This window comes from Gopherus evgoodei, chromosome 4, assembly GCF_007399415.2.
Source record: "Gopherus evgoodei ecotype Sinaloan lineage chromosome 4, rGopEvg1_v1.p, whole genome shotgun sequence".
Lineage (NCBI taxonomy): Eukaryota > Metazoa > Chordata > Testudines > Testudinidae > Gopherus > Gopherus evgoodei.
In genome coordinates this window covers 153,469,055-153,538,053 of record NC_044325.1, presented here as the reverse complement: position 1 = coordinate 153,538,053, position 68,999 = coordinate 153,469,055, and the positions used below count along the sequence as shown (strand labels likewise).

Sequence of the window (68,999 nt, the reverse complement as noted above, 5' to 3'; positions counted from 1 at the left end):
ACCCCACCTAACCAAAAACACCCCCCCGAGCGCCGCCCCACCGAACCAGAAACACTCCCCCAGAGTGCGGCCCCGCCGAACCAAAAACACCCCCCCAGAGCACCTCCTCACCAAACCAGAAACACCCCCCCAGAGCGCCGCCCCGCCGAACCATAAACACCCCCCCAGAGTGCGGCCCTGCCGAACCAAAAACGCCCCCCCAAAGCGCCACCCCACCTAACCAAAAACACCCCCCCAGAGCGCCGCCCCGCCGAACCATAAACACCCCCCCAGAGTGCGGCCCCGCCGAACCAAAAACACCTCCCCAGAGCACCTCCTCACCAAACCAGAAACACCCCCCCAGAGCGCCGCCCCGCTGAACCATAAACACCCCCCCAGAGTGCGGCCCCGCCGAACCAAAAAACGCCCCCCCAAAGCGCCACCCCACCTAACCAAAAACACCCCCCCGAGCGCCGCCCACCGAACCAGAAACACCCCCCCAGAGCGCCGCCCCGCTGAACCATAAACACCCCCCCAGAGTGCGGCCCCGCCGAACCAAAACGCCCCCCCAAAGCGCCACCCCACCTAACCAAAAACACCCCCCCAGAGCGCCGCCCACCGAACCAGAAACACCCCCCCGAGCGCCGCCCCGCCGAACCAAAAACAGCTCCCCAGAGTGCTGTCCTGCTGAACCAAAAACAGCCCCCCAGAGCGCTGGCCCGCCGAACCAAAAAGAAAATCAACACCCCTTGCAGAGTGCTGCCCTGCAGAACCAAAAAGAAAATCAACTCCCCCCCGGAGTACCACCCCACTGAACCGAAAACAACAACAAAAAAGCCAGCGCTGACCTGCCAAACCAAAAACACCCCCCCGAGTGTTGCCCCGCCAAAGCAAAAACAACAACAGCAGCAAAAATCTGAGCACTGCCCCACCAAACTAAAAACAACAACAACAAAAAGCCAGCACCGCCCCGCCCCGCCAAACCAAAAACAACTCCCCACCACCACCACCCCGCCGAACAAAAAAGAAAATCCCCTCCCCCCCCCCCCCGGAGCGTCACCCCGCCGAACCAAAAAAACCCTGAGCGCCATCCCACTGAACCCAAGATTGGCCGCCCCGTATAAGGTGCTACCCCAACCATGTGCTTGTTTGGCTGGTGCCTGGAGCCAGCCTTGATTCCTGTGCGCTGCTGCTGTGCAGATAGCTTGTAACCCTACCCAGATGTGGATTCCCAGACAAAAAACTCTGTTAACGCAGAATTATGGTTGCCCCATGGTATCTCCGGCCCTTCCAGAGCATCGAGTTCAGCTAAGATCAAACTTAACAAAAGCCAAGAAATGAAGAGGTAAGACACGTGCCCCTGTAACCTTAACTCTGCCCCCTGGAGCTGGTAATAGCCAGTAGGAATTATCTGCATTCGCTTCAGTTGCATTCACTGTGCTCGATGCAGCTGTCTTGAACGGTGGAGGGATTACAGGGCACAGTTTGGCAGAGCGATGATTGTGAGAGGAGGCAATCTGGGGGGCCTTGCCCCCTGAGGTTGTGTGCGAGCCCCTCTCCCTGACCTCCAGGTGGCTGACCAAATGAAAGAGGTGCACATGTCCCTGGGGAGATCCAGTCTGCCTCCTCAAATGAGACCAGGTGCCCCTCCCCACTTCACTTGTATAAGGGGACTGTTGGCCCCTCACTGAAACTTAGTGGGGTTTTGGTTTTGTTTTTTTTTTGGTTGGCCATCTCCCAGTACCGAAAGGAAGGGGAAGGATCGATGGGAAATCAGGACCCTGAGACTAACAGTCCCCAGGAGCAATGGGGAGAGACCGGTTGAGCTAAGGGGAGAGCAGGAGCCCGAGCTGAGCTGAGGAGCGGAGCCACTCCAATGGGAGTCAGAGGAGCAGCCCAAGGAGCTGCTCTGCAGGCAGAGTGGAGAAGGGGCTGGAGCTGAGGCTGGAGCAGTCTGGAGCCGGATGTGGGGAGCAACTGGGGAGAGAGAGGGGGACCCTGGGCAGTGGGCCCAGCACAGGGAGACACCCCCAGCCAAGGGGCCCTGCAGGCCAGACTTGGAGGGGGATTGCTACCCCAACATGGCAGGGGCAACTCTGGGCAGAAAGGTCCTGCCACCTAGAGCCTGAGGGCATGTGGCCACTGCCAGAGCACATATCCGACCTGCAATGTCCCTGCAGCACAGCCAGGGCTTGGGCAGGGGCCTGGGACATGTGAGGAGCAGGCTGTGAACTGCCCTGACATTCCAGAGACACTGTTTGTGATGTCCCCGTGCCCCAGAGCGGGGTGATGGGTTTTCCTTTAACCTTCTCTGGTTTTTCCTTTTATATTTTAATTAGTTGCTGTTTGATAAATCGTATTTGCTTTGAACTGTATGTGATGATCAGTGGGTCAGGGAAGTCTGTGGTATGAAGAGAGCACCCCGGAGTGGGGACACTCTAACCCCTCTCCTAAGTGATCACGACAAGACTGGGGGTCGAGCCCCCCAGGAATCCTGGGCCCAGCCTTGTTGGGGTTACAAGGACCCTGCCAGACAGGAGAGTGGATGGGAAGCCCTCTAGGTCAGGCAGGACTCTGGGTAAAGGGAGTGGGAGCAAGGACTCAGATCCTTTCACTAGCCCATTTCACCAGGGTCGTGTGTAAACCAGGAAAATTCCTCACAATAGTGGGACCATTCCCCCGTTTACACTTTATCGTGAGATGGGGATCAGGCCATGATGTGAAATGTTTGGCGTGTGCAATTGCATACAAGGCTGGTGAGAGAAATCTCAGCCATGACGACTCAAAACTGGCAGGCAGATCCCTTGGGCTTTTGGCCTGCACATGCTCTGGGTGTTCGGTGTGTACCTCACTACAGAGCCAAACGTTTTCAAATGCTGTCTACAGTGTTGGTCTCCCCAAAAGGAAGGCAGGTGCCAGGCACTTGCTGGGCTAAACACTGAGTGACTGAGACTGTTTGGGGCATGGTCAGGGCAAAAGTTTGATCCTTAGATCTGTTCCAAAAAATTGTGTGTAGACTCTGCTAAGCAGTTTTATTGGGATGGGAAGCGGTATCTCAGGACCCCCTTGATCACAAGACTAACTTCACCCTGCACATCTGATTTCTAGGTACAGTAACAACTGCCATGCTCCACCCCAGATGCTGCTGCCTCTCAGGGTTGGGTGAGGGAAACCAGCATAAACAGCTCCCCCTCCCCGCATCCTAATGGTGGCTGCATCTCAGCACTCGGTGAGGGATCCCAGTGTAATCAGCTCCTATGCTCCACCTCAGAGACAGCCAAATTTTAGCACTGGCTGAAGGCTACCTGTATGAACAGTCATCTCAGCACTGAGTGAGGGATCCCTGTATGAACAGCCCCCAGTGCTCCACCCCAGATGCAGTTGCGTGTCAGTACGGGACAAGAGGTCCCTGTAGAAAGGCACAGCCTGGAAAGGGCTTTGTTCTTGTGCAGGTTTACAGGCATGAAGAGATGAAAGATGATCTCACTGCATATTTTCAATGAGGAACAGGGTCTCCTGGGTCCATCTGTACTTTTGCTTCTTCCCCTTCCCTGTGCTGGATTAAGTCAGGCTGATTCACTGATTTCTCATCTGTCTGTATTTCCCAATCTATTTCTGTGTGTCTCGCTCTCCGGCCTTATTAATAATAAACATTTTGCCTTAAAATTTCCCCCTATTGCTACCACTGGTGCTGAAATGCAGCTGCCTCTGGTGTGGGACAAGGAGACTGCTTATACAGGGATCTTTTGTCTGGCACTGAGATGCGGCCATGGCTGGGGTCAGGTAAGGGGACTGTTCACATCAGAGTGCATCACCCAGCACTGAGCTGCAGCCACCTCTGGGCTGGGGTGTGGCAGCTGTTTGTACAATGTTCCTTCACTCAGTGCTGAGGTGCAACCACCTCTGCAGTGGGATGTGGGGCTGTTTATACAGGGATCCCTCATCCGGCCCTGAGATGAAACCACTTCCAAGGTGGGGTAGAGGTGCTGTTTGGGGTACTCAGTCTGAGCCTGATTTTTCAGAGGATGAGCATCCAGGGCTTTCTGGGGAATCATTTTCCTTGTAAGGGGGTCTCCTCCATTTGACTCCTATAAAAAATGAGACACCTCTAATCACTTGCTGCTTTTGACAGTGGTGGCCACTGAATCTTCAAAGTAACCAGCTGGAATCCCTGCTCTCTGCTTAGCCAGGTCTTCCACCCACCCCTCACCCTCTCCTTAAGTCAGTTATTTGTTTCTTTGATTCATGTTGGTAAACCTTTTCTAAAACCAAAGGAAACACAGATTGCTTTAGAGAAGTGACTGCTGCTAAAAAGCCACTTTAAAGTAATATTTTTATCCTTTTTATTTTTTTTTTGAGGGGAGGGTGCGTCCATTTTAATTTTAGGGATCTTTATAAAGACAGAGGGGGAAATAAAGAGATTAGCAAGATTTCATCTTAGCAGGAAAGAGAGAGATCTTTTTCCCACAACTTCACGGGACATTATAACCCAGAGATCTTTCTCTCACAGCTTCATGAGTTGTCATAACCCAGAGATCTCTCTCCTGCAGCTTTGTGAGATGTCATAATGCAGAGATATCTCTCCAGCCATTTCAATCAACATTATGAGGAGCTGAGAGAGACTTAACACAGGAAATCTACTTGTGGCAGGATTGGGGCCTTCTCACTATGTAGCTTTTAAGGGAGAGGTGTTTAAAACAGGCCTGTACTTTCTTTTTCTTTTTCTTTTTCTTTTCATTTTTAATCCAATTCTGACAGTTCTCCACTGATCAAAAATCTCGACAGAAAACTGTCTGGGGGTAAATAAACAATCAAAATAAGCATCGAGAACCAGAAGACATTAACAACATTTATATATTAAAAAAACACATTTTTTTTAACGGAATCAAAATCAAGGCCTCATTGTGATGGGAGTCCCCCAGTCCCGCTGCCCAGGGTGCAAGGGCTATCTATACAGGGATCCCTCACCTGGCACTGAGATACAGTTGTCTCAATTTGGTGATTTTTTTTGGTGGCAGTGGTGATGTAACAATCTGTTGTACCTATTTAGGTCACTATTCCATTGAGCTCTCAGCTGGAGATTAGGACTTCCCGCTCCACATGATGGAATCCGGGTTGGCCAAGATGTGGCCACTGACCAAGACTATGCCAATCATGTTGCCTTTCTCGTGCAGAAGCCAGAGAATTTCAGCCCTGGCCTTCAAGGGTTCCAAGATGCTCCCAGTTGAACATCTTGTGGTAGAAGACCAAAATCCAAAACCTCAGAGCTGGGCCACCAGAACACCCCAGAGCAGGTCAGGTCAAGCACTGTGGAGAGTGCGGATGAGTTTATCTACCTAGGCTGCACAGAAAGATCAGCTACCCTCTGATAATTAGGAGACCATGAAGGCCATGTCTGGCCTATCAATGCAAAAACTTCTCTGCACTGAGACCAAATTCATGGTCTATCAAACCTGTGTCCTACTTGCATTAATGTATGGGTCAAAAACCTGAACCCTCTTACAGGCAGACTTGTAGCAGCTAGAGAAATTCCATATGTGCTGTCAGCATCAAATCCTGGTCATAAAGTGGTTTGACTTTGGGTGAAATGTCACAATCTTGCAAAGATCTGGCCTTCCTTCCTATGTGCCAAGCAGCATCACATGCTCTTCAGCAATGTCGCCAGCATGGATGGAAACCTCAGTATATCATGTTCTCCACTCTCCAACTGCACATCCTGACCCCACCTTGTGAATTCTCAGGATTAAGCTAGACGTAGGAACTTCACTCTACAATGCCTGAGACAAGACCATCAACCATGGTCACTCTGGTTGGTGGGAACAGTCCTTAGTAGACTATGCATGTTTGATGATGATGATGATTTATTATCTATACAACTGTTACTAAAGGGTAAAAAGAAAAAGGCAGGCCCAAGAGATGGGTGTGTGTGTGTGTTGGTTTCTGGACAGTTGTGGGTGAAGGAGGATCTCAGTGCAGTCGTGTATAATTGTGTGTGTTTGTGTATGTGGTTCTCTCAGTGCAGGTTTGCCTGTGTAGTGCAGCTTTGTGCAGGACCGTCTCATTGGGGAAACGTGGCGTTTCCACTGTGGATTTGTGTGAGGTTGTATCAGCTTAGAAGTGTGTAAAGTTGACTATGTGCTGGGATATCCATTGTGATTCATATCTCCTTGTAATATGTTATAGGTCAGTCAGGCCTGGTATGAATGATGCATGCTTGACATGAATACATGTGTTCAAGTTGGCAACCGAAGCAAGGACATAAGGTCAAGGACTGGTAGAACTATTTGTATAAAGACAATCTTGTTATGTTCCAAGAAAAATACAGAGAATCAGCAGAAAAGGAAACAACACCAGCTGGACTGATATAAAATTGTATAAGAATTGGAGGCAATGGCACACCTTGGATCATGACAACCCCCCTAGGATTGTCTCTTTGGAGTTGTGTGGGTAGAAGGCCTAGTAAATAAAGGCAAAGAAGCAATGATGCATCAGAATGGGCTATAAATGGTTGCCTATGATTTCTGCAAAACAGAGTCATTGATTGATTCAGACCCCCATGTGGATATAGATGTGGTTTTCGCTGGCTCCCTGCATCTTATGATCTTATGATCAGAAAGAATCTCCACTGGCCTTCAGGACCATTCTAACCTTTGGACTCTGGTATAGTATGTTTGGGGTATGAATGTGGATTGAGTAAGGTTTGTTTTGTAATCAATAATGAGCATTTAGAGTACTATATACCAACACGGTGTCCAGTATCTGTCTGCTCCCCATCCTGTAGGGAGACCTCTATTGCAGGGTCCAGCATGTGGTGAAGAATGTGTGTGTGTGGGGGAGATATTAAGGAGTAGTGGATTTTGAGATGGGGTCTTACAATGTTGGGGAGTCATTATTTAAGACTAATAAGAGTGACTCCTTATTAGTGAAATTTGTGAAAAAAAATTGTAAGAAAAAAACACGTGGGGAGACACCACGTGGTATTAGTGTTAGAATGTTACAACACTATTTAAGAAGAGAAGTAAAGGGTGGAAGAGACACCCCAGTGGACTAAAGTTAAAGCCCCTTCTCTGTTAGAGAAGGAGATTATTGCATTTGGGACGTGCCCTTGGATGGAAAGTGCAGTGGAACCAGATGTAATAGTTGGTATCTTAGAAAACATGTTTGAGAAATATGTGCAGCTGCTCAAGCCTAATGCCAGTAAAAAGGAAACAGCTGTAGTATGGCTGTTGTGGCAAGCTGTAAAAAAGGGAATTGCATGTAAGGGGGAAGTCTGTGCAGAGTTGCAAACTTTATAGGAGAATTTTAAAATTTGCCAGGAAAATTTGGAGCAGGAAGTGAGGCAGGCACAGATAATGCAAACTCAGTTAGAACAAATGAGGAAACAAAATAGGGAACTGGAGAAAAGAATGATGGTTGGGAAAAGATTAAAGCAGACAAAGATAAATTAGACCATCAAGTGATAGGAATGAAACAGTTAATTTGAGGTTTGACTGAGGAAAAAGAAGAGGAGATTGCAAATGTTTCTGACAGTCTGTGCCAGAAAACTATAGCAGCATTGAAAAAGCAAGTGAAAATTCAGGAACTGCAGGTCACGGCTGTGCGTCAAAAAGAGAGAGATTTGGATTTGGATTCCAATGATATTTGGTATGGAGAGGATCTGCGAGGGGGTCAAGAGAGAAGGGAATTTGATCCACCTCAAGAGGGGTTGAGGGAAGAAATAAGAAACTTGCTGGGAGAGCCTAAGCCAGAAAAGTCTGTAGCAGTGATCAAACCAAAATCAACCTTTAAGGATGCAGCAAGGAAGACAGAGTCAAAGGAGACACAAATACTTCCTGTCAGTTCATCAGACTTACAGTTGATGGTAAAGTCGTTAGGCCCAATGGATATAAAAAATTTAGCTACATGGCTAGTACAGCGCGAAGAGTTAGGAGGAACAGAGAATTTAAATATGAGTGAATCTTACAGGTTAATCAGGACAGTTTCCACTGGAGAGATTAGACAGACAGTGGATCGAGTGAAAAATGTTTTGTACAGGCAGCCAGAAATCCACCAACTGATACCACGATTTATTATGCTGTTAGGAAAAGATAGAGGTCAAAGACCCATGAAGGTGTTATCCAGTGCAGATTACATGAAGCCTGGAGATTCACCCAGGGATTACCTGTTAAAGAGAATAACATTGGGATTATTGGCTAGAAAAAATACAGCTGATGACTAATCCCAGGGCAGAGGTCGCCAGACATCTCACAGCTGATTCTTTGATGGCAGTTGATTTGAATCAGAGGGAATTTTGGAATGACATGTTTGAAGGACTGGATAGAAATTTATTAGTGATGTCTACTAATTTGGTGAACCAAGCAGCCCAGGATGAGGGGTTACCTGTTATGAATGCACTGGAGCATTGGATAGTTTGCCAGTGAATGATGCCAGGGAAGCCAGGTGGAAGGATGGAAACCCAGAGTACCTTTTGATGAAGCAATAACATATTCAAATGAGAGTGCTTATAGATCAGGATACCGCGAGAGAGGAAGAGGCCACGTTAGACATAACACCCCACCCCAAAGAGGTATAGGGTGGAATAATCAAAATGAGCCCCAGAAGGGAGCAGATGTGACTTGGAATATCGCTTGGAGATATTTGAAATTAAGGGGAGTAGATAAGGATAAGTGGAATCAGAGATGTACTGATGAATTGATCAAAGCAATGCAAAGAATGGAAGAAGAAATGTTTAAGGAGCAGAAAAAGGCTGCAGCTGTGCAAGCCAAGGGTTCAGAGAAACCTGCTGTACAGGGAAGCCCCAATGATAAGTTGCTTCCACTGGAAATGGGCCCTCAGGAGTGGGAGATGGTAACTGGATTAAGATGGGATTCAAGGGGGAGGCCAAGGACAACAGTCAGTGTGGGAGATAATGGACCCAAAGATGCCCTATTAGATAGTGGGGCTGGTGTAAATAGAAGTTGTGATTTGACTCAATATGTGTCAGAGATTATTACAGGAGCCTCCTTTATTGGGGCAGGAGTGACAGGAAAAATGTATCATTCAGTAGAAATAGCTACACCCAGAGAGAGTGGGGGGATGTTTGTTGTAAAGAACAAATGCTTCAGATAGATCCGGCGGCTGAGCCAGTAATATTGGGGACTCCTTTTTTGAAGAGGAATCAATTAGTTTTGGATTTAACGCACTTCTGTGGCGTGTGCCCGGCTGGACAGAAAGAGTCCTGACAGCAGGGTACAGTCCAAGAATCTGTGCTGCAGAAGCAGTGGAGGAGATTACACTGGATCAGCAGGATGTGGGTAAAGGAGTTCCCCAGGTATGGATTAAGAATAAAACAAAATGTGGTAAAATTGTGTTAAAATCATGGGGGACAGAGTGCCACCGCAGAGACAATGTAAATATCCCATGTAAGCGGAGGCAGGAATTGCGAAAATAATCGAATCGTTAGAACAACAGGGAGTGTTTAAAAAGGGAAATTCCGCATACAATTTGGCCTGTATTAAAAGCCTCAGGAGACTGGAGATTGATAGTGGATTTTAGACAAATTAATAAAGCCACCCACCCTCTGGCTCCAATAGTAGCAAATCTACCTTAAGTGATTGCAAGAATACAGGGAGGCCCTAAATGGTTCACTGTCGTAGATTTGGCAAACTGTTTTTTCACCATCCCATTGCATCCCTATTACTGGGCCCGCTTTGCATTGACTTTTAAGGGACAACAGGACTTGTTTAAAAGAATTCCCCAGGGCCCACACTGAGCTCCAGCTATTGTGCACCAACATGTGGTGCGAATGCTGGATCAATTATCCAAAGAGGATCGAGAGAATGTCACCTCGTATGTAAATGGCATTCTAGTGGGGGTTGGGGACACTGAGGAGGAGGTGGCTGAATGGACTAAAAATGTATTAAAACTCATCCAGGAAATAGGTTTCAAGGCTAATAAAGAGAAAGCCCAACTAGTGCGGAGGAGAGTGAATTATTTGGGGGTGACCCTAGGGGAACAAGGAATTCAGGTAGATCAACAAAAGGCGAAATCATTAATGAATTTACCAAAGCCAGAGGATTCTCATGCCTTGAGGGTGATGTTAGGAGGGTTTGACTGTTTAAGGAAACACATGGACTTTTGCCGCTGTAACTGGACCCTTGTGGCGTTTACTAAAAAAGGCAGTCGAATGGGGGTGGGGACTTGAACAAAAAAAAACACTTTCTGTCGTTTAAAACAAGCCTTGCTGCAAGCTCCAGCATTGAAATCTCCAGATAAACAAGCCATTGGTAATTAAGTTGGCAACAACCCAAGAAATTCTAGCATCAGTACTAAGGCAGGAAAAGGACAGAAAGTTAATACCAGCCAGGCTCCTAGTAGAGAGTCAGGAGCCCGGGCAGCACCCAGGCTTGGAGTGAGGAGTGGGGAGCCCAGGCAACAGCCCAGATGGGATCAGGTAACTGGTAGCCCGGGGGCTAGAGCCCTCCACCCACCCCTGGCCACAGCCCCAGCTTTGAGCAGCTTTCTTGTCAATTTCATGGCTCCAGCACAGAAAGAACGGCCACCAGCCGATGTAAGTAGCCCTCAGTGTCTACACGGACACTGCGTCGCCCTAACTACACTGACATTAACCCTTCGCCTCTCGCAAAGGTGGAGTTATGATGTCGTTGTAGTACAGTTTACATGGGCAGGACAAGGCTGCAGTGTCGACATTGACATAATTACGTCGATATAAGCTGTCTTATGTCGATCTAAGTCTGTACTGCAGACCAGGCCTCAGTATAGCCGGGGGTCTGTCTTTCTCTGCCTGTGTAGGTTTTCATGTCTCTCTGTTTCAGTGTGTGTCTCTCAGCGTAGTTTTGCGTTTCCCTGTCCCAGTGTAGTTGTGTGTTTGCCTCTGTATGTCTCAGTGTAGCTGGGGGCTTGTATCGGTCTCAGCGTGGCTTTGTGTGGCTTTTGGTCTGAATGGAGTTGGGTGTATGTGTGTGGCTGGCTCAGTGTAGCTGTATGTGTTTCTGTCTGAGTGTATCTGTGTGACTGTCTCAGTGTCATGCTTGACTTTCTGCCCGAGTGTAGGCGTGTGTGTGTGTGTGTCAGTGTATCTCTATCTGTTTGTCTCTGGTCTGTGTAGTTTTGTGTTTCTGCCTCTCTCAGCGCAGCTGTGTGTCTGCTCAATGCCGCTTTGGACGGTAGAACCCCAGAGTTCCAAACACCTTGGCAACACGGGTTGGTTGTAACTCTGAACAAAACGTTATGGTTGTTGTTTCAAGCATTTACAACTGAACGCTGACTTAATACAGCTTTGAACCTTTATTATGCAAAGAAAAATGCACCTTTTAACCATCTTAAATTAAATGAAACAAGCACAGAAACAGTTTCCTTCGCTTGTCAAATCTTTTTTGAAACTTTCCCTTTATTTTTGAGTGGTTTACGTTTAACACTGTACTATAGTGTGGTTTTTTTTGGTCTCTGCTGCCTGATTGCACTTCCAGTGCCCAATCAGATGTATTGGTAACTTGTCAGTTTGTATCTCTGGTGTTTATAACACTGATGTTCTACCGTATGTCCATTTATGTCAGTGCAGCTGTTGATGTGTCTGTCTGTCCATCTGTCTGATTCAGTTTAGTTTTCTTCCCTTCTTTCTTTGACTTCTCCCTGCATCTCCTCTGAGTCCAGTCCAGTCCCCTCCCCAGGGCTGGTCTCACCCTCCCTTCACACGACACTGATTGCACTTCTCTTTACTCTGGCACTCCGCTGCTTACTTTGCAGGCAGTGCCCTCAAATCCCACACAGCTCCCTGCACCCTACACTGCCCTCCTTTACTCAGCCCAGGATGGACCTTCTGCCTCTGCTCATCTACCTATTCACAGGTGAGTACTGACCAGCAGGATAGGGAAAAGCTGAAATCCCCCATGCAAGATGTCCACTGTGTACATCTCCAGCAGGGGGATGGAAGCAGCTGGACTATCAGGACAACTGGGTTCTAACCCTGGCTCTGAGAGAGGAGTGGGGTCTAGTGGGTAAGAGCTGGGAGGGGCTGGGAGTCAGGACTCCTGAGTTCTTTCCTTAGGACTGTGCAGAGGGTGCAATGCAGAGCAGCCGTTCCTCTCCCATTGAGCCTCAGCCCTTCTGGCAGCAGGTTTGGGTGGGTAGCTTTGCCCAGGACCCCCAGCAGTGGGGTCAAAGCACTTCCAGACAGACCCCGTCTGCCCAGCTGCTCTGGTGCAGGCTGTGCAGAGATGCTGCTCTCACCCAGCAGTTTCCAGGAGTGGCTGGAGGGGATATCCAGGGGGACCCATCAGGGATCTGTAGGGGGTCTGGCTTGGGGGATTTGGGTGGAGTTAGTTAGGGGATGGATTGGCACTGATTTTAGCTTAACAGACCTGTCCTTCTGCTTCTCTCTCACACTGAACTCCTGTCTCCCAGCCCCACCTGCTCCAACCCACCAGAGCCCACTCCCCTCCCAAGGCTGGGGTGAGAAACCAGGAGTCCTGATTCCCAACCCCACCGGCTCCAACCCGCCGGACCCCACACTCGCTTTAGAAAGGAGTGTCTCTCTCCAAGTTTCCCAATCTGAGTTCTCTAATACAGACAATGGTCCTAGCTCTCCCATCCCCCACCCCTCTAGACTTTTGGTCAGAGACACTTCCACCCCACCCCGTCCTGAAACACCCCTTGCAACTCTCTTGGGACACTCACTTCCTCAGAGCATCACAGCTGTGCTGTCTAGGGTGGAGGAAAGTCATTGTAACTTACCCCCTGCAGTTGCCCTGGGATAGAACCCAGGAGTCCTGATTCCCAGCCCCACCCCTGCTCTAACCAGCAGACCCCTCTCCCCTCCCAGAGCTGGGGGTAGGACCCAAGAGCCCAGCACCACCTCCCCTGGTTCCCCTTCCCCAGCCTCCGCAGCGCCTGACTGGTGCCACTCCCAAGTGGGTTGCACCACAGGATGGGTTGTTTCTCAATTGCGTTGCAGAGCACTGTAGGCATGGGGGCGCCAGTCTGGTACCAGCAGAGTCAGCGCTAGACAGAAGACCGAACAATTGCTTAGAGCCCTGATCAGCTCAAGGGGACCTAGGGTGACCAGATATCCCGATTTTATAGGGTCAGTCCCGATTTTTGGGTCTTGTTTTTATATAGGATCCTATTACCCCCCACCCCGTTCCAATTTTTCACACTTGCGGTCTGGTCATCCTAAGGGGGCTCTCTATTTTGTTTAGCATGTGTTTGTATGTGGGGGGAAATATGCCTGCTGAGGGCCCCGCCTGGAGACATAGCAGCTTGGGACACTCTCTGGAAGCACATACACACCACACACGCTTCCTTCCTCTGGAAAGTCTTGCCAACCCACCCCCCAGACTCCTGGGTTCTACCTCCAGCAATGGGAAAGCAGTAGGGGCTAGTGAAGGAGAGTGGGAGAGGGGATGGGGTGAGCGTCAGGACTCCTGGGTTCTCCCCCTGGCTCTGGGAGGGGAGGGGGTTTCGTGGGTTGTCATGGTTACTTACCAAAAGGCCTCACACTTTGGCTGAGCTCATTGAACATTCTGGGGGCTCTTCACATTCTCCCAGCCCCCTCTCTTTGTGGGACTCCCCCTGAAGCCCCCCACCCCCTGCCAGGGTCACTGTGTGCCCATTACTCACTTTGTCCCCCGGGCTCACCAATCCCCCATAATCTCTTTTCCGCTCCCCTTCTCCCATACAAGAGGACCCCAATCTCCCCCACCTGCCAAGGGTTCTGGGGGCTCCATTTCCCCATCTCCACCCCCATGCCAGGATCAAGTGTGCACCCCCATTGCCCCCTTCTTCCCCCCCACTCTCCATGCCTCCTTCTCTCTCACCATTCTGCATTGATCGGTTGTTCAGGGTGTCACATGCGATGCCGGGATGAGGGATGGCGGAAGGTGTTCTAGACTGAGCTGGATGAAGCTGCAAGCTTTGCTAACCAGATGCCAGGGGGTCTGTGTGTGCCTCATTTCCCTCCTTCCAGTTTTCTGGTTTTCCCCAAACCCTCAGGGCTCTGCCCCCTTGAGACTTGAAACATTCCCTGAAATTTTGGACATGATCAGATGTGACATTCAAAGTGCATCATGCCACAGACAGAAACACAGATACCTGGACTCCAATTCTAGGTATTCCTGTAGGGCTCAGCCAGGGACCAGCACCCCACTGTGCTAGGGGCTGTACAAACACAGAGCAAAGAGATGTTACAGCAGGGTGCGGGGGAGGGACTGGGAGTCAGGACTTCTGGGTTCCATCCACTAATCTGGAAGGTGTATGGGCTTTGGTGGGTTGGAGCAGAGAAGTCTGGGACCCAGTCCCACAGCCTGGAGGGGCTGGTGCCTAAGGTCCCACCACTGGCCCCACTCTGCATAGGGGAAGCTCTAATGGATGGGTGTTTAACCCCTGTAGTGCTGGCACCAAGCCATGGATTCAGCGTGGACGTGGAGGTACCCATCACCTTCCAGGAGGCAGCAGCGGGCTTTGGGCAGAGCGTGGTGCAGTTTGGGAGTGCCAGAGCTGGGGGGTAAGAGCCAAACATGGCCTCAAGGGCCTACATGACTTCTGCTGCTCACCCCTGAGGGGCCTGTCTGGCTGGGCTGCCCTGCCTGGGCCCCCCCAGGGATGATGGGGTGCCCCTGAGCCCCTCTCTTCTCTCTCCCACACAGGCTGATCGTCGGGGCCCCGCTGCAGACGGGAGACGTGAATGAAACTGGCAAAGTCTACAAGTGTGACCCGGGCTCCAGACGCTGCCAGGAGATCCCCATCCAGAGTGGGGCCACCCTCTGCTATGGGGTCCAGTGGGGCAGGCTGTGGGGGGAGGGGACTTGGAGCCAGGACTCCTGAGTTCTATTCCAGTTTCTGGGAGCAGAGTGGGGGCTAGTGGGTTAGAGAGGTGTTGTGGGGGGAGGCTCGGAATCAGAACTTGTTCTGTGTCAAACTCTGGGAAGGAAGTGGGGTCTAGTTGGTTAGAACAATGGGTGCTGGGAATCAGGACTCCTGGGTTCCATTTCCATTCAATTGCAGGGGTATGTACAATGACTTCCTCTCCTCCCCCACCTATCTGGGAAGGAGACTGAGTCAGAAGAGTCATGTGGGGGCGGGGGGTGGGGAATGACTCAGAGAAATGATGGACTAAACATATCCAGCCACAAGATTTCTCAACCTAGTGCTGGTGTATGTCTCTTCTCAGGGCCCCCGGATGCAGTAAACATGTCCCTCGGATTGTCTCTGGCTGCTCGAGACTCCAAACTCCTGGTGGGTACCATATCCAGAGGGGTTGGGGGGTTCTGGAGCGGCTTGTTTATACCAGGGTATCACCCAGAATTAAGTTCAGTCACTTGCCTAGAATTCCACAGATTGGTTCTCCCCGCAACAGTGTTTGTGAGATAGCGTGTCAGCATGGTGATGTCACAGAGTGAGTGATAACCAGGTGACATCACAGCCGCCTGAGCACCTGGGGAGCTACCATCACAAAGGAAGATGTGACTGTGGGATGTGAACGCCTGTGCGCTGTCACAGGGAGGTTGATAACTGGACAACATTTGGAGGGAGGATGGATTGATATTGCAGGAATGGATGAGGTCACCACAGTTACAGCAATTGTGTGATGATGTCATGGTGGGGGTGGTAAGTGGGGGAGGTCACCCTGACTGGAACTGTGCATTTTCAAAATATTATTTATTGGATGTATTATGGTAGTGCCCAAGAGCCCCAGTCACGGACTAGGACCCCTTTGTCCTAGGTCCTGTACAAACACAGAACAACAACACGGTACAAGGGGACTTACAAACTAAGTTTAAGATGAGACAACAGCTAGATACAGGCAGACAGATGGGAGAAGAACAAGGAAACAATGAGATGATATAGGTCGCTGTGATCAGCAGTGGTCTCAGCGCACCAGCGGCCTAATCATTGTTAAGTTTCGTTGTAGGCCTCATGGCAAAGGAGAGCTTGAAGAAGGGTTGTGCAGGAGACAAGGCAGTAGTTTCGTGGCCGTTTCCAGGCAGCTCATCCCAAGTGTGAGGGGTGGCGCGAGAGACTGCACAAAGGGACTGGTTGGAAAATGTATCAGCTGGACGGTGGAGGCCAACAAGAGGGGCCGATCAGAGACACACCTCGACAGCTCAACACAAACAGGGAGATGATAGGTGGGGGTGGGAGAAGCCGATAAGGGCCTAGAAAGGGAAGAGCAGCAGCCCGTGTTTGATGTGATAGAGAAGAGGGAGCCAGGGGAGGGCTGCAAACAGAGGGGTGACGTGGTCACAGCAGCATTCTGAATGGAGATGAATGGGGTGTTGTTGCCATGGCAAGGGGTGAATGGCCTAGGACGTTGTGTAAGGTGGTGGTAGCCAGGTGCCACTAGAATGACTTGTGATGGTGTTGTGAGGGTGACGGTAAGCAAGTGACATCACCATGACTACCGTGACTGTGACGATGTTCTGGAGCAATGGGGGAGACCAGACAGTGCAATGAAATAGCAGGGAGGGTGGTAGACCGGTGACATCACCATGGTGATAGTAACTGCAGAATGACATCACAGGGAGGGTAATGACGGTGAACAGATGTAACAGGGAGAGTGGCAATCCGCTGGGTGATGTTGACATGGCAACAGTGACCACTTACTGCCATAGCAGGGAGCATGGGAACCAGGTGATGTCCCCATGTCTTTCCTGTCTCCTCTCTGGGACTCCGAGTGCTCGGTCCAGGGGTCCTGTCTTCCCCAAGGGGGTCCCCTGCCCTGGCAAGGCCTTTCTTTGCATATCCATGTGGGGGAGCAGGCCCTGGGCTCTCTGCTTCACCCCCAGGGAAATCATCATCTACTGATCCCATCCCTCTCTCATGCCCCAGGTGTGCGGCCCCACGGTGCACCAGGCCTGTGGGGAGAACATGTACGTCAAGGGCTACTGCTTCCTCCTGGACCAGAGCCTCCAGCAGCCCCAACGCATCCCGAACACCCTAGCAGGTGAGGGGCAGCCCCATAGGGAGGAACCAGCACTCAGGGGTCAAGGGGGGGAGGAGAGGACATGGGTCCATGGGTCTGATATGGGTTGGGATACCAGGCTAGGTGGACTCATTGGTTTGATTCAGAATGTCAGTAGGAGCTGGGAGTCAGGACTCCTGGGTTCTGTCCCACCTCTGGGAGGGGGGTGGGGTGTAGTTTTTCCATCCCAGTGCATGTCATGCTCTACACTCAGAACCCCTCAATGGCAGGGACGGGATGATATTGCGAGAGAGGGGCCCATTGGTGTGATCCAGAGTTGCAGGGAGGGGGCAGGATACCAGGTTACATGGACCCATTGGTCTGGTCTAGCTCTTTCTATTGGGTTTTCTCCATGTTTGTGGAGTTGAGTCAGGAGTCAGATGTATTTCTTTCCTGTCCCCATCAGAGTGCCCCCGACGTTTCACAGACATAGTGCTCCTCATCGATGGCTCGGGCAGCATCGAAGCTGAGGACTTTGAAAAGATGAAGACGTTTCTCTCTGAGATCATGAAGCGTTTCCGCAGCATCAACACGCAGGTAACAGACAGAGACTGAACCCTGACTATGTACCCTGCCCCCCACAGTCAGTGCTGATCCCAATGCCCCAGTGCGGCACTAGGGGGCACAGTGTTGCAGGGAGCAGCAATGGATTTTGCATCCAAAGCCAGGAAAAAATTCCTGCAGAACCAGCTACATCCTGGTCGCTTGCCTCAGCCGTTAACTGAGTCTGATTCCTGCTTTTCTTACCCTCCACCCTTGGGGTTGTTTTTCTCTTTTCTCCCCTGTCTCCTGCAGTTCGCCCTTATGCAGTACTCACACAGGTTTAGAGACCACTTCGACTTCTCACAGTACAGGAGGAGCAGCAACCCCAATCGCCTCCTCAGGTCAGTCTGGCAACTCACGGGAGCGACGCACACGGCCAGCGCCATCCAGAAAGTGGTGTAAGTGTTGCCCCTCTCCCCATGCTGACTCCACAGGGAATGGGCTGCAAGGACATGGGAGCTAAGGGACAGGGACTCAGGACTCCTGGGTTCTATCACCAGCTGTGGGAGGGGAGTGGGCACTAGTAGGTTAAAGCAGAGGCAGGCTGAGAGCCAGGACTCTGGGTTCTATTGCCAGCTCTGAGCCTCTGTTGTGTTGTGACTTTAAGCAAGTCACATGCCCACCCTGTGCCTCGGTTTCCCCATCAGTAAAGTGAGGACACCGACACTGACCTCCTTTTGTAAAGGACTTTGAGATCTGCAATGCCAAAGCAGTGGCCGGGTGCTAGGTGTTATTACATATCAATAACCCTTCCATGCATTCTTCACTCCTCCCCCTTTTCCAGGCGGGAGCTGTTCACCTCTGAGAGAGGCGCTCGGGATGAGGCCACCAAGATTCTCATTGTGATCACAGATGGGGAGAAAACTGGAGACCCGCTTTCTTATTCAGACGTCATACCTGAGGCTCAGAGAGCTGGAATCATCCGCTACGCCATCGGGGTGAGCCGCAGCTATGCGGAGAACTAGTATGACTAGAATCTGAGCCCGTGTCCAGGTTCCCATCAGATAAGGGAGAAGAGCTGACCCTGGGTTGTAACTGGTTCATGTGACATTATAGGAGAGCTGGAGCTCTGTTGTTCAGGTTGAGCAGAGCTTTCTCATTAAAGGTTGGGTTTTCTGCCTGCCCTACAGTCCACGTGCTGACTCCAACTGCCATGAAATTTGGAATATCTCATGGGGACGCAGGTTAGGAATAGTGGTCCAAATTTGGGGTCACTTGAACAAGGGGTTCCTGAGATACAGCCCCGCAGTTAAACTGCAAAATCGCCTAGTTCTTTTTTGCATACACCCGAAGCTCAAAAAGTGGCTCTGAACCTCCCCAAACAGATCCCAGTCACTTGACATTTATCTCCACTAATGCACGGCACTCACTACCCCTCTGGGGAAGACGTGTGCAAAAGATTATTAAGCTTAGACACTGAATGCCTAGAATGGCACATGGCAAACTGCTGAGTCAAAGAGATTGAAATGAGCATCAAGATGTAGGGCTTTTTTGAAGCAAGAGGGTGGCTCAAGGTGACAGCAGGTTACCATTCACCGTGAATTGGTCTTGTGTCCTGTGGGTTTGATCCCTATTACTGGCTAATGTTCCTTGCATTCTGCAGTGTCTCCTTTTGGATTTTTTTGCCCTGAGATCAAAATTTCCAGCTGAAAAGCCACATTTGAAAGTGCTCTAAAAGCCACATGAATGCTCTGAATTTGCATGAGAGGTGTGGGGAAGGGAATCAGCGTTGATTAAACAGACGGCCGATGAAAAACAGTAAAGGAAAATGTAATTGTGTCTCCTGAACAATGGAACTGAGTGTGGACAATAGAAGCTGGGTTATTCCATCAATTTCCTTAGTGCAGAGTTAAGATTTCCTAGGGATGCTTCCTGCCCTTCCCGAAAATGGAGAGCAGCTGCACTTAGGCCTCTGAAATCCATGAAATACAGTTAAGGCAAACACCCTCACAATCTTAACTCTGCCCTCTTTGAGCCACACCCCAGCACCCCAGGAACACACACAGGCCCTTATAGATGCTACAGAGCACTGGGCACAGAGCACATGAGCACTAGAGGGCCCGGCCCATCACCTTCCCTTTGCCAAGGCAAAACTCGGCTTTAGAGTCATAGATGCCCAGACCAGAAGGGACTTTTGCTATCATCTAGTCTGAGCTCCTGTGTAGCACAGGCCAGAGAACTGCCCGAAATAATCCCTGCTGGAACCAGAGCAGATCTCTTAGAAAACCAGCCAGTCCTGAGATAAATATTGCCAGGGATGGAGACTCCACCACGGCCTGTGGTGAGCTGCTCCAATGGTTAATTCCCCTCTTGGTTAAACCTGATACCTTCTTTCCAATCTGAATCAGTGTAAGTTCCATTTCCAGCCACGGGACCTAATTCAACCTTTGTCTGCTGCTTATGTTGGGCCCAGTGACTGGGAGGTGCCTGACTCCACCACTGAACCAACTGCACGCAACCCACCCAGACTAGCATGGTGGTCCCATCCCTCCACCCTTTGCCCTGAGGTGTCCCCCAGAGACAGTGCAGCACTCACACCTCACTACGCCGAAATGAGGCAGGCTCGATAACTCCTGGCACGAGGACACCTCTCCTCACGTCACAGAGCCACCTGTGCCAAGCTGCTCCAGCGCCCCCCCTGCTCCCACTCACCAGAGCAGAACATGGCGCTGGCTGAGCCCTGCCTCTTGAGGGCCCAGGAGGGCTCAGGCGGGTGAATGTTGGTCCAGGTCTCCTGGCTGGGACTGATGCCGATGCTCTGGTCTCCCTTGTACCTCTCTCTACGCCGTGAAGGTTGGCAATGCCTTCTTCAAGCCTGCTGCCCAAGAAGAGCTCCAGGAGATCGCCTCTAAGCCCAGCAATGAGCACGTCTTCCGTGTGGATAATTTCGACGCCCTCCAGAGCATCCAGAGCCAGCTGCAGGAGAAAATCTTTGCCATTGAAGGTACCAGAGCTGGGGGAGGGGCTGCATGGCCCTGGGGCTCTAGAAATGGGTTTTCAAGGCCGAGATGGGATGGGGAGCAGCTGGGAAACCAGAGCTCACATAGGCCCCAAATAGTTTCTCTTTCCCCATCCAACATCTATCTACTGAGATATCTCCATAGATCCCTGTACTGCCTTTCTCATCCGGGCAGAGGACTGGCTGGCTCAAGGGATTGAGGAATGGGATACGGGGCCTTCTCTCTAGGGGACGCTAGGTCCAGTCCAGCCTTGAGGTGGGGAGAAGGGCTGGCTCAGGGCATGGGACATGGGGCCTTTACCATCGTCTATGATGGTCTCTCCCGTTTCTGTCTGTCTGTCTCTCCCCCCAGGCACCCAGTCCCAGAACAGCAGCTCCTTCCAGCTGGAGATGTCTCAGGAAGGATTCAGCTCCCTGCTGTCCCCTGTGAGTGATGCGTGGCCCTGGGGCCTGTCCCATGCTGCCGTGCGCTGGGGCCCTGGCAGCGCTTTCAAGCTAAGAACGAGCTGGTTGGCCTAGTGCTTGCAGGGGAGACAACTCTTTACTAACCCAGAGCAGTGCAGGGGGCACCCTCCCCTCCCACCCAGGGTGGGGACTAGGGGGGCTCTATGCTGCAGCTGGGGCCAGTAGAGGCCCAGTAGGGGGTGCTCAGTCCCCTGGCCGTCAGCACTGACCCCAGTGTCCCAGCACGTTGCTAGGCTGGCGCTGTGCTGCAGGTTCTGGCCTCGTCTAGTAATTACATTCTGCGCTGTCTGTTTCCTGTAATCAGTCCCCTTTGCCATGTGTGTCGGTTTAGGACGGGCCTGTGCTGGGAGCGGTGGGAGCCTATGCCTGGTCCGGTGGGATATACCTGTACGGGAGTGGCGGGAAGCCGAGCTTCATCAATGTATCCAGAACCTCCACTGACATGAATGATGCTTACCTCGGTAAGAACAAACACACAGACCTTCCCTTACCCGTTTCAACAGCCCTCGCACCCCACCCCAGAGGTGGCTGCATCTCAGTTCTGGGAAAGTTCTGTGCAGCACTGTTGTACGGCTGTTTCCCATCTCACCTCCCCACGTCTCTCTCTTCCTTTGAGGTTATTCGTCTCAGGTCATCACAGCCAATGGGCAGAGCAGCTACGTGGTCGGGGCCCCTCGCTATCAACACACCGGCAAAGTCATCCTGTTCAGCCAAGATACCAAGGGCAGGGAATGGACACCCAGATCGGAGCTGTCAGGAGAACAGGTATGGGGAGTGTTACTGGTAATATGGAGTGTGGGGGTGAGAGAGAGGGCTGGAGGAAGCCTGTAAGATTTTGACATTGTATAATATTTGTGTTTGGATCAGGGGCGGGCAAACTTTTTGGCCTGAGGGCCACATCGGGTTTTGGAAATTGTATGGAGGGGCGGTTAGAGGAGGGGGTGGTGGCCCGGCCCCCACTCCCTATCCACCCCCCGGGGACTCCTGCCCTATCCAACCCCCTGTTCCCTGATGGCCCCCCCAGGACTCCTGCCCCATCCACCTCCCCCCCACTCTCTGTCCCCTGTGTGAAATGGTCACTCTAAGACAACAGTGTACAATGCCCTGTCCTTGAGGCAGCAACATAAAAAGCTTCTACTGCAAAAAATTTAGACACCAAGTCAGGTTAGGCACCTAAAGGGGTTAGCAGCAGCCAGTCAGAGGTTTTGTGGATCACAGTGTCACCTACGTCTGGGGGTTAGGCACATAAACAGCTTTGTGGATCTGGGCCAGAGAGACTCGGGCAAGGAAAAAAACGTTGCTAGTGAAATTAACAGTGTCTGAAAAGGGTCACTAACAAAGTGAATTTCTCCAAGATCTGTCTATACGTTCCAGCTGAACAGAATTTATAACAGTGGCTCAGTCAGTGAATAAACTTTACTCATGCTAGCACAACCTCTAAAAAGAATTGCACCACAACTAGCATTCAGCATCTCTCCAAGATCTAACTGCTTAAATATTCAAGAACACTTACAGCGATAGCACCACCTGCTGTGCAGCGGGAGGGAGAGTCTAAGAATGGAATGAGTATTGGGACTGAATCCTTAGTCCTATAGGGTGAGAAGGGTCCCAGTGGGAGAAGAAGGAGGAAATGACTAAATTCAAGAGGCGATTTATCTGCCTCTCCAGGTTGGCTCATATTTTGGGGGTACACTGTGCGCTGTGGACCTCGACAGAGATGGGAACACAGACCTGGTTCTAATTGGAGCCCCCATGTACTATACACGTCTGAATGGAGGACGGGTCTATAACTGCCCCATTAACTGGCTGGTAAGAAAGAGGATGGAGCCGGGGGAAGACGGATGGCCTGGGGTGGTTCTTTGTCTGGACTGCCATGGGGTTGTGATGTTGGGACAATTAGCATGACAGTAGTAGGCACAGTGCTCCAGGGAGCAGGGTGGGGGGATCATGAGAGAACGCTCTTCCCTGCCAGTCAGTGCTGGCTCCAATGCCCCAGAGTGGCACCAAGGGGCGCTGTGCAGCAGAGAGAGGGAAAGGGGGTCAGCAGGGGGCACTCTCATGCTGGCTTTCCCCACATGTCTCTTTGGATGGGGCATGCAGAGGATGACACTGATCTGCACCGAGACATTGCAAGGACAGACGGAGCAGGCATTTGGGCGCTTTGGGGCCAGCATGTCTGAAATCGGGGACATCAGCGGGGACGGACAGACGGATGTGGCCATCGGGGCCCCAATGGAGAACAACAATCGTGGAGCCTTGTACATTTTCCATGGGGGAAAGGGAGGCTTCAGTCCCCAGTACAGACAGGTGAGCCCAGCTCCTGCGCAGCGGGGTCATCACAGATCCTGAAAGAGACATCATGGGGCCCCACAGCCCCCTAGTGCCTATTAGACTGTAGCTGCCGCCCCTTCCCCACCCCTCACCCTCCACTGCCCCCTAGTGCCCATTATACAGCACAGCCGCCCCTTCCCAACCCCCACCCTCTGCTGCCTCCTAGTGCCCATTATACAGCACAGCCGCCCCTTCCCCACCCCCCACCCTCTGCTGCCCCCTAGTGCCCATTATACAGCACAGCCGCCCCTTCCCCACCCCTCACCCTCCACTGCCCCCCAGTGCCCATTATACAGCACAGCCGCCCCTTCCCCACCCCTTACTGCTCTCTCTACCCCACAGCGCATAGAGGGGTCGCTGTTTCCCAGCAGGCTGCACTACTTCGGCCAGGCCGTCAGTGGCGGGACAGACCTGACGGGGGATGGACTCCCAGACATTGCGGTGGGAGCACAAGGGCAGATCCTCCTGCTGAAGTGAGTTACTCTGTGTTGTTGCACTGCTCCATGTGGCAGTCACAGACTGTGTGTGTGTGCGTGTGTGTGTGACTTCTGCCCCCTGCTGGAGAATGGCACAATGACAGCTCTGCTGCTCCCTTCTCTGCCCCCCAGCATCTCCTCTAGCAGAGCTGCATGTCCATAACCAGGGCAGGCGCTTCCATTAGGTGACTCTAGGTGGTCGCCTAGGGTGCCAGGATTCGGGGCGGCGGCAAAGAAGGACCTTCTGCTAATGTGCTGCGAAAAACAGCAGCAGGCAATTGAGCAGCTCAATGAACGCCGCTGTCGCCTGGGGCATTTCTGCAGAGGGCCCTTCTTCGGCGGCACGATGGGAGTGGAACCGGAAGCTCCCGCGCAGCCCATGGGGAGCTCACAAAATGCTGCCCCCCGAATTCTGCCGAGGGCGCCAGAAACTCTGTCGCCGCTCCTGTCCATAACTCATCTTCTTGGGGTGCTGTGAGCACACCCAGGCTGGTGGGAGGCTCTGGGGAGGGTGGGGTCTTGGCCCCATTGCAGGGAGCAGCTGGGTGATGGTTCTGTTCCTCCCATGGCAGGTCCCGGCCAGTGCTCAGAGTCAGGGTCTCCATCAGCTTTCAGCCCCCCACGATCCCCACCTCGGCCTTTAACTGCCAGGAGCAGGAGCAGCTCAACACGGAGGCCAGCAGGGCAGAGCTCTGCTTCACCGTCACTAAGAGCACCATGGACAGCCTAGGTCAGACCAAACTCACGCCCTGCTCCCCTCTCCCCTGAGCCAGCCAGTCCCCTACCCTGGGGTTGGATTGGAACCAGCACCCTCTAGGGGGAAAGGCCCCATGTCTCATTCCCCACCCCCCCTGAGCCAGCCAGTGCCCGCTCCTAGAACTGGATTAGAGACAGTGCCCCCTAGAGGGGAAAAAACCCATAATCCATTTCCACCTCCTGAGCCAGCCAATCCCTCTGCCCTATGGCTGGATTGGAGCTGGTGCCCCCTAGAGGGGAAAGGCCCCATATTCTGTATCCTATTAATGATCCTGCTCTCACGTCTCTCTGACCCTCATTTCTCCTCTGTGGTAGGCAATGGGATCTCCAGCAACATCCAGTACAGCCTGTCCCTGGACCCCGGGCGGACGAAGATCCGAGCCGCCTTCGACTCCACCGGCCCCGTCCTGAGCAGGGAGCTGCGGCTCGGCATTGAGAAGAAATGTGAGAAGCATCAGATAAAGTTACCTGTGAGTGTGGGGGGTCCTAACTCCTTCCACTCCTGCTGTGTCTGCCCCTCCAACCCTACCCCTTGCTCCCAAATCACCCAGAGAACAAACCTCTCTATAGATTCCACCTTTGCTCATGGGTCCCTAAGTGTCTCTGTGTCTCCCCAGCTCTGCCCTGAGGACACACTGACCCCCATCACCCTGCGCCTCAACTACACCCTGACCGGGGAGCCCATCGCTGCTGCCGGTCGCCTCAGACCCATCCTGAGTGAGGACTCCGCACTAGTGTCTGTAGGCTCGGTAAGGCCTCTGGGGCCAGGCAATGGTGCTTGTGACTGTCTGCAGAAGTTTTAGTGTGTGTGCCTTTGGATACAGTACCTGTGCAGACTGTATCAATGCTTGCTCTTAATGAGTACGATTATAGTGTGTGTGAGGTTTTAGAGGTTGTGTTGTTGGTGACATTGTTGATTCAGACTGTGGTGATCTTGGTGAAGTTGTTGGCTGAGGTTGTAGTGATTGTGTTCATAACATTGGTTTAAACTGGACTGTAGTGGTTGTGATGGCAGTGTGAGGTGGGGTTATAGTGGTTTTGTTGTGTTTGACATTGCTGGATTCAGACTGATCTTGGTGACTGTGTGAGGCAGGGTTGTAGTGGCTGTGTTGTTGATGCTGATGTTGGTACAGAATATATTTGTGGTGGTGGGGAGATTGTAGTGGTGTCGGTGAGTGTTGGTTGAGGATGTTGTGGCTGTGTTGTAAGTTACACTGTTAGGACTGTACTGGTAGGTGGTTGCGGTTTAGACTGTAATGTTGGCAGAAGTGTAGTCTTAGGTAGAGTGGGTGAGTTATTGTGCTAATGTTGGTTCAGATTGTGTTGATACTAATTGTGGTTGTGGTTGAGACTATAGAGGTGTTGCTGACAGCATCGGTTGTGATTGCAGAGTGTGCCTTGTTGGTAACAGTGTTGTTTCAGACTACATTATTAGTGGTGGTTGATGAGATTGTAATGGTGTTTACAGTGTTGGCTGAGATGGTAGTGGTTATGATGCTGGTAACAGTGTTGCTTAACACTTTATTGGTTGTGGTGGTGATGGCAGAGTTGGTTGTGCGCTTCATGGTGTTGGCAGAGGGTGGTGCAGCTACACTGTTGGTGAGACTGTCAAATCAATATTGGGTCAGGTGGTGGTTGAGGCTGTGAATGCAGTGGTGCCAGGAACAGTGTTGGGGGCAGTTATTGCTAGTGTGATGGTATATCATGGTGATGGTGTTAGTTCAGACTGTACTGGTAGTGGTGGTAACAATTAAGATTGTAGGGTGAATGCCAGTGTTGACTGAGTTTTGCTCCAATTCCCTCACACCCACCATGCTCCCTGATTCCCTCCCCCTCATTCCCGGATCTCTCCCTAGCTCCCGTTTGAGAAGGACTGCGGCAGTGACAAAGTCTGCACTGATGAACTACAAATTTCCTTCAATTTCTCAGGGTAAGTCACCCCCTCTGCCTCCTCCCCCACACTCCATGGTGGGGCCCATTTACTCCATCAGGCCTCATATCATACCAGATTTCCATATGGCTTCTGAGTGGGACCCATTATAAGAAGCTCACAGAGCTGTTAAGACACTGCCCTGAGGAAGCTCACCCCTTTCTCTCCCCCTTAGCTTGAGCACCCTGGTGGTGGGGGTCACCCCTGAACTCAACACCACCGTCTCCATCCGGAACCGTGGTGAGAATTCCTACAGCACCACGGTGCAGTTCTTCTACCCGGCCGCGCTGTCCTACCGCCGGGTCCTGCTGCTCCAGGTACCATCCAGTCCCCCCAGGCACTGCAGACATGCGGGGCAGGACACAGGGAATGGATGTGAGAGATCAGCTGGTGCAGAAAGCAGGGGGCACTGTGCTGCAGGGGGCAGGCAAAGGGCTCGGCAGGGGGTGCTGTGCTGCAGGGGGCAGGCAGGGGGCTTGGCAGGGGGCACTGTGCTGCAGGGGGCAGGTGGGGGCCCAGCAGGGGGGTCTGTGGCCCCATCTCTCACTGGCTGGTCCCCTGTGCTCAGTCTAACAGGAGGGCCGTGGCCGTTAAGTGCAGCTCGGCCGTGGGCTCCAAGGAGCAGACTCAGAGAAACAGCACCTGCCACGTCAACCATCCCATCTTCTGGAGCGGGACTGAGGTAGGGACGGGTCCTGGCCTGTGAACTCCCCAGGGGTGAGCCCAGCTGTGGTCAGAGAGGGGCAGTTCCCTGGGGTCAGCCCAGCCCTTGACAAGAGACGTGCTGGGGAAAGCGCCCGGGGAGCCCGGCGAGTCAGTGCTAACAGAGCCCTGAGGTCACTCCAGGGCTGGGGTCAGGCCCTGCCGGGGCTGCAAACCAAAGGCCAGATCTAGGGGTCTGGAAATCAGGCCTCATTGGGGCAGAGAGGGGAGGGGCTGTTCCCTTCCCCTTTGGAGTCCTTAAAAGAAGTGACTCGGGGGGCGAAGGGGGGAAGTGAATGTGGCTCAGTAAAAGACAAAGGGGAAGGAGCCAGTGTCATTGTCATGGCTGCCCCCATGCCCGTCCCCTCAGACCCAGCGTGGCACCACTGGGCCTTTGTCATCCTGATCCTGAGAGGTGTCCTGCCCCTGCCCCCGCAGTCTCTGGCAGTTCCCCAGGCCCTGAGTCTCATCCCCCTCTGTTTTCCAGGCCATCTTCATCGCCACCTTCGACGTCTCCTCTGAGGCCGACCTGGGGGACAGGCTGCAGATCATGGCCAATGCCAGCAGGTGAGGGGGCTGTGCAGGACCAGCGGGCAGGGTGGTGGCATTGGTAGGGAGCAGGACAATGCAGAGGCCTGTGGTGCAGCCTCCCTGCACAATTATCTGCCTGCGTCGTCTCACATCTCTCCCCTTTGCCCTCCCCTCCCCCCAGTGACAATGGAGGCCCCATCACTGAGCGCATGATTCACCGGGCGGAGCTGCCAGTCAAGTACGGCATCTTCATCATCCTCACCAGGTAGGTCAGTGTGGAGATGGAGGGGAGAGCGCCCCCTGCTGGGTCCCCTGTTCCCTGCAGCACAGCGCCCTGTAGCGCCGCACGGGGTCATAGGTGCCAGCACTGATTGCAAGGGGTCAGCGCCCCCTACTGAGCCCTTCCCTGTAGCACAGCGCCCCCTTCTGGACATGACACCCCAGCACCACTCTCCAGCCCCATCCATCACACTCCCGTCTCTCTCATTCTTTCCATCGTTTTCCTCCCCCAGCCTTGAGGAGTCGACCAAGTACGTCAACTTCTCCTCCAAGGAGGCAGGGACAAGTGTGCCAGTGACACATCGGTACGAGGTGAGGCCGGCGGTGCAGAGTGTGAGGGGGGAGATGGGACAAGAGGGGGGGAGTAAAACTGGTTGAATGGGATCTAGTGGATTAAAGCACGGATGGGTGGGCAGGGACCCAGGACTCCTGGGTTCTATCCCCAGATCTGGCAGGGAAGTGGGCTCTGAGGGTTAGAGCGGGGGCTGGGGATCAGAGCTCCTGGGTTCTCTTCCTGCAGTGCCCTATGGAGAGTCTGTTTCTTTCAGGTCAAGAACCTGCGGCAGCGAAGCGTCCCCATCTCGGTCACGTTCCAGTTCCCCGTGGAGCTGAGCGGGGTCCGGGTGTGGGACGCCTCTGAGGTCGTCCCCTCCAAGGTACCTGCCTCTCCCTGCCCTTGTGTGCATGTGAGATGGGCCCAGTGACGCCTTCTCTGCCCTACAGCGCCCCCTGCTGTGACAGGCTGCTTACAGGGGAAACACACCATGTCCCCACCCCCTAAACCAGCCAGTCCCCTGTCCTAGGGCCAGATTGGTGCTGGTGTCCTCCAGAGGGGAAAGGCCCCATGTCCCCTTCCCACCCCCATTTACACCGTGTCTCTCCCTCCCCAGCCCCAGCTGGCCCAGTGCAACAGTGAGGCTGAAACGCCTGGTTCGAAGGACTTTGTGAAGCAGATGAGCGAGCGCCCCCTGCTGGTGAATACAGGCTGGTGTGGATCCCAGCAGCCCCTTCCCCTCCTCACTAACACAGACAGCAAGTGGGGGGCTGGGCTGGGTGAGGGACCCCTGCTATAAACAGACCCAGAGCCTCATGGTCATGCTGGGCTCCTACACACCCGCTGCCTCACCCAGCGATATCCTTCCACCCCCAGGACTGCTCCGTGGCCACCTGTAAGAAGATCCGGTGCAGAATCGCCTCCCTGGAAATGCAGCAGCCACTGGAGTTTGTGATCAAAGGGAACATCAGCTTCCAGTGGGTCTCCCAGGTATGATAGCTGCCTCTGCCTCCTGGCACCAGATGAGAGATCCCCCTGCCCCCCTGTGAACAACTCTTCATCCCCTCCCCAGAGGTGGCTGCATCTCAGTGCTGGGCAAGGTATTGCCCTAGTGTGAACAGCCTGTAAATTGCTCTGGGTCCCTCTGGGATGACGTTCCAGGCTGGTTTGTGTCATTTCTGGTCAGGGATGGTAAATTTCTCTCTTCTAAGCTACAAAGAGTCTTCTGGCACCTTATAGACTAACAGACATTTTGGAGCATGAGCTTTCGTGCGTGAATACCCACTTTGTCGGATGCATGTAGTGGAAATTTCCAGGGGCAGGTATATATATGCAAGCAGGAATCAGGCTGAAGATAACGAGGTCAGTTCAATCAGGGAGGGTGAGACCCTCTTCTAGCAGTTGAGGTGTGAACGCCAAGGGAGGAGAAACTGCTTTTGTAGTTGGCTAGCCAGTCACAGTCTTTGTTTAATCCTGAGCTGATGGTGTCAAATTTGCAGATGAACTGAAGCTCAACAGTTTCTCTTTGAAGTCTGGTCCTGAAGTTTTTTTGCTGCAGGATGGCCACCTTAAGGTCTGCTATAGTGTGGCCAGGGAGGTTGAAGTGTTCTCCTACAGGTTTTTGTATATTGCCATTCCTAATATCTGACTTGTGTCCACTTATCCTTTTCCGTAGAGACTGTCCAGTTTGGCCGATGTACATAGCAGGGGGCATTGCTGGCACATGGTGGTGTATATTACATTGGTGGACGTGCAGGTGAATGAACCGGTGATGATGTGGCTAATCTGGTTAGGTCCTGTGATGGTGTCACTGGTGTAAATATGTGGGCAGAGTTGGCATCGAGGTTTGTTGCATGGATTGGTTCCTGAGTTAGAGTTACTATGGTGCGGTGTGTGGTTGCTGGTGAGAATATGCTTAAGATTGGTGGGTTGTCTGTGGGTGAGGACTGGCCTGCCTCCCAAGGCCTGTGAAAGCGAGGGATCATTGTCCAGGATGGTTTGTAGATCCTTGATGATGCTTTGGAGAGGTTTTAGCTGAGGACTGTAGGTGGTGGCCAGTGGAGTTCTGTTAGTTTCTTTCTTGGGCATGTCTTGCAGCAGAAGACTTCTGGGTACACCATCATGTGCCAGCAATGCCCCTCCGCTATGTACATCGGCCAAACTGGACAATCCCTACGTAAAAGGGTGAATGGACACAAGTGGGTATTCACCCACGAAAGCTCATGCTCCAATACGTCTGTTAGTCTATAAGGTGCCACAGGACTCTTTGTCGCTTTTTACAGATCCAGACTAACACGACTACCCCTCTGATGCTTCTCTGTTCCAGACTCAGCAGCAGAAAGTGAGTCTGGTGAGCGAGGCCCGGATTGAATACGAGGAGAAGAAATACACCCAGAAGGAGGGATTCGTCCAGCGCCAGGTACCAGAGTGTCTGCGACCGGGATAGAGAGATCATTGGCCAGTGGTTAGAGCTGGGAACCAGGACACCTGGGTCCTGTCCCTGCTCTGGGGGGAGACTGAGGTCCAGTGGGTTAGAAGAGGATGGTGGATGGTGCCAGGACTCCTGTGTTCTCTCCCTGGCTCTGGTGGGGAGTGAGACCAAGTGGATACAATGGGCGTGGCTGGATGCTAGGACACCTGGGTCCCCATCTCACAGCTCCTCTCCCGCAGGTGCAGACGGTGGTGGAGCGCTCCGAGGTCTATAACTACCTGCCCATCATCGTGGGCAGCAGCGTAGGGGGCCTAGTCCTGCTGGCTCTCATCACTGCAGCCCTCTACAAGGTGAGTGGGGCAGGGCTCTAAACCCTCCCCCACAGCCCATCATCCTGGGCGTGGGGCCTGTGGCTTTGCCAGCTGGTGGGGGAGGGGAGAGGGTATTTACTTTGAGGGGTTCCACACCCCATCCCCCCACCAGGCTTGAGTCCATCTGTTTCTGTCTCTGGCTGGCTCTCACCGTCTCTCCCCTCTGTCTCCTTCCAGTTCGGCTTCTTCAAGCGCCAGTACAAGCAGAGGATGGAGGGTGATGGGGCCGAGCCAGCCCAGAGCGATGCGTCCTCTCCCCCCGATGCCCCCAAACAATAGCCCCACCCACATCCCCTCCCCATGGGCTGCTCCAGATCCACACACCAACGTGGCAATCTGGACTTGGAACATCCCTTCAGAGCATCCATGGGGGGCTGGGACCAGGATTCCTGGATTCTATCCCCAGTGGTGGGAGGGGAGTGGGGTCTAATGGGTTACGGCGGGGGGGGGGGAGCAGGAAGCAGGACTTCTGGGTTCTCTCCCAGCAGTAGGAGGTGAGTGGGGTTAGAGCAGGGGGATGGGAGCCAGGACTCCTGGGTTCTCTCCCAGCAGCAAGAGGGGAGTGAGGTCTAGTACATTAGAGTGGGAGGGGCTGAGTATTTCTCCACCTCAGTTTCCCCACTTGTAACCTGGGGATAACTATCCTGCCATTTTCTATTTATACTGGGAGCCGTTTGGCGCACGGCTTGACTCTCACTGTGAAGGTGGCGCTCCCAGAGTCATGGGGCCCCTTGCTCTCAGCTGGGCTCTGTGCAGCACCAGGGTCCCCGTCTCAGTTAGGGCCTCGAGCTGCTGCTGGGTAACATCTAATAAAGCCAAGTTCTCGGAGTCGTTTGCCTGCCTTGCCTGAGTTCTCGGGTCATTTCAAACCGTCTCCAAATACAGCGTGTGCATTTGTGGGCAGGAAAGGGGGATGGGATGTGGTTCCGGGCCAGGCTTTCAGGCCATGCGAGGGGATGAAATCATTTGCACAACTCATTGTCACGGGGCGCTCTGCTCGCCGCCTGACGATGCCTCCTCCTGGCCACTCTGGGGATTACCTCTGCCTGGCCGACGCCCCTTCCAGTGGTTGCATCCTGTTACTCTCTGGAACTATCAGTCTGTGGCCCCTCTCTCGCTGGCTGCTACCTCTTCATGACTTGCCCCTCTGGCCAGCTCCCTAGGCGGGTTCCTCTGCTGGGGTGGGATACTTTCCAAATCTCTCCAGAGAAACCACACTCAACTGTCCTCACACCCTCTGCCCTGACCCTGTCCCTCCTGCCATGACCCAGACAGCCTACTAGCTGGCCCCTCCTGGCAGTACCCCCGGCAGGGGAACCCAGACCTGCCCTCTTCTCTGGGTTCCACCCCAGGGCCCTTTACCAAGCAGTCAAGGTCTGCATCTTCCCTAACCTCACTGCTCTCACCCCTGGACCACTCCCCTCATCCTAGTCAGCTCCCTCTCTCCTAGGTCTCATGGATTCCTGCCCTTCCTTTCCTCTCCCTTCCCTGCCACAACTCACCCTGCAGCCCTCTCTCTGGTACCACTCTCTTGGCTTGATGTAAACCCTGCCCTGGTCCCTCACAAATGAGCTTGCATCCAATTAGCAACCGCCTCATAGCCTAAATCTCTCCCCTGTTTGCCGCTTAATTAGGTCTGCCTAGCCTAATTCAACCCGCTCAGGGCTGGTGTGGGGAGTAAGTCCCTTCACCCTGATTGAAAAGGACAAAATAAATTGCCTCCCCAGCAAATTTACCCTGTGGAACTCCATGTCACATGAGGTGAAGAGGCCAAGTTCTGTGGCTAGAGAGAATGAGAGGTTGATATGGACCCCGAGCTGTGTGAGGTCAGTTCTTAGGAGCTGCAAGCTCTAGCAGAAAGTGATGGCAGCTAGTGATCAGTTTGGTCGTCTTATCGAAAGGAAGATTGAGAGGTGACTTGATTGCAGTGTTAGGAGAAAATCTCACGTTCTAAAGAGCTCTGGCCCTGGGCTCACCCCCCCCCCACGTTGCCTCTGACTCCACTCCAGCTCCCAGCTGCGCAGCCAGACCCCAGGCTCCAGCCACGGGCGCACCCCTCACCATTGCCCCGACCGCCGCTGCTTGCTTCAGCCCTCCACCCAGCCCCCGCATCCTCCCTGCCCCCCCTCCACTTCCCCATCTAGGGCTTAATTTGTCCCCTAGCTTGCCGGGACTGAGTAAGTCTGCTGTGAAAAGTGATATTAACACATATACAGCTATCAGATTTCACAGTAGCAGACTTACTAGCTAGCAAGTCTGAAAAAAATATCTACCCAAAAAGCAAAACTTGGAAAGCACATTATTTGTGATTCTATTCTGTTTAGGTCCAGTAAAGAATAGAGACAACTGTACTTTATTTTTATTATTGATTCTGCAAAAAATATAAATAAATTACAGTGATTTGGACATGGGTATGCACATATTAATTTGTTTTTCCTAAAGTTAATGAAGTATTTTAGGAAAAACTGTCAGAGCGGCCAGCAGCAAGAGTTGATGGCTGCACTCTGAGGCCACCAAAACATTTGATGCGAGAACCCCTGATCTAGTCTGATCTCCTACCTAACACGGACCATATGGCTGCCCTGAATTCATCCTGGTTTGAAGCAGAGCAGTGGATCTTTCAGAAAAGAGCACCCAATTGTGAGTTACAGATCGCCAGTGATGGAGAATTCACCGTGGACCTTAGTAAATTGTTCCAAAAGTTATTTACCCTCCCTGTTAAGAATGTTACACCCTATCATAGAATCAAAGAAGATTAGGGTTGGAAGGGACCTCAGGAGGTCATCTAGTCCAACCCCCTGCTCAGAGCAGGACCGACCCCCAACTAAATCATCCCAGCCAGGGCTTTGTCAAGCCTGACCTTAAAAACCTCTACGGATGGAGATTCCACCACCACCCTAAGCAACCCATTCCAGTGCTTCACCACCCTCCTAGTGAAATAGTGTTTCCTAATACCCAACCTAGACCTCCCCCACTGCAACTTGAGACCACTGCTCCTTGTTCTGTCATCTGCCATCACTGAGAACAGCTGAGCTCCAGCCTCTTTGGAACCCCTCTTCAGGTAGTTGAAGACTGCTATCAAATCCCCACTCACTCTTCTCTTCTGCAGACTCAATAACCCCAGTTCCCTCAGCCTCTCCTCATAAGTCATGTCCTCCAGCCCCCTAATCATTTTTGTTGCTCTTCGCTGGACTATCTCCAGTTTGTCCACATCCTTTCTGTAGTGGGGGCCCAAAACTGGACACAATACTCCAGATATGGCTTCACCACTGCCGAATGGAGAGGAATAATCACTTCCCTCGATCTGCTCTGACTAATACAGCCCAAAATGCCGTTAGCGTTCTTGGCAACAAGGGCACACTGCTGGCTGATATCCAGCTTCTCAACCACTGTAATCCCCAGGTCCTTTTCTGCAGAACTGCTGCTTAGCCAGTCGGTCCCCAGCTTGTAGCGGTGCATGGGTTTCTTCCTTCCTAAGTGCAGGAATCTGCACTTGTCCTTGTTGAACCTCATCAGGTTTCTTTTGGCCCAATTTGTCTAGGTCACTCTGGACCCTATCCCTACCCGCCAACTTATCTACCTCTCCCCGCAGCTTAGTGTCATCCATGTACTTTCTGTGGGTGGAATCCATCCCATCATCCACATCATTAATGAAGATGTTGAACAAAACCGGCCCTGCAGCACTCCAGTTATTTCCAGTCTGAATTGGGCTAGCTTCAACTTCCTGCCGCTGGCTCTTGTTAGAACTTTCTCTGCTAGACTGAAGAGCCCCTGTTATGAAATTTCAGTTCCCTATGGATTAAGTCCCCCCTTAATTTGTTCTTTGTTAAACTAAATACATTGAGCTCCTTGAGTCCATCACACGGGATTCCAGCAAGTGTTACACCAAGGCCAAATGCAGAGGTACAATAACCTCTCCGCTCCTACTCACGATTCCCGTTTATCCATCATGCCCTGCCATTCTTTTCTTCAGGGGCTGGGCCCCGTGTCTGAAACCAGTGACATCAAACAGCCTTGTCAAAACAGAGATGTCTCGCGTAGGCGCCAACTCCGTGGGTGCTCCACGGAAGAAAATTAGCAGGTGCTTGCGCCCACCGGCAGGCAGCTCCCTCCCTTCCCCCCAGCACCTCCTGTCTGCTGGTGGACCCACTGATCAACTCCTCCCCCTCCCTCCCAGCGCCTCTTGCCTGCTGCAATCAGCTATTCTGCGGCATGCAGGAGGCACTAGGTGGGAGACGGAGGAGTGGGGATGGGGCACGCTCGGGGAAGGGGGCGACACTGGGCAGGAAGAGGTGGGGTGGGGGCTTGGGAGAAGGGATGGGGCGAGTGTGGGGCAAGGGGTGGGGCAGGAGTCGGAAGAGGCAGGGAAGGGGTCCGGCAGGGGTGGGAGAAGGGCTCGGGCGGAATAGGGACTTGGAGGGAAGGGGTCAGGTGGGGGTGTGGCCTGGGGCAGAGCGGGAGGTTGAGCACCCCTGGGGCCCGGAGGAAGCTGGCGCCTCTGCTGTCACAAATCCACAGGCCCGGTGCTCTCACACGGCTCTGGAACAGTCCCTGGGAGGAGCCCTTCGCATGTCAGCCTCCTTTGGGTCACACTCTCTCACTGGGGTCAGCCATTTGGCTTCACCACCTCCTGGGACTGAACCAGGGGGCCTTCAGCACCCCTGCTACGCACCGTGGGCTTCCTGCAGCGAGTCTGCCTGAGTTGGACACCTGAGACAAACTTTTAGCCCCAAACAGAGCAATGCAGTGACCCCCACCGTCAGCTTCCGCAGTGACTCTCAGCCAGCACTGCAAAAGCAACAGGGTTATTAGATGTCTGGAACACAGCATAGAAACTCCATGGTTAGCACAGAGAGCAGAAATTTACAGCACAGTCCATCTTGATCAGCCCAGAGCCCTTTGACCCCTCTTTTGTCCCAGTTCAGGGAGCCTCCTGCTTCCAGCAGTCCACACTGAACAACTCCCCACCGGGTCTCTCCTCAGTCCTTTGTTCAGTCCTCAGTCCCCAGAACTGGCTCCCCAGCACAGAAACCGTTGCGCTGTCTCCCCACAGGGCCAGAGGGGCACATTGGCAGGGTGCCAAGTGTAGGGTGGGCAGATGTTGGGGGGCTGCCCAGGCTGCCCCCGCCCTGGGGACACACGGAGGCAGACTCCAGGGCAGGGGAGCTGATTGGCAAAGGATTGGGTGGATATGACTGGGGGCAGCTCTCCTTGGCATTGCCTGAGCTGGGCACACACAGAGAGATTCGTTCCCCAGGCAACCTACCGGCATATGCGAAACGTGCCACCTTCCTGATTATTTTTTTCAATGAAAACAAATCTCTGTGTGTTTGGTGTTTAAAGCTGGTGATTTGAGAGGTACAGATCCTAGCTTTTAACAAGAACGACCTTATATTTGTGTAAAAAGCCGACCCTTTGATGTGGACAGTGATGGGTGTGTTTTTCAGGCGTCTAAAATAAATAAAATACATTTCATCGATGGCTGAGGCCAAAAGGGGTCACACAGTCCATCCAGCGAGACCTTTAGCAGAGCTCAGGCCAGAGACCCCTTCCTGTGATTCGGGGGGCAGAAGGTCCCTGTGAATAAGGGTGGGAGGGACAGGAGGAGGAGCAAGGAGAGCGACAGAGATTGGGATGAGGAGCAGCCAGTTCCAGACTGGGAAGAGGCAGCCCAGTAGCTCCCGGCTGGGTCGAGCCCGGTGTTCCCCTCTCTCCACGCCGAGCCCACTGACTGAGTGACTGTGGCTCTAACCAGAATGAGCTAAGGCCCCTTTTGGATCCATGTCACTCCCCTCGAGGCCTGTGCCCCATCCAGCCATTTTTCACAGTGTTGCCCTCTAGTGGCTGTGGTTCCCTGAGAGAGGCTAAAAGGAGCTTTTCCGTTAGCTCAGCAAGCAGGAGGCTGCGTGAAAACCCACACTCCCGTTCCTGGTTCCTCCAGGTAGGAACACAATTTAGCTCAACTGGGAGAGACTTGAGTGTCTTGGATGTTTGAGGGTCCTCAGCCCGCTCCCCAGGTGTGTGTGTGGAAAATTCAGCTCAGCTGACAGAGCATTTAGTGTTGATCAACCAAGATTCTTCTCGTTCATCTGACTATAAGGTCTGGCGTTCCCCCTGTGCTGGGTGCTGCACCCACACCTAGTGAGAAACATTGCCTGGCACAAGACAGAGAAGGAACTGAGGCACAGAGTGGGGACGTGATTTGCCCAAGGTGATGCAGCAGGAGCCCGAAATAGAATGCAGGTCTCAGGAATCCCAGTCCATTGATCCACATGCAGCTAGAGTGGCTGGGAGAGAGACCACAGACAGATTAGAACTACAGATGGGAAGTACAGAGACTGAACAGACATAAATGCAGTCGATGCTTATAACTGGGCCGCATGTAGGTGGATTTTCATGGGAATGGCAAAAGATACAAGGGCCACCTCACCTTCCATTTTGCAACCCCCTGCTCCAAAGGTTGGGGGCGCTAGCGCTTTTCAACAAAACAGCTGTATGTTTATTTTTTTTTTAACATGGACTAAACAATATAAGAACAGAAGAACGGACATACTGGGTCAGACCCATGGTGCACCTAGCCCAGTGTCCTGGCTTCCAGCAGTGGCCGATGCCAGATTCTTCCTAGGGAATGAACAGAACAGGGCTATTATCAAGTGATCCATCCCTAGTCATCCAGTCCCAGCATCAGGCAGTTAGAGGCTTAGGGACATCCAGAGCATGGGGTAGCATCTATGACCATCTTGGCTAATAGCCATCGATGGACTTATCCTGCATAGAATCATCGTATAGCAAGGGAACATGGTCTCCCTCTAAGATTTACAAGGAGGAACCACCATCTGCTCCCTAGTGGACAGAGCCAGGAAGACCACTCCCACCCTGCCGGAAGCATGGGGGTGGCACAAGAAGTACAAAAGTCAGGCCCTGCAGCTCATTTGGGCTGGAGCTCCTGAGGGAGACAGATACGTCTCCCGCACTGAGGAGGACTTCTGTTGCATCGAGGACTTGTCTGAGCTGCCAGCCACTGAGGAGCTGCTGGGACTACCATTGGCCGTATACCCCAGTGAGATGGAGGATGACCCCGGGATCCATTTACACCCGGAGGGGAGGTAGTAGCCCAGGGCCAGCTGACTGTAGTCCGGCTGCATTGCTGCCTGAATCCAGGTCAGCATATTGTGGCTGGATTCCCTGCTGACCCAGTAGCAGAACACTCCACCACTGTCAGTGCCCTGGGCTGGGACCCGATGGAGTAGGGTGGGCCCAGGTCCCCCTATCGCCCTGCTGGGAACCCCACCACTGGGTGGCCATCTCTCAACTTTAAGCCAGGAGGCCTGCATTTATCTGACTATCGGGCAGAGCCAGGATGTCAAAGCTCTTAGACTGATTACTGCTCTGCCTTGCCTGAGGGCCAGAGACCTTAGACATTTTGGTTCCCTGCCTTGCCTGAGGGCCAGGGCTCCCAGACTATTGACTGTTCCATCCTGCTTGAGGGCCAGAGACTGGCAGCTCACAACCCCCCATGTAATAACCTTGTGATCCCCTGAGGAGTCCCGACCCCCAGTTTGAGAGCCCCTGCTCTAAACCTTTAATCATTTTTGTTCCTCTTCTCTGGACTTTCGCCAATTTGTCCACATCTTTTCTGAAATGTGGTGCCCAGAAGTGGACACAATACTCCATCTGAGGCCTAAATCCGCACAGAGTACAGTGGAAGAATGGGAACGGTTTTCCAATCAGTTTTGCACCCACCTTATAGTTGTTCCATCTAGGCTGTATTTCCCTAGTTTGTTTATGAGATGGTCAGGCGAGACAATATCAAAAGTCTTACTAAAGTCAAGATATACCACATCTACTGCTTCCCCCCATCCACAAGGCTTGTTACCCTGTCAAAGAAAGCTCTTGGGCTGGTTTGACATGATTTGTTCTTGACAAATCCATGCTGACTTTTACTTATCACCTTATTATCTTCTAGATGTCTGCAAATTGATTGTTTAATTATTTGCTCCATTATCTTTCTGAGTACTGAAGTTAAGCTGACTGGTCTGTAATTCCCAGGGTTGTCCTTACTTCCCTTTTGTATAGACTGGCACTACATTTGCCCTTTTCCAGTCCATGAACTTATTTAATTCTTTTCTGAACCCAGTTATACTTTTGGCCTTCACAACATCCCCTCGCAAGGAGTTCCACAGGTTGACTGTGTGTCGTGTGAAGAAATACTTCCTTATGTTTGTTTTAAACCTGCTGCTTATTCATTTCATCAGCTGACCCCTGGTTCTTGTGTTATGTGAAGGAGTAAATAACACTTCCCCATTTGCTTTCTCTACACCATTCATGATTTTATAGACCTCTAGCATATCCCCCCTTCCTTGTTTCTTTTCTAAGCTGAACAGTCCCAGTCTTTTAAAATTCTCCTCAAATGGAAGCTGTTTCCTCCCCCTAATAGTTTTTGTTGCCCTTCTCTATACCTTTTCCAATTCTAACTCATCTTTTTTGAAATGGGGTGACCAGAACTGTATGCAGAGTTCAAGGTGCCGGTGTACCATGTATTTATATAATATTATGATATTTTCTTTTTATTCTCTCTCTCTTTCTGAATGGTTCCTAACATTCTGTTAGCTTTTTTGACTGCCACTGCACACTGAGTGGATGTTTTCAGAAAAATTTCCATGATGACATCAAGATCTTTCTTGAGTGATGACAGCTAATTTAGATCCCATCATTTTGTATGCACAGTTGGGATTATGTTTTCCATTGTGCATTACTTTGCACTTATCTACTTTGAATTTCATCTGCCACTTTGTTGCCCAGTCACCCAATTTAGTGAGATCCTGGGACACTTTGTACCTCAGAGAAGCATCCACCCGCCCATTCACCACTGTCATATAATTAAGATATGTTTCCTACAAAGGATTCCTTGTGAGATATCATTTTATCATTGTTGAACATGAATATCCTGTTGGATTATATGTGCTATTATTGTATGGGAAGTTATGAAGTTTTGACTATGCCTGTGTTACTGAAATATATTGTGAGGTTGGGAACACTCACAACCAGAGTAGCAAGACCTGCTAATGGCTCATTAAAGGGAATCCACTCTCCCAAAGGCCAACTCAGAAGACTTCTCAGACCAATCTCCCTAGTTCAGTCTTTCTCTGCCAGATGGTCTTCCAGGTGTTGAGATCTCAGAAGAGCAAGATCTCTTAATAAAGTGATTTTTTTTTGTTACACAAATACAGTTGTAGTAAGATGAGGCCCTGAAACATAAACTCTTGTGTCAGAGGCCTAGTCTGAGGTCTGAAGCCTGAACCAAAGTACTTCCAGGCATTGCTAAGCAAAAGCTGGGCTGTGAGCCAGAGGCAGGCCTCACTCACAGAGGTAGCAAGAAGAGGAACTTGTGCCCAGATGACATCAGGACACTTCACAGACATAACAAGGAACAGGCAAGTGCATCTTAAAGACAGGACAGCATGGTGGATAGATCTGTTTGTCTGAAACAACATGATCCAAGGAGAGACAGCACCCTAATGAGCCAAGAGGCTGTACCTCAATACGTCAGTAGGGATGAATAATCTGCCCTGTAACTGTATAAAAGTAGGTCCCGGAGTGCGCATCTTTGGGCAGCCTAGGAGGCAATGGGAAGTCCCGCCACTGAGCTGTGTCCATTGCCGGAGGCACATATTCATAGTATGTCCTGTAGAGTCTATAGGAAACTATTACTCTGCTTCGTTTGACAATAAACCTGGCTCGGGTTCCTTCGTACCTTACTAGAGTCTGTGGTCTTTGGGGGCTCTCTTGGGGTTTGCTGTGTCAGCTACCTGCGCAGAGGGAACACGCACACAGCTGACTGTTATCATCATCGAACAAGAGCAGAACACTACAGCGGTAGCTACTGACAACAACAGTTTAAGTTGCCTGACAGCCCAGACAATGGCATGGATCTCTTTTTCAATGACAGCATAATTTTAGTCAGTGGGTGTGTTAGGGTAACTATGGGAGACGTTGTGAGCTGTTCAGACACGATGATCATGGGGCCACGGATGCAACTTTCATGAGATTTGCAAAACTATGTCCCCTCTCCGCTCTAGTCATTAATTGCTGGAGTTCGGCTAACACACAGTTCTACTCAGTCTCGTAACCCTCTGACCTTTCATAGAATCATAGACTATCAGGGTTGGAAGGGACCTCAGGAGGTATCTAGTCCAATCCCTTACTCAAAGCAGGACCAACCCCCAACTAAATCGTCCCAGCCAGGGCTTTGTCAAGCCTGACCTTAAAAACCTCTAAGGAAGAAGATTCCACCACCTCCCTAGGTAACCCATTCCAGTGCTTTACCACCCTCCTAGTGAAATAGTGTTTCCTAATATCCAACCTAAACCTCCCCCACTGCAACTTGAGACCATTTCTCCTTGTTCTCTCATCTGGTACCACTGAGAACAGTCTAGATCCATTCTCTTTGGGACCCCCTTTCAGGTAGTTGAAAGCAGCTATCAAATCCCCCCTCATTCTTCTCTTCTGCAGACTAAACAATCCCAGTTCTCTCAGCCTCTGCTCATAAGTCATGTCTTCCAGACCCCTAATCATTTTTGTTGCCCTCTAATGGACTTTCCAATTTTTCCACATGCTTCTTGTAGTGTGGGTCCCAAAACTGGACACAGTACTCCCGATGAGGCCTAACCAATGTCACTCACTTTCTCTAGCTCATCTGCACTTTGCAGAGCCCTTTGCATGTCCCGCTCAGCTGCCCTTTGTCTGAGACGGGCAGCTGCTTATGTTTTCTTTTATCATCACAAACAGCTTTGGTCAGAGAGCACAAAGGGGAGGGAAGTGCCACGACCACAACCGCAATGCTGCAGACGTGCAGCATCCAGGGTTTGGAAATGGCCGCATACATGCACCAGGTCTGCCTTTCTCGAGGGCAGAGGAAAAGGAAGTTTAAATATAGAGATTAGCCCCCGGTGTTTGTAAGAAACGAGCAAGAGCTGGTGAGAGATAGAGACCAACGGGGAGAGAAATTGAGGCTGCTACAAAAGGGGTACCAGATATAAACTCTGTTTCTACTAGAAACAGTGTCCGCTCCTGCCAAGCCTCACCTCAGAGGTAGCTGCATCTCAGTACCAGGCATGGGGTCCCTGTATAAACAGCCCCTCTACCCCACTCCAGAGGTGGTTGCATCTCAGCACCAGGTGAGGGATCCCTATGAAACAGCTGGAGATCTCAGTTCTAGATGATAAATCCCTGTATGAACAGCCCCCACACCTCGCCCCAGAGGTGGCTGCATCTCAGTGCCAGGCAAGGATCCCTGTATAAACAGACCTCATGCCGCACCCCAGAGGTAGTAGCAGCAGGTGGCAATTTTAAGGCAAAAGATCTAGTGCAGAGGCGGCCAGAGTGAGAAATGTAGAAATAGACATGGGAATGCAGAGAGTTCAGAATTTAGTGAGTCATCCTGCTTTATAACATCCCCTATTATAATCTGGAACCCAGCCTGGGCCTCATGCACCCCACTGTCCCCAGAGCCAAATCAGCACAGCAAGGGAGAAAGGGATGTAGTAAAACCACAGATGGAGTTTTATGAAAAGAGGATTCGGCTCTTTCATATCCTCATGCCTGTCAACAAAGCACGTTCCAGGCTGTGCATTTATACAGGGACCCTCTGCCCAGTGCTGAGATGCAGCTGTTTCTAGGGTATGCACAAGGGCTGTTTATACAGAGATCCTTCAGCCAGCACTGAAATGCAGCTGCCTCTGGGAGGGGGCACAGGGATCCCCCACCCAGTGCTGAGATACAACTGGCTCAATTCAATTATTCTTTGTTGATACACCAAGCTATACAATGGCTACCAAAGGGTAAAAAGGCAGAGATAAATTCAAGAGTTGTGTTGTGTTTTTTGTGTGTCTGTGTGTGTGTGTGTCTGTGTTCTGGACACTTGTGTGTGAGTCCTGTCCCCTCACCAGGGCGGATCTCTCTCTCCCTTCGCAAGGCATCAATATCGATTCTCTTTCCTCTGCACTCAGCTGTCTCCTCCGAAGTGCCCACAAACCTCCCGGGACACCGCTCCCAGCAGTCAACCCACCTCCAGCTTTCCAGGATGCACCCCTTGCGTCTGCTCATTTACCTGGGCACAGGTGAGTTGCCAGCCAGTGAGATGGGGGAAAACTGGGGCCCTGCATACACCTGCTCATTGCCTAACCTTCAGGAAGGGGAATGGAAGCAGCTGGGCTCTCAGGACACCTGGGTTCTGTCCCCAGATCTGGGAGAGGAGTGGGGATACAGCGGAGGGCTCGGAATCAATCCCGCAGCCAGGAGGGGCTTGCCCCTCAGCCCCCACCAGTGGCCCCTTCTCAATGGGGAAAACTAACGTGGCTGTTTGATCCCTGCAGTGCTGGCCCCAAGCTGTGGATTCAGCGTGGATGTGGAAGGACCTGTCACCTTCCAGGAGGCAGCCAGGGGGTTCGGACAGAGCGTGGTGCAGTTCGGGAATGCCAGCGCCGGAGGGTAAGGGCTGAGCGTAGGCTCAGGGACCTACAGTTACGTACCTTATATCCACCTCTGAGGGGCCCATCTGGCTGCGCTGCCTGGGCCCCACTACACAGGGGTGATGGGGTGTCCCCTAAGTAACTCTCTGCTCTCTCCCCACAGGCTGCTCGTTGGGGCCCCGCTGCAGATAGGAGATGTGAATGAAACTGGCAAAGTCTACAAGTGTGACCCAGGCTCCAAACATTGCCAGGAGATCCCCATCCAGAGTAGGGGCACCCTGTGCTGTGGGGTCCAGTGGGTTAGCACAAGGGGTCTGGGAGCTAAGATGCCTGCGTTCCATCCCCAGGTCTGGGAGTGGAGTAGGGTCTAGCAGGGGAGGCTGGGAATCAGGACTCCTGGGTTCTCATTTCCATGCAACAATTTGCCATCACTTCCCCATGAGGGGGCAGGAGGGTGCATGAGGGAGAGGGGGTGTGAAATGACTCAGAGATGTGCTGGACTAAACATACAATGACAAGATTTCTCACCCTGGTGTTGGCATGTTTCTCCTCTCAGGGCCCCCTGATGCCGTGAACATGTCCCTCGGTTTGTCTCTGGCTGCCCAGGGCTCCAATCTTCTGGTGGGTACCACCCCTTGGGATGGGGAAGTGGCTCAGTCTGTGGGTTGTACCCAGGGGGTTGGGTGAGTCTCTGCCCCATCCCCCAGAATTCCATGGGATTCTCCACCCCCCAGCAATGGGAGCGGGATGAAATGTCAGCACCGTGACACCGTAGGGCTTGACCGACTGTACACCCACCACACGCCAGGTGGGTGATGTTACCACAGGACCTGAATGTCTGTGAGCTGCTGTCACCAGGAGGCTCACGGCTGGGTGACACCGGCGGGGGGGATGGGCTGATATCACAGGAGTGGGTGATCTTCCCACAACAAGAGCTCTGTGCGCTGATGGCAAGTAGAGGGTGATCACCGGATGATGTCACCATGGAATACATGGAGGGATGATTGACAATGCGTGTGTAGGCTGGTGCTAACCACTAGAATGACTGGGCCATGGCCTTGTGCAGAAGATGGTAATTAGATAACAACAGTGTGACTTTGGAGAGGGTGTGATGTTTGTCTGGGAGATGGTGGGACCCAAAACACTGCACTGAAACAGCAGGGAGGAGGATAACATTGCCATGGAGATAGTGACTGAGACGTGATGTTGTGAGGGATGGGGGTAACTGGGTGACATTGCGTATGGGGACAATGACTGTGCGATGACATTGTGAAAGGTCGGGGTAATTGGGTGATGTCACTCTGAGGACAGTGACTGGGCATGGCTATAGCAGGGAGCGTGGTAACTAGGTGATGTCCCCCTGTCCTCTCTCTGGGAGACAGGTGCTGGGTCCTGGGATCCTGTTTGCCCCATGGGGATCCCTGCCCTGGCAGGGCCTTTCCCTGCATATCCATGAGGGGAGCAGACTCCCCTCACCCCCAGCGCTCTCCTCAGGGGGCACCTACTAAGCCCGTCCCTCTCTCGTGCCCCAGGCGTGCGGCCCCACGGTGCACCAGGCCTGCGGGGAGAACATGTACATCAAGGGCTACTGCTTCCTCCTGGACCAGAGCCTCCGGCAGCTCCAGCGCATCCCAGACACCCTGGCAGGTGAGGAGGGGCAGCCCTGGGAGCGGCACCAAGGAGCCACCCACGGGGGCGGGAAAAATTGGGCTATGTGGGCCCTTTGATCTGACCTATCTCTTTCCACTGAGTTTTCTCCATGTTGGTGGAGTTGAGTTGAGTTTCTTTCCTGTGCCTCTCAGAGTGCCCCAGAGGTGCCACAGACATAGCGCTCCTCATCGACGGCTCGAGCAGCATCCAACGTGTGGACTTTGAAAAGATGAAGAAGTTTCTCTCTGAGATCATGAAGCGTTTCCGCAGCATCGACACGCAGGTAACAGACAGAGACTGAACCCTGACTATGTACCCTGCCCCCCACAGTCAGTGCTGATCCCAATGCCCCAGTGCGGCACTAGGGGGCACAGTGTTGCAGGGAGCAGCAATGGATTTTGCATCCAAAGCCAGGAAAAAATTCCTGCAGAACCAGCTACATCCTGGTCGCTTGCCTCAGCCGTTAACTGAGTCTGATTCCTGCTTTTCTTACCCTCCACCCTTGGGGTTGTTTTCCTCTCTTCTCCCCTGTCTCCTGCAGTTCGCCCTCATGCAGTACTCGCACAGATTTACAGAGCACTTCGACTTCTCACAGTACAGGGAGAGCAGCGACCCCGATAGCCTCCTCAAGTCGGTCTTACAGCTCAGGGGAGTGACGCACACGGCCAGCGCCATCCAGAAAGTGGTGTAGGTATTGCCCTCCTCCCCGTGCTGACTCCACAGGGAATGGACTGCAAGGACATGGGAGCTAAGGGGCAGGGACTCAGGACTCCTGGGGTCTATCCCCAGCTGTGGGAGGGGAGTGGGCACTAGTACCTTAAAGCAGGGGGAGGAGGGACTTGGAGACAGGACACAAGAATTCTATTGCCAGCTCTGACCCTCTGTTGCTGTGTGACTTCAAGTAAGTCATATCCCCACCCTGTGGCTCAGTTTCCCTGTCAGTAAAATGGGGACATGACAGTGACCTCCTTTGTAAAGGACTTTGAGATCTGCAATGTCAAAGCAGTGGATGAGCACTGGGTGTTGTTACATATCAATAACCCTCCTATGAATTCCCCACCCCCCACTTTTCCAGGCAGGAGCTATTCATCTCTGGGAGAGGCGCTCGGGATGAGGCCACCAAGATTCTCATTGTGATCACAGATGGGGAGAAATCTGAAGACCCGCTTTCTTATTCAGATGCCATCCCTGAGGCTCAGAGAGCTGGAATCATCCGCTACGCAATTGGGGTGAGCCACGGCTGTGTGGAGAACTAGTCGGGATCTGAGCCCATGTTCACGTTCCCATCAGATGAGGGAAAAGAACTGACCTGGGGTTGTAACTGGGTTGATGTGTGACATTGTAGGAGAGCTGGAGCTTCTCTGTTGTTCAGGTTGAACAGAGCTTTCTAGTTACAGGTCAGGTTTTCTGACTGCCCTACGGTCCACGTGCTGACTCAGATTGTTTTTGAAATGTGTTATGCCTCATGGGGACGCGGGTTAGGGTTAGTGGTCCAAATGTAGGGTCACTTGAACAAGGGATTCCTGACATACAGCCCCCCGTTAAACAGCAAAGTCATCAGTTCTTTTTTGCACACACCAGAAACTCAACAAGGGGCTCTGAACTTCCCCAAACGGATCTCAGTCACTTGAGGTTTATCTCTGCTAGTGCACGGCATCCACTGCCCCTCTGGGGAAGACGTGTGCAAAAGATTATTAATCTTAGACACTGGATGCCTAGAATGGCACACGCCAAACTGCTGAGCCAAAGAGATTGAAATGAGCATCCAGATGCAGGGCTCAAGGTGACAGCAGGTTGCCATTCACTGTGAATTGGTCCTGGGCCCTGTGGGTTTGATCCCTATTATTGGCTAATGTTCCTTGCATTCTGCAGTGTCTCCTTTTGGATTTTTTTGCCCCGAGATCAAAATTTCCAGCTGAAGAACCATATCTGAAAGTGCTCTAAAAGCCACATGAATGCTCTGAATTTGCATGAGAGGTGGGGCAAAGGAATCAGCGTTGATTAAACAGACGGCCGATGAAAGACAGTAAAGGAAAATGTAATTGTGTCTCCTGAACAATGGAACTGAGTGTGGATAATAGAAGCTGGGTTATTCCATCAACTTCCTTAGTGGAGAGTTAAGGTTTCCCAGGGCTGCTTCCTGCCCTTCCCGAACGTGGAGAGCGGCTGCACTTAGGCCTCTGAAATCCATGAAATACAGTTAAGACAAACACGCTCACAACCTTAACTCTGCCCTCTTTGAGCCACACCCCAGCACCCCAGGAACATACACAGGCCCTTACAGATGCTTCAGAGCTCTGGGCACAGAGCACATGAGCACTAGGGGGCCCGGCCCATCACCTTCCCTTTGCCAAGGCAACACTCGGGTTTAGAGTCATAGGTGCCCAGGCCAGAAGGGAATTTTGCAATCATCTAGTCTGAGCTCCTGTGTAGCACAGGCCAGAGAACTGCCCAAAATAATCCCTGCTGGAACCAGAGCAGATCTCTTACAAAACTAGCCAGTCCTGAGATAAAAATTGTCAGAGATGGAGAATCCACCACGGCCTGTGGTGAGCTGTTCCAATGGTTATTTCCCCTCTTGGTTAAACCAGACACCATCTTTCCCAACCGAATGGGTGTAAATTCCACTTCCAGCCATTGGATCTTGTTTGACCTTTGTCTGCTGCTTCTGTCGGGCCCAGCGACCGGGAGGTGCCTGACTCCACCGCTGAACTGACTGCACACAACCCGCCCAGACCACCACGGTGGTCCAAGCCCTTCACCACTGGCCCTGAGGCGTAGCCCAGAGACAGTGCAGCACTCACCCCTCACTACACCCTGGAGATTGAGTCGTACAGGGCCCAGAGCACTGACAATCCCCATGGCAAGGAGACCCCTGTCCCCACTGCTGATACAACTGACACAACTCGGTGCGGAAATGAGGCAGGCTCCATAACTCCAGGCACGAAGACACCTCTCCTCACGTCACAGTGACACGTCACTGTGCCAGGCTGCTCCAGCGACACCCCCCCCGCCCCTACTCACCAGAGTGGCACATAGCGCTGGCTGAGCCCTGCCTCTCAAGAGCCCAGCAGGGCTCGGGGTGGGTGGATGTTGGTCCAGGGCTCTCGGCTGTGAGTGACCTTGATGCCCTGGCCTCCCCTGTACCTCCCTCTACTCCATTAAGGTCGGCGAGGCCTTCTCCAGCGCTGCTGCCCAAGAGGAGCTCCAGGAGATCGCCTCTAAGCCCAGCAACGAGCACGTCTTCCGAGTGGACAATTTCGACGCCCTCCAGAGCATCCAGAGCCAGCTGCAGGAGAAAATCTTTGCCATTGAAGGTACCAGAGCTGGGGGAGGGGCTGCATGGCCCTGGGGCTCTAGAAATGGGTTTTCAAAGGCGAGATGGGATGGGGAGCAGCTCGGAAACTAGAGCTCACATAGGCCCCAAATAGTTTCTCTTTCCCCATCCAACATGTATCCATTAATCTATCTCCCTAAATGCCCCTGATGCCTTTCTCATCTGGGGTCCCCGGGCAGGGGACTGGCTGGCTCAAGGGGTTGAGGAATGGGATACGGGGCCTTCTCTCTAGGGGACGCTGGGTCCAGTCCAGCCTCGAGGTGGGGAGAAGGGCTGGCTCAGGGCGTGGGACATGGGGCCTTTACCGTCTGTGATGGGCTCTCCCGTGTCTGTCTGTCTGTCTCTGCCCCCAGGCACCCAGTCCCAGAGCGGCAGCTCCTTCCAGCTGGAGATGTCTCAGGAAGGCTTCAGCTCCCTGCTGTCCCCTGTGAGTGACGCCTGGCCCTGGGGCATGTCCCACGCTGCCGTGCGCTGGGGCCCTGGCAGCGCTTTCAAGCTAAGAACGAGCTGGTTGGCCTAGTGCTTGCAGGGGAGACAACTCTTTACTAACCCAGAGCAGTGCAGGGGGCACCCTCCCCTCCCACCCAGGGTGGGGACTAGGGGGGCTCTATGCTGCAGCTGGGGCCAGTAGAGGCCCAGTAGGGGGTGCTCAGTCCCCTGGCCGTCAGCACTGACCCCAGTGTCCCAGCACGTTGCTAGGGGGCGCTGTGCTGCAGGTTCTGGCCTCGTCTAGTAATTACATTCTGCGCTGTCTGTTTCCTGTAATCAGTCCCCTTTGCCATGTGGGTCGGTTTAGGACGGACCTGTGCTGGGAGCGGTGGGAGCCTATGCCTGGTCCGGTGGGATATACCTGTACGGGAGTGGCGGGAAGCCGAGCTTCATCAATGTATCCAGAACCTCCACTGACATGAATGATGCTTACCTCGGTAAGAACAAACACACAGACCTTCCCTTACCCGTTTCAACAGCCCTCGCACCCCACCCCAGAGGTGGCTGCATCTCAGTTCTGGGAAAGTTCTGTGCAGCACTGTTGTACGGCTGTTTCCCATCTCACCTCCCCATGTCTCTCTCTTCCTTTGAGGTTATTCGTCTCAGGTCATCACAGCCAATGGGCAGAGCAGCTACGTGGTCGGGGCCCCTCGCTATCAACACACCGGCAAAGTCATCCTGTTCAGCCAAGATACCAAGGGCAGGGAATGGACACCCAGATCGGAGCTGTCAGGAGAACAGGTATGGGGAGTGTTACTGGTAATACGGAGTGTGGGGGTGAGAGAGAGGGCTGGAGGAAGCCTGTAAGATTTTGACATTGTATAATATTTGTGTTTGGATCAGGGGCGGGCAAACTTTTTGGCCTGAGGGCCACATCGGGTTTTGGAAATTGTATGGAGGGGCGGTTAGAGGAGGGGGTGGTGGCCCGGCCCCCACTCCCTATCCACCCCCCGGGGACTCCTGCCCTATCCAACCCCCTGTTCCCTGATGGCCCCCCCAGGACTCCTGCCCCATCCACCTCCCCCCCACTCTCTGTCCCCTGTGTGAAATGGTCACTCTAAGACAACAGTGTACAATGCCCTGTCCTTGAGGCAGCAACATAAAAAGCTTCTACTGCAAAAAATTTAGACACCAAGTCAGGTTAGGCACCTAAAGGGGTTAGCAGCAGCCAGTCAGAGGTTTTGTGGATCACAGTGTCACCTACGTCTGGGGGTTAGGCACATAAACAGCTTTGTGGATCTGGGCCAGAGAGACTCGGGCAAGGAAAAAAAACGTTGCTAGTGAAATTAACAGTGTCTGAAAAGGGTCACTAACAAAGTGAATTTCTCCAAGATCTGTCTATACGTTCCAGCTGAACAGAATTTATAACAGTGGCTCAGTCAGTGAATAAACTTTACTCATGCTAGCACAACCTCTAAAAAGAATTGCACCACAACTAGCATTCAGCATCTCTCCAAGATCTAACTGCTTAAATATTCAAGAACACTTACAGCGATAGCGCCACCTGCTGTGCAGCGGGAGGGAGAGTCTAAGAATGGAATGAGTATTGGGACTGAATCCTTAGTCCTATAAGGTGAGAAGGGTCCCAGTGGGAGAAGAAGGAGGATATGACTAAATTCAAGGGGCGATTTATCTGCCTCTCCAGGTTGGCTCATATTTTGGGGGTACACTGTGCGCTGTGGACCTCGACAGAGATGGGAACACAGACCTGGTTCTAATTGGAGCCCCCATGTACTATACACGTCTGAATGGAGGACGGGTCTATAACTGCCCCATTAACTGGCTGGTAAGAAAGAGGATGGAGCCGGGGGAAGACGGATGGCCTGGGGTGGTTCTTTGTCTGGACTGCCATGGGGTTGTGATGTTGGGACAATTAGCATGACAGTAGTAGGCACAGTGCTCCAGGGAGCAGGGTGGGGGGATCATGAGAGGACGCTCTTCCCTGCCAGTCAGTGCTGGCTCCAATGCCCCAGAGTGGCACCAAGGGGCGCTGTGCAGCAGAGAGAGGGAAAGGGGGTCAGTAGGGGGCACTCTCATGCTGGCTTTCCCCACATGTCTCTTTGGATGGGGCATGCAGAGGATGACACTGATCTGCACCGAGACACTGCAAGGACAGACGGAGCAGGCATTTGGGCGCTTTGGGGCCAGCATGTCTGAAATCGGGGACATCAGCGGGGACGGACAGACGGATGTGGCCATCGGGGCCCCAATGGAGAACAACAATCGTGGAGCCTTGTACATTTTCCATGGGGGAAAGGGAGGCTTCAGTCCCCAGTACAGACAGGTGAGCCCCGCTCCTGCATGGAGGGGTCATCACAGATCCTGAAAGAGACATCATGGGGCCCCACTGCCCCCTAGTGCCTATTAGCCTGTAGCTACTGCGTCCCCACCCCTCACCCTCCACTGCCCCCTAGTGCCCATTATACAGCACAGCCGCCCCTTCCCCACCCCCACCCTCTGCTGCCCCCTAGTGCCCATTATACAGCACAGCCACCCCTTCCCCACCCCCACCCTCTGCTGCCCCCTACTGCCCATTATACAGCACAGCCGCCCCTTCCCCACCCCTTACTGCTCTCTCTGCCCCACAGCGCATAGAGGGGTCGCTGTTTCCCAGCAGGCTGCACTACTTCGGCCAGGCCGTCAGTGGCGGGACAGACCTGACGGGGGATGGACTCCCAGACATTGCGGTGGGAGCACAAGGGCAGATCCTCCTGCTGAAGTGAGTTACTCTGTGTTGTTGCACTGCTCCATGTGGCAGTCACAGACAGCGACAGTACATGGGGGTTTGGGAGTATGTGTGTGTGCTGCCCCCTGCTGGAGAATGGCACAATGACAGCTCTGCTGGTCCCTTCTCTGCCCCCCAGCATCTCCTCTAGCAGAGCTGCATGTCCATAACCAGGGCAGGCGCTTCCATTAGGTGACTCTAGGTGGTCGCCTAGGGTGCCAGGATGCGGGGGGGCGGCAAAGAAGGACCTTCTGCTGATGTGCTGCGAAAAACAGCAGCAGGCAATTGAGCAGCTCAATGAACGCCGCTGTCGCCTGGGGCATTTTCTGCAGAGGGCCCTTCTTCGGCGGCACGATGGGAGTGGAACCGTAAGCCCCCGCGCGCCCCGTGGGGAGTGCACAAAATGCTGCCCCCCGAATTCTGCCGAGGGCCTCAGAAACTCTGTTGCCGCTCCTGTCCATAACTCATCTTCTTGGGGTGCTGTAAGCACACCCAGGCTGGTGGGAGGCTCTGGGGAGGGAGGGGTCTTGGCCCCATTGCAGGGAGCAGCTGGGTGATGGTTCTGTTCCTCCCATGGCAGGTCCCGGCCAGTGCTCAGAGTCAGGGTCTCCATCAGCTTTCAGCCCTCAACCATCCCCACCTCGGCCTTTAACTGCCAGGAGCAGGAGCAGCTCAACACGGAGGCCAGCAGGGCAGAGGTCTGCTTCACCGTCACTAAGAGCACCATGGACAGCCTAGGTCAGACCAAACTCACGCCCTGCTCCCCTCTCCCCTGAGCCAGCCAGTCCCCTACCCTGGGGTTGGATTGGAACCAGCACCCTCTAGGGGGAAAGGCCCCATGTCTCATTCCCCACCCCCCCGAGCCAGCCAGTGCCCGCTCCTAGAACTGGATTAGAGACAGTGCCCCCTAGAGGGGAAAAAACCCATAATCCATTTCCACCCCCTGAGCCAGCCAGTCCCTCTGCCCTATGGCTGGATTGGAGCTGGTGCCCCCTAGAGGGGAAAGGCCCCATATTCTGTATCCTATTAATGATCCTGCTCTCATGTCTCTCTGACCCTCATTTCTCCTCTGTGGTAGGCAATGGGATCTCCAGCAACATCCAGTACAGCCTGTCCCTGGACCCCGGGCGGACGAAGATCCGAGCCGCCTTCGACTCCACCGGCCCCGTCCTGAGCAGGGAGCTGCGGCTCGGCATTGAGAAGAAATGTGAGAAGCATCAGATAAAGTTACCTGTGAGTGTGAGGGGTCCTAACTCCTTCCACTCCTGCTGTGTCTGCCCCTCCAACCCTACCCCTTGCTCCCAAATCACCCAGAGAACAAACCTCTCTATAGATTCCACCTTTGCTCATGGGTCCCTAAGTGTCTCTGTGTCTCCCCAGCTCTGCCCTGAGGACACACTGACCCCCATCACCCTGCGCCTCAACTACACCCTGACCGGGGAGCCCATCGCTGCTGCCGGTCGCCTCAGACCCATCCTGAGTGAGGACTCCGCACTAGTGTCTGTAGGCTCGGTAAGGCCTCTGGGGCCAGGCAATGGTGCTTGTGACTGTCTGCAGAAGTTTTAGTGTGTGTGCCTTTGGATACAGTACCTGTGCAGACTGTATCAATGCTTGCTCTTAATGAGTACGATTATAGTGTGTGTGAGGTTTTAGAGGTTGTGTTGTTGGTGACATTGTTGATTCAGACTGTGGTGATCTTGGTGAAGTTGTTGGCTGAGGTTGTAGTGATTGTGTTCATAACATTGGTTTAAACTGGACTGTAGTGGTTGTGATGGCAGTGTGAGGTGGGGTTATAGTGGTTTTGTTGTGTTTGACATTGCTGGATTCAGACTGATCTTGGTGACTGTGTGAGGCAGGGTTGTAGTGGCTGTGTTGTTGATGCTGATGTTGGTACAGAATATATTTGTGGTGGTGGGGAGATTGTAGTGGTGTCGGTGAGTGTTGATTGAGGATGTTGTGGCTGTGTTGTAAGTTACACTGTTAGGACTGTACTGGTAGGTGGTTGCGGTTTAGACTGTAATGTTGGCAGAAGTGTAGTCTTAGGTAGAGTGGGTGAGTTATTGTGCCAATGTTGGTTCAGATTGTGTTGATACTAATTGTGGTTGTGGTTGAGACTATAGAGGTGTTGCTGACAGCATCGGTTGTGATTGCAGAGTGTGCCTTGTTGGTAACAGTGTTGTTTCAGACTACATTATTAGTGGTGGTTGATGAGATTGTAATGGTGTTTACAGTGTTGGCTGAGATGGTAGTGGTTATGATGCTGGTAACAGTGTTGCTTAACACTTTATTGGTTGTGGTGGTGATGGCAGAGTTGGTTGTGCGCTTCATGGTGTTGGCAGAGGGTGGTGCAGCTACACTGTTGGTGAGACTGTCAAATCAATATTGGGTCAGGTGGTGGTTGAGGCTGTGAATGCAGTGGTGCCAGGAACAGTGTTGGGGGCAGTTATTGCTAGTGTGATGGTATATCATGGTGATGGTGTTAGTTCAGACTGTACTGGTAGTGGTGGTAACAATTAAGATTGTAGGGTGAATGCCAGTGTTGACTGAGTTTTGCTCCAATTCCCTCACACCCACCATGCTCCCTGATTCCCTCCCCCTCATTCCCGGATCTCTCCCTAGCTCCCGTTTGAGAAGGACTGCGGCAGTGACAAAGTCTGCACTGATGAACTACAAATTTCCTTCAATTTCTCAGGGTAAGTCACCCCCTCTGCCTCCTCCCCCACACTCCATGGTGGGGCCCATTTACTCCATCAGGCCTCATATCATACCAGATTTCCATATGGCTTCTGAGTGGGACCCATTATAAGAAGCTCACAGAGCTGTTAAGACACTGCCCTGAGGAAGCTCACCCCTTTCTCTCCCCCTTAGCTTGAGCACCCTGGTGGTGGGGGTCACCCCTGAACTCAACACCACCGTCTCCATCCGGAACCGTGGTGAGAATTCCTACAGCACCACGGTGCAGTTCTTCTACCCAGCCACGCTGTCCTACCGCCGGGTCCTGCTGCTCCAGGTACCATCCAGTCCCCCCAGGCACTGCAGACATGCGGGGCAGGACACAGGGAATGGATGTGAGAGATCAGCTGGTGCAGAAAGCAGGGGGCACTGTGCTGCAGGGGGCAGGCAAAGGGCTCGGCAGGGGGTGCTGTGCTGCAGGGGGCAGGCAGGGGGCTTGGCAGGGGGCACTGTGCTGCAGGGGGCAGGTGGGGGCCCAGCAGGGGGGTCTGTGGCCCCATCTCTCACTGGCTGGTCCCCTGTGCTCAGTCTAACAGGAGGGCCGTGGCCGTTAAGTGCAGCTCGGCCGTGGGCTCCAAGGAGCAGACTCAGAGAAACAGCACCTGCCACGTCAACCATCCCATCTTCTGGAGCGGGGCTGAGGTAGGGACGGGTCCTGGCCTGTGAACTCCCCAGGGGTGAGCCCAGCTGTGGTCAGAGAGGGGCAGTTCCCTGGGGTCAGCCCAGCCCTTGACAAGAGACGTGCTGGGGAAAGCGCCCGGGGAGCCCGGCGAGTCAGTGCTAACAGAGCCCTGAGGTCACTCCAGGGCTGGGGTCAGGCCCTGCCGGGGCTGCAAACCAAAGGCCAGATCTAGGGGTCTGGAAATCAGGCCTCATTGGGGCAGAGAGGGGAGGGGCTGTTCCCTTCCCCTTTGGAGTCCTTAAAAGAAGTGACTCGGGGGGCGAAGGGGGGAGGTGAATGTGGCTCAGTAAAAGACAAAGGGGAAGGAGCCAGTGTCATTGTCATGGCTGCCCCCACGCCCGTCCCCTCAGACCCAGCGTGGCACCACTGGGCCTTTGTCATCCTGATCCTTAGAGGTGTCCTGCCCCTGCCCCCGCAGTCTCTGGCAGTTCCCCAGGCCCTGAGTCTCATCCCCCTCTGTTTTCCAGGCCATCTTCATCGCCACCTTCGACGTCTCCTCTGAGGCCGACCTGGGGGACAGGCTGCAGATCATGGCCAATGCCAGCAGGTGAGGGGGCTCTGCAGGACCAGCGGGCAGGGTGGCGGCAGTGGTAGGGGGCAGGACAATGCAGAGGCCTGTGGTACAGCCTCCCTGCACAATTATCTGCCTGCGTCGTCTCACATCTCTCCCCTTTGCCCTCCCCTCCCCCCAGTGACAATGGAGGCCCCATCACTGAGCGCATGATTCACCGGGCGGAGCTGCCAGTCAAGTACGGCATCTTCATCATCCTCACCAGGTAGGTCAGTGTGGAGATGGAGGGGAGAGCGCCCCCTGCTGGGTCCCCTGTTCCCTGCAGCACAGCGCCCTGTAGCGCCGCACGGGGTCATAGGTGCCAGCACTGATTGCAAGGGGTCAGCGCCCCCTACTGAGCCCTTCCCTGTAGCACAGCGCCCCCTTCTGGACATGACACCCCAGCACCACTCTCCAGCCCCATCCATCACACTCCCGTCTCTCTCATTCTTTCCATCGTTTTCCTCCCCCAGCCTTGAGGAGTCGACCAAGTACGTCAACTTCTCCTCCAAGGAGGCAGGGACAAGTGTGCCAGTGACACATCGGTACGAGGTGAGGCCGGCGGTGCAGAGTGTGAGGGGGGAGATGGGACAAGAGGGGGGGAGTAAAACTGGTTGAATGGGATCTAGTGGATTAAAGCACGGATGGGTGGGCAGGGACCCAGGACTCCTGGGTTCTATCCCCAGATCTGGCAGGGAAGTGGGCTCTGAGGGTTAGAGCGGGGGCTGGGGATCAGAGCTCCTGGGTTCTCTTCCTGCAGTGCCCTATGGAGAGTCTGTTTCTTTCAGGTCAAGAACCTGCGGCAGCGAAGCGTCCCCATCTCGGTCACGTTCCAGTTCCCCGTGGAGCTGAGCGGGGTCCGGGTGTGGGACGCCTCTGAGGTCGTCCCCTCCAAGGTACCTGCCTCTCCCTGCCCTTGTGTGTGTGTGATGGGCCCAGTGATTCCTGCTCTGCCCTACAGCGCCCCCTGCTGGGACAGGCTGCTTACAGGGGAAACACACCATGTCCCCACCCCCTAAACCAGCCAGTCCCCTGTCCTAGGGCCAGATTGGTGCTGGTGCCCTCCAGAGGGGAAAGGCCCCATGTCCCCATCCCGCCCCCATTTACACCGTGTCTCTCCCTCCCCAGCCCCAGCTGGCCCAGTGCAACAGTGAGGCTGAAACGCCTGGTTCGAAGGACTTTGTGAAGCAGATGAGCGAGCGCCCCCTGCTGGTGAGTACAGGCTGGTGTGGATCCCAGCAGCCCCTTCCCCTCCTCACTAACACAGACAGCAAGTGGGGGGCTGGGCTGGGTGAGGGACCCCTGCTATAAACAGACCCAGAGCCTCATGGTCATGCTGGGCTCCTACACACCCGCTGCCTCACCCAGCGATATCCTTCCACCCCCAGGACTGCTCCGTGGCCACCTGTAAGAAGATCCGGTGCAGAATCGCCTCCCTGGAAATGCAGCAGCCACTGGAGTTTGTGATCAAAGGGAACATCAGCTTCCAGTGGGTCTCCCAGGTATGATAGCTGCCTCTGCCTCCTGGCACCAGATGAGAGATCCCCCTGCCCCCCTGTGAACAACTCTTCATCCCCTCCCCAGAGGTGGCTGCATCTCAGTGCTGGGCAAGGTATTGCCCTAGTGTGAACAGCCTGTAAATTGCTCTGGGTCCCTCTGGGATGACGTTCCAGGCTGGTTTGTGTCATTTCTGGTCAGGGATGGTAAATTTCTCTCTTCTAAGCTACAAAGAGTCTTCTGGCACCTTATAGACTAACAGACATTTTGGAGCATGAGCTTTCGTGCGTGAATACCCACTTTGTCGGATGCATGTAGTGGAAATTTCCAGGGGCAGGTATATATATGCAAGCAGGAATCAGGCTGAAGATAACGAGGTCAGTTCAATCAGGGAGGGTGAGACCCTCTTCTAGCAGTTGAGGTGTGAACGCCAAGGGAGGAGAAACTGCTTTTGTAGTTGGCTAGCCAGTCACAGTCTTTGTTTAATCCTGAGCTGATGGTGTCAAATTTGCAGATGAACTGAAGCTCAACAGTTTCTCTTTGAAGTCTGGTCCTGAAGTTTTTTTGCTGCAGGATGGCCACCTTAAGGTCTGCTATAGTGTGGCCAGGGAGGTTGAAGTGTTCTCCTACAGGTTTTTGTATATTGCCATTCCTAATATCTGACTTGTGTCCACTTATCCTTTTCCGTAGAGACTGTCCAGTTTGGCCGATGTACATAGCAGGGGGCATTGCTGGCACATGGTGGTGTATATTACATTGGTGGACGTGCAGGTGAATGAACCGGTGATGATGTGGCTAATCTGGTTAGGTCCTGTGATGGTGTCACTGGTGTAAATATGTGGGCAGAGTTGGCATCGAGGTTTGTTGCATGGATTGGTTCCTGAGTTAGAGTTACTATGGTGCGGTGTGTGGTTGCTGGTGAGAATATGCTTAAGATTGGTGGGTTGTCTGTGGGTGAGGACTGGCCTGCCTCCCAAGGCCTGTGAAAGCGAGGGATCATTGTCCAGGATGGTTTGTAGATCCTTGATGATGCTTTGGAGAGGTTTTAGCTGAGGACTGTAGGTGGTGGCCAGTGGAGTTCTGTTAGTTTCTTTCTTGGGCATGTCTTGCAGCAGAAGACTTCTGGGTACACCATCATGTGCCAGCAATGCCCCTCCGCTATGTACATCGGCCAAACTGGACAATCCCTACGTAAAAGGGTGAATGGACACAAGTGGGTATTCACCCACGAAAGCTCATGCTCCAATACGTCTGTTAGTCTATAAGGTGCCACAGGACTCTTTGTCGCTTTTTACAGATCCAGACTAACACGACTACCCCTCTGATGCTTCTCTGTTCCAGACTCAGCAGCAGAAAGTGAGTCTGGTGAGCGAGGCCCGGATTGAATACGAGGAGAAGAAATACACCCAGAAGGAGGGATTCGTCCAGCGCCAGGTACCAGAGTGTCTGCGACCGGGATAGAGAGATCATTGGCCAGTGGTTAGAGCTGGGAACCAGGACACCTGGGTCCTGTCCCTGCTCTGGGGGGAGACTGAGGTCCAGTGGGTTAGAAGAGGATGGTGGATGGTGCCAGGACTCCTGTGTTCTCTCCCTGGCTCTGGTGGGGAGTGAGACCAAGTGGATACAATGGGCGTGGCTGGATGCTAGGACACCTGGGTCCCCATCTCACAGCTCCTCTCCCGCAGGTGCAGACGGTGGTGGAGCGCTCCGAGGTCTATAACTACCTGCCCATCATCGTGGGCAGCAGCGTAGGGGGCCTAGTCCTGCTGGCTCTCATCACTGCAGCCCTCTACAAGGTGAGTGGGGCAGGGCTCTAAACCCTCCCCCACAGCCCATCATCCTGGGCGTGGGGCCTGTGGCTTTGCCAGCTGGTGGGGGAGGGGAGAGGGTATTTACTTTGAGGGGTTCCACACCCCATCCCCCCACCAGGCTTGAGTCCATCTGTTTCTGTCTCTGGCTGGCTCTCACCGTCTCTCCCCTCTGTCTCCTTCCAGTTCGGCTTCTTCAAGCGCCAGTACAAGCAGAGGATGGAGGGTGATGGGGCCGAGCCAGCCCAGAGCGATGCGTCCTCTCCCCCCGATGCCCCCAAACAATAGCCCCACCCACATCCCCTCCCCATGGGCTGCTCCAGATCCACACACCAACGTGGCAATCTGGACTTGGAACATCCCTTCAGAGCATCCATGGGGGGCTGGGACCAGGATTCCTGGATTCTATCCCCAGTGGTGGGAGGGGAGTGGGGTCTAATGGGTTACGGCGGGGGGGGGGGAGCAGGAAGCAGGACTTCTGGGTTCTCTCCCAGCAGTAGGAGGTGAGTGGGGTTAGAGCAGGGGGATGGGAGCCAGGACTCCTGGGTTCTCTCCCAGCAGCAAGAGGGGAGTGAGGTCTAGTACATTAGAGTGGGAGGGGCTGAGTATTTCTCCACCTCAGTTTCCCCACTTGTAACCTGGGGATAACTATCCTGCCATTTTCTATTTATACTGGGAGCCGTTTGGCGCACGGCTTGACTCTCACTGTGAAGGTGGCGCTCCCAGAGTCATGGGGCCCCTTGCTCTCAGCTGGGCTCTGTGCAGCACCAGGGTCCCCGTCTCAGTTAGGGCCTCGAGCTGCTGCTGGGTAACATCTAATAAAGCCAAGTTCTCGGAGTCGTTTGCCTGCCTTGCCTGAGTTCTCGGGTCATTTCAAACCGTCTCCAAATACAGCGTGTGCATTTGTGGGCAGGAAAGGGGGATGGGATGTGGTTCCGGGCCAGGCTTTCAGGCCATGCGAGGGGATGAAATCATTTGCACAACTCATTGTCACGGGGCGCTCTGCTCGCCGCCTGACGATGCCTCCTCCTGGCCACTCTGGGGATTACCTCTGCCTGGCCGACGCCCCTTCCAGTGGTTGCATCCTGTTACTCTCTGGAACTATCAGTCTGTGGCCCCTCTCTCGCTGGCTGCTACCTCTTCATGACTTGCCCCTCTGGCCAGCTCCCTAGGCGGGTTCCTCTGCTGGGGTGGGATACTTTCCAAATCTCTCCAGAGAAACCACACTCAACTGTCCTCACACCCTCTGCCCTGACCCTGTCCCTCCTGCCATGACCCAGACAGCCTACTAGCTGGCCCCTCCTGGCAGTACCCCCGGCAGGGGAACCCAGACCTGCCCTCTTCTCTGGGTTCCACCCCAGGGCCCTTTACCAAGCAGTCAAGGTCTGCATCTTCCCTAACCTCACTGCTCTCACCCCTGGACCACTCCCCTCATCCTAGTCAGCTCCCTCTCTCCTAGGTCTCATGGATTCCTGCCCTTCCTTTCCTCTCCCTTCCCTGCCACAACTCACCCTGCAGCCCTCTCTCTGGTACCACTCTCTTGGCTTGATGTAAACCCTGCCCTGGTCCCTCACAAATGAGCTTGCATCCAATTAGCAACCGCCTCATAGCCTAAATCTCTCCCCTGTTTGCCGCTTAATTAGGTCTGCCTAGCCTAATTCAACCCGCTCAGGGCTGGTGTGGGGAGTAAGTCCCTTCACCCTGATTGAAAAGGACAAAATAAATTGCCTCCCCAGCAAATTTACCCTGTGGAACTCCATGTCACATGAGGTGAAGAGGCCAAGTTCTGTGGCTAGAGAGAATGAGAGGTTGATATGGACCCCGAGCTGTGTGAGGTCAGTTCTTAGGAGCTGCAAGCTCTAGCAGAAAGTGATGGCAGCTAGTGATCAGTTTGGTCGTCTTATCGAAAGGAAGATTGAGAGGTGACTTGATTGCAGTGTTAGGAGAAAATCTCACGTTCTAAAGAGCTCTGGCCCTGGGCTCACCCCCCCCCCACGTTGCCTCTGACTCCACTCCAGCTCCCAGCTGCGCAGCCAGACCCCAGGCTCCAGCCACGGGCGCACCCCTCACCATTGCCCCGACCGCCGCTGCTTGCTTCAGCCCTCCACCCAGCCCCCGCATCCTCCCTGCCCCCCCTCCACTTCCCCATCTAGGGCTTAATTTGTCCCCTAGCTTGCCGGGACTGAGTAAGTCTGCTGTGAAAAGTGATATTAACACATATACAGCTATCAGATTTCACAGTAGCAGACTTACTAGCTAGCAAGTCTGAAAAAAATATCTACCCAAAAAGCAAAACTTGGAAAGCACATTATTTGTGATTCTATTCTGTTTAGGTCCAGTAAAGAATAGAGACAACTGTACTTATTTTTATTATTGATTCTGCAAAAAATATAAATAAATTACAGTGATTTGGACATGGGTATGCACATATTAATTTGTTTTTCCTAAAGTTAATGAAGTATTTTAGGAAAAACTGTCAGAGCGGCCAGCAGCAAGAGTTGATGGCTGCACTCTGAGGCCACCAAAACATTTGATGCGAGAACCCCTGATCTAGTCTGATCTCCTACCTAACACGGACCATATGGCTGCCCTGAATTCATCCTGGTTTGAAGCAGAGCAGTGGATCTTTCAGAAAAGAGCACCCAATTGTGAGTTACAGATCGCCAGTGATGGAGAATTCACCGTGGACCTTAGTAAATTGTTCCAAAAGTTATTTACCCTCCCTGTTAAGAATGTTACACCCTATCATAGAATCAAAGAAGATTAGGGTTGGAAGGGACCTCAGGAGGTCATCTAGTCCAACCCCCTGCTCAGAGCAGGACCGACCCCCAACTAAATCATCCCAGCCAGGGCTTTGTCAAGCCTGACCTTAAAAACCTCTACGGATGGAGATTCCACCACCACCCTAAGCAACCCATTCCAGTGCTTCACCACCCTCCTAGTGAAATAGTGTTTCCTAATACCCAACCTAGACCTCCCCCACTGCAACTTGAGACCACTGCTCCTTGTTCTGTCATCTGCCATCACTGAGAACAGCTGAGCTCCAGCCTCTTTGGAACCCCTCTTCAGGTAGTTGAAGACTGCTATCAAATCCCCACTCACTCTTCTCTTCTGCAGACTCAATAACCCCAGTTCCCTCAGCCTCTCCTCATAAGTCATGTCCTCCAGCCCCCTAATCATTTTTGTTGCTCTTCGCTGGACTATCTCCAGTTTGTCCACATCCTTTCTGTAGTGGGGGCCCAAAACTGGACACAATACTCCAGATATGGCTTCACCACTGCCGAATGGAGAGGAATAATCACTTCCCTCGATCTGCTCTGACTAATACAGCCCAAAATGCCGTTAGCGTTCTTGGCAACAAGGGCACACTGCTGGCTGATATCCAGCTTCTCAACCACTGTAATCCCCAGGTCCTTTTCTGCAGAACTGCTGCTTAGCCAGTCGGTCCCCAGCTTGTAGCGGTGCATGGGTTTCTTCCTTCCTAAGTGCAGGAATCTGCACTTGTCCTTGTTGAACCTCATCAGGTTTCTTTTGGCCCAATTTGTCTAGGTCACTCTGGACCCTATCCCTACCCGCCAACTTATCTACCTCTCCCCGCAGCTTAGTGTCATCCATGTACTTTCTGTGGGTGGAATCCATCCCATCATCCACATCATTAATGAAGATGTTGAACAAAACCGGCCCTGCAGCACTCCAGTTATTTCCAGTCTGAATTGGGCTAGCTTCAACTTCCTGCCGCTGGCTCTTGTTAGAACTTTCTCTGCTAGACTGAAGAGCCCCTGTTATGAAATTTCAGTTCCCTATGGATTAAGTCCCCCCTTAATTTGTTCTTTGTTAAACTAAATACATTGAGCTCCTTGAGTCCATCACACGGGATTCCAGCAAGTGTTACACCAAGGCCAAATGCAGAGGTACAATAACCTCTCCGCTCCTACTCACGATTCCCGTTTATCCATCATGCCCTGCCATTCTTTTCTTCAGGGGCTGGGCCCCGTGTCTGAAACCAGTGACATCAAACAGCCTTGTCAAAACAGAGATGTCTCGCGTAGGCGCCAACTCCGTGGGTGCTCCACGGAAGAAAATTAGCAGGTGCTTGCGCCCACCGGCAGGCAGCTCCCTCCCTTCCCCCCAGCACCTCCTGTCTGCTGGTGGACCCACTGATCAACTCCTCCCCCTCCCTCCCAGCGCCTCTTGCCTGCTGCAATCAGCTATTCTGCGGCATGCAGGAGGCACTAGGTGGGAGACGGAGGAGTGGGGATGGGGCACGCTCGGGGAAGGGGGCGACACTGGGCAGGAAGAGGTGGGGTGGGGGCTTGGGAGAAGGGATGGGGCGAGTGGTGGGGCAAGGGGTGGGGCAGGAGTCGGAAGAGGCAGGGAAGGGGGTCCGGCAGGGGTGGGAGAAGGGCTCGGGCGGAATAGGGACTTGGAGGGAAGGGGTCAGGTGGGGGTGTGGCCTGGGGCAGAGCGGGAGGTTGAGCACCCCTGGGGCCCGGAGGAAGCTGGCGCCTCTGCTGTCACAAATCCACAGGCCCGGTGCTCTCACACGGCTCTGGAACAGTCCCTGGGAGGAGCCCTTCGCATGTCAGCCTCCTTTGGGTCACACTCTCTCACTGGGGTCAGCCATTTGGCTTCACCACCTCCTGGGACTGAACCAGGGGGCCTTCAGCACCCCTGCTACGCACCGTGGGCTTCCTGCAGCGAGTCTGCCTGAGTTGGACACCTGAGACAAACTTTTAGCCCCAAACAGAGCAATGCAGTGACCCCCACCGTCAGCTTCCGCAGTGACTCTCAGCCAGCACTGCAAAAGCAACAGGGTTATTAGATGTCTGGAACACAGCATAGAAACTCCATGGTTAGCACAGAGAGCAGAAATTTACAGCACAGTCCATCTTGATCAGCCCAGAGCCCTTTGACCCCTCTTTTGTCCCAGTTCAGGGAGCCTCCTGCTTCCAGCAGTCCACACTGAACAACTCCCCACCGGGTCTCTCCTCAGTCCTTTGTTCAGTCCTCAGTCCCCAGAACTGGCTCCCCAGCACAGAAACCGTTGCGCTGTCTCCCCACAGGGCCAGAGGGGGCACATTGGCAGGGTGCCAAGTGTAGGGTGGGCAGATGTTGGGGGGCTGCCCAGGCTGCCCCCGCCCTGGGGACACACGGAGGCAGACTCCAGGGCAGGGGAGCTGATTGGCAAAGGATTGGGTGGATATGACTGGGGGCAGCTCTCCTTGGCATTGCCTGAGCTGGGCACACACAGAGAGATTCGTTCCCCAGGCAACCTACCGGCATATGCGAAACGTGCCACCTTCCTGATTATTTTTTTCAATGAAAACAAATCTCTGTGTGTTTGGTGTTTAAAGCTGGTGATTTGAGAGGTACAGATCCTAGCTTTTAACAAGAACGACCTTATATTTGTGTAAAAAGCCGACCCTTTGATGTGGACAGTGATGGGTGTGTTTTTCAGGCGTCTAAAATAAATAAAATACATTTCATCGATGGCTGAGGCCAAAAGGGGTCACACAGTCCATCCAGCGAGACCTTTAGCAGAGCTCAGGCCAGAGACCCCTTCCTGTGATTCGGGGGGCAGAAGGTCCCTGTGAATAAGGGTGGGAGGGACAGGAGGAGGAGCAAGGAGAGCGACAGAGATTGGGATGAGGAGCAGCCAGTTCCAGACTGGGAAGAGGCAGCCCAGTAGCTCCCGGCTGGGTCGAGCCCGGTGTTCCCCTCTCTCCACGCCGAGCCCACTGACTGAGTGACTGTGGCTCTAACCAGAATGAGCTAAGGCCCCTTTGGATCCATGTCACTCCCCTCGAGGCCTGTGCCCCATCCAGCCATTTTTCACAGTGTTGCCCTCTAGTGGCTGTGGTTCCCTGAGAGAGGCTAAAAGGAGCTTTTCCGTTAGCTCAGCAAGCAGGAGGCTGCGTGAAAACCCACACTCCCGTTCCTGGTTCCTCCAGGTAGGAACACAATTTAGCTCAACTGGGAGAGACTTGAGTGTCTTGGATGTTTGAGGGTCCTCAGCCCCGCTCCCCAGGTGTGTGTGTGGAAAATTCAGCTCAGCTGACAGAGCATTTAGTGTTGATCAACCAAGATTCTTCTCGTTCATCTGACTATAAGGTCTGGCGTTCCCCCTGTGCTGGGTGCTGCACCCACACCTAGTGAGAAACATTGCCTGGCACAAGACAGAGAAAGGCACAGAGTGGGGACGTGATTTGCCCAAGGTGATGCAGCAGGAGCCCGAAATAGAATGCAGGTCTCAGGAATCCCAGTCCATTGATCCACATGCAGCTAGAGTGGCTGGGAGAGAGACCACAGACAGATTAGAACTACAGATGGGAAGTACAGAGACTGAACAGACATAAATGCAGTCGATGCTTATAACTGGGCCGCATGTAGGTGGATTTTCATGGGAATGGCAAAAGATACAAGGGCCACCTCACCTTCCATTTTGCAACCCCCTGCTCCAAAGGTTGGGGGCGCTAGCGCTTTTCAACAAAACAGCTGTATGTTTATTTTTTTTTTAACATGGACTAAACAATATAAGAACAGAAGAACGGACATACTGGGTCAGACCCATGGTGCACCTAGCCCAGTGTCCTGGCTTCCAGCAGTGGCCGATGCCAGATTCTTCCTAGGGAATGAACAGAACAGGGCTATTATCAAGTGATCCATCCCTAGTCATCCAGTCCCAGCATCAGGCAGTTAGAGGCTTAGGGACATCCAGAGCATGGGGTAGCATCTATGACCATCTTGGCTAATAGCCATCGATGGACTTATCCTGCATAGAATCATCGTATAGCAAGGGAACATGGTCTCCCTCTAAGATTTACAAGGAGGAACCACCATCTGCTCCCTAGTGGACAGAGCCAGGAAGACCACTCCCACCCTGCCGGAAGCATGGGGGTGGCACAAGAAGTACAAAAGTCAGGCCCTGCAGCTCATTTGGGCTGGAGCTCCTGAGGGAGACAGATACGTCTCCCGCACTGAGGAGGACTTCTGTTGCATCGAGGACTTGTCTGAGCTGCCAGCCACTGAGGAGCTGCTGGGACTACCATTGGCCGTATACCCCAGTGAGATGGAGGATGACCCCGGGATCCATTTACACCCGGAGGGGAGGTAGTAGCCCAGGGCCAGCTGACTGTAGTCCGGCTGCATTGCTGCCTGAATCCAGGTCAGCATATTGTGGCTGGATTCCCTGCTGACCCAGTAGCAGAACACTCCACCACTGTCAGTGCCCTGGGCTGGGACCCGATGGAGTAGGGTGGGCCCAGGTCCCCCTATCGCCCTGCTGGGAACCCCACCACTGGGTGGCCATCTCTCAACTTTAAGCCAGGAGGCCTGCATTTATCTGACTATCGGGCAGAGCCAGGATGTCAAAGCTCTTAGACTGATTACTGCTCTGCCTTGCCTGAGGGCCAGAGACCTTAGACATTTTGGTTCACTGCCTTGCCTGAGGGCCAGGGCTCCCAGACTATTGACTGTTCCATCCTGCTTGAGGGCCAGAGACTGGCAGCTCACACCCCCATGTAATAACCTTGTGATCCCCTGAGGAGTCCCGACCCCCAGTTTGAGAGCCCCTGCTCTAAACCTTTAATCATTTTTGTTCCTCTTCTCTGGACTTTCGCCAATTGTCCACATCTTTTCTGAAATGTGGTGCCCAGAAGTGGACACAATACTCCATCTGAGGCCTAAATCCGCACAGAGTACAGTGGAAGAATGGGAACGGTTTTCCAATCAGTTTTGCACCCACCTTATAGTTGTTCCATCTAGGCTGTATTTCCCTAGTTTGTTTATGAGATGGTCAGGCGAGACAATATCAAAAGTCTTACTAAAGTCAAGATATACCACATCTACTGCTTCCCCCCATCCACAAGGCTTGTTACCCTGTCAAAGAAAGCTCTTGGGCTGGTTTTGACATGATTTGTTCTTGACAAATCCATGCTGACTTTTACTTATCACCTTATTATCTTCTAGATGTCTGCAAATTGATTGTTTAATTATTTGCTCCATTATCTTTCTGAGTACTGAAGTTAAGCTGACTGGTCTGTAATTCCCAGGGTTGTCCTTACTTCCCTTTTGTATAGACTGGCACTACATTTGCCCTTTTCCAGTCCATGAACTTATTTAATTCTTTTCTGAACCAGTTATACTTTTGGCCTTCACAACATCCCCTCGCAAGGAGTTCCACAGGTTGACTGTGTGTCGTGTGAAGAAATACTTCCTTATGTTTGTTTTAAACCTGCTGCTTATTCATTTCATCAGCTGACCCCTGGTTCTTGTGTTATGTGAAGGAGTAAATAACACTTCCCATTTGCTTTCTCTACACCATTCATGATTTTATAGACCTCTAGCATATCCCCCCTTCCTTGTTTCTTTTCTAAGCTGAACAGTCCCAGTCTTTTAAAATTCTCCTCAAATGGAAGCTGTTTCCTCCCCCTAATAGTTTTTGTTGCCCTTCTCTATACCTTTTCCAATTCTAACTCATCTTTTTTGAAATGGGGTGACCAGAACTGTATGCAGAGTTCAAGGTGCCGGTGTACCATGTATTTATATAATATTATGATATTTTCTTTTTATTCTCTCTCTCTTTCTGAATGGTTCCTAACATTCTGTTAGCTTTTTTGACTGCCACTGCACACTGAGTGGATGTTTTCAGAAAAATTTCCATGATGACATCAAGATCTTTCTTGAGTGATGACAGCTAATTTAGATCCCATCATTTTGTATGCACAGTTGGGATTATGTTTTCCATTGTGCATTACTTTGCACTTATCTACTTTGAATTTCATCTGCCACTTTGTTGCCCAGTCACCCAATTTAGTGAGATCCTGGGACACTTTGTACCTCAGAGAAGCATCCACCCGCCCATTCACCACTGTCATATAATTAAGATATGTTTCCTACAAAGGATTCCTTGTGAGATATCATTTTATCATTGTTGAACATGAATATCCTGTTGGATTATATGTGCTATTATTGTATGGGAAGTTATGAAGTTTTGACTATGCCTGTGTTACTGAAATATATTGTGAGGTTGGGAACACTCACAACCAGAGTAGCAAGACCTGCTAATGGCTCATTAAAGGGAATCCACTCTCCCAAAGGCCAACTCAGAAGACTTCTCAGACCAATCTCCCTAGTTCAGTCTTTCTCTGCCAGATGGTCTTCCAGGTGTTGAGATCTCAGAAGAGCAAGATCTCTTAATAAAGTGATTTTTTTGTTACACAAATACAGTTGTAGTAAGATGAGGCCCTGAAACATAAACTCTTGTGTCAGAGGCCTAGTCTGAGGTCTGAAGCCTGAACCAAAGTACTTCCAGGCATTGCTAAGCAAAAGCTGGGCTGTGAGCCAGAGGCAGGCCTCACTCACAGAGGTAGCAAGAAGAGGAACTTGTGCCCAGATGACATCAGGACACTTCACAGACATAACAAGGAACAGGCAAGTGCATCTTAAAGACAGGACAGCATGGTGGATAGATCTGTTTGTCTGAAACAACATGATCCAAGGAGAGACAGCACCCTAATGAGCCAAGAGGCTGTACCTCAATACGTCAGTAGGGATGAATAATCTGCCCTGTAACTGTATAAAAGTAGGTCCCGGAGTGCGCATCTTTGGGCAGCCTAGGAGGCAATGGGAAGTCCCGCCACTGAGCTGTGTCCATTGCCGGAGGCACATATTCATAGTATGTCCTGTAGAGTCTATAGGAAACTATTACTCTGCTTCGTTTGACAATAAACCTGGCTCGGGTTCCTTCGTACCTTACTAGAGTCTGTGGGTCTTTGGGGGCTCTCTTGGGGTTTGCTGTGTCAGCTACCTGCGCAGAGGGAACACGCACACAGCTGACTGTTATCATCATCGAACAAGAGCAGAACACTACAGCGGTAGCTACTGACAACAACAGTTTAAGTTGCCTGACAGCCCAGACAATGGCATGGATCTCTTTTTCAATGACAGCATAATTTTAGTCAGTGGGTGTGTTAGGGTAACTATGGGAGACGTTGTGAGCTGTTCAGACACGATGATCATGGGGCCACGGATGCAACTTTCATGAGATTTGCAAAACTATGTCCCCTCTCCGCT

At 52.8% G+C, this 68,999-nt stretch overlaps 2 protein-coding genes across 5 annotated transcripts; both read left to right on the top strand.

The window, feature by feature from the left end:
• The first annotated feature begins 11,724 nt into the window (after nt 1–11,724).
• Nucleotides 11,725–31,423, top strand: LOC115651388 (integrin alpha-X-like). Of its 2 annotated transcripts, XM_030562315.1 has the most exons (30): nt 11,725–11,825; nt 14,365–14,479; nt 14,622–14,725; nt 15,146–15,210; nt 16,804–16,918; nt 17,343–17,473; nt 17,732–17,877; nt 18,264–18,417; nt 20,273–20,423; nt 20,791–20,864; nt 21,235–21,364; nt 21,520–21,668; nt 22,572–22,712; nt 23,004–23,210; nt 23,577–23,707; nt 24,283–24,440; nt 24,782–24,936; nt 25,084–25,215; nt 26,323–26,396; nt 26,572–26,713; nt 26,965–27,078; nt 27,586–27,665; nt 27,811–27,894; nt 28,142–28,220; nt 28,457–28,564; nt 28,799–28,882; nt 29,059–29,172; nt 30,509–30,601; nt 30,853–30,963; nt 31,162–31,423. In XM_030562315.1, the coding sequence occupies exons 1-30, from the start codon at nt 11,789–11,791 to the stop codon at nt 31,261–31,263; spliced, it is 3,480 nt and encodes a 1,159-aa protein (XP_030418175.1). In that variant the 5' UTR covers nt 11,725–11,788; the 3' UTR covers nt 31,264–31,423. The 2 variants fall into 2 exon arrangements, 1 of the variants encoding a protein (XP_030418175.1); XR_004000346.1 differs by lacking the exon at nt 31,162–31,423 and having other exon boundaries at nt 30,465–30,601; nt 30,853–30,943.
• Nucleotides 31,424–38,041: 6,618 nt separating this feature from the next.
• Nucleotides 38,042–59,373, top strand: LOC115651385 (integrin alpha-X-like). 3 transcript variants are annotated; one of them, XM_030562308.1, is made up of 31 exons: nt 38,042–38,090; nt 42,993–43,103; nt 43,359–43,473; nt 43,618–43,721; nt 44,011–44,075; nt 44,987–45,101; nt 45,257–45,387; nt 45,646–45,791; nt 46,180–46,333; nt 48,271–48,421; nt 48,795–48,868; nt 49,238–49,367; nt 49,523–49,671; nt 50,576–50,716; nt 51,008–51,214; nt 51,519–51,649; nt 52,236–52,393; nt 52,734–52,888; nt 53,036–53,167; nt 54,275–54,348; nt 54,524–54,665; nt 54,917–55,030; nt 55,538–55,617; nt 55,763–55,846; nt 56,094–56,172; nt 56,409–56,516; nt 56,749–56,832; nt 57,009–57,122; nt 58,459–58,551; nt 58,803–58,913; nt 59,112–59,373. In XM_030562308.1, exons 1-31 carry the CDS (start codon nt 38,057–38,059, stop codon nt 59,211–59,213), a joined length of 3,588 nt encoding a protein of 1,195 aa, XP_030418168.1. In that variant the 5' UTR covers nt 38,042–38,056; the 3' UTR covers nt 59,214–59,373. The 3 variants fall into 3 exon arrangements, with proteins under 3 accessions (XP_030418168.1, XP_030418170.1, XP_030418169.1); XM_030562310.1 differs by lacking the exon at nt 38,042–38,090 and adding an exon at nt 42,594–42,663; XM_030562309.1 differs by lacking the exon at nt 38,042–38,090 and adding an exon at nt 42,674–42,824.
• The last annotated feature ends 9,626 nt before the right edge of the window (nt 59,374–68,999 follow it).

Bases quoted from the DNA above. Each gene is read 5' to 3' on its own strand.
- LOC115651388 (XM_030562315.1), top strand. From the start codon at position 11,789: ATGGACCTTCTGCCTCTGCTCATCTACCTATTCACAG. The intron at 28,565-28,798 runs GTACCTGCCTCT...CTCCCTCCCCAG, and splicing joins CTGAGGTCGTCCCCTCCAAG to CCCCAGCTGGCCCAGTGCAA. The intron at 29,173-30,508 runs GTATGATAGCTG...TCTCTGTTCCAG, and splicing joins GCTTCCAGTGGGTCTCCCAG to ACTCAGCAGCAGAAAGTGAG.
- LOC115651385 (XM_030562308.1), top strand. From the start codon at position 38,057: ATGACCCCGGGATCCATTTACACCCGGAGGGGAG. The intron at 43,474-43,617 runs GTAAGGGCTGAG...CTCTCCCCACAG, and splicing joins GGGAATGCCAGCGCCGGAGG to GCTGCTCGTTGGGGCCCCGC. The intron at 55,618-55,762 runs GTGAGGGGGCTC...CCCTCCCCCCAG, and splicing joins ATCATGGCCAATGCCAGCAG to TGACAATGGAGGCCCCATCA.